The sequence below is a fragment of the Tympanuchus pallidicinctus genome, unplaced genomic scaffold (assembly GCF_026119805.1).
Source record: "Tympanuchus pallidicinctus isolate F22 unplaced genomic scaffold, pur_lepc_1.0 scaffold8, whole genome shotgun sequence".
Taxonomy (NCBI): domain Eukaryota; kingdom Metazoa; phylum Chordata; class Aves; order Galliformes; family Phasianidae; genus Tympanuchus; species Tympanuchus pallidicinctus.
Genome location: NW_026294802.1, coordinates 32,810,714 through 32,882,802, shown reverse-complemented (window position 1 = coordinate 32,882,802; position 72,089 = coordinate 32,810,714). Strand labels below are relative to the sequence as shown.

The 72,089-nt window shown below is 38.5% G+C and overlaps 1 protein-coding gene across 4 annotated transcripts; it reads right to left on the bottom strand.

The window, feature by feature from the left end:
* Positions 1-35,858: 35,858 nt before the first annotated feature.
* Positions 35,859-52,111, bottom strand: AMIGO2 (adhesion molecule with Ig like domain 2). 4 transcript variants are annotated; one of them, XM_052668683.1, is made up of 2 exons: positions 52,008-52,111; positions 35,859-44,391 (listed from the first exon to the last, which is right to left on the bottom strand). In XM_052668683.1, the coding sequence occupies exon 2, from the start codon at positions 44,330-44,332 to the stop codon at positions 42,767-42,769; it is 1,566 nt and encodes a 521-aa protein (XP_052524643.1). In that variant the 5' UTR covers positions 44,333-44,391; positions 52,008-52,111; the 3' UTR covers positions 35,859-42,766. The 4 variants fall into 4 exon arrangements, with proteins under 4 accessions (XP_052524643.1, XP_052524644.1, XP_052524642.1 ...); XM_052668684.1 differs by having other exon boundaries at positions 52,018-52,110; XM_052668682.1 differs by lacking the exon at positions 52,008-52,111 and adding an exon at positions 51,596-51,876.
* Positions 52,112-72,089: the final 19,978 nt, after the last annotated feature.

Here is a 72,089-nt window from a genome sequence, read left to right as displayed (position 1 = left end):
ACATTATTCTGTCTTAATATCTCATATTTTTAAATGTGTCTTTAGAAGCCTCCTGAGATATGAGGATGAAATATTGATTGCCCTTTTCTTTACTTTTCCCACTCCCCAAGCCCTCATTGCCACCTGCAGTATTCCTGATTTATATTTTTCTTATTATTTTGACAAATTAAAAACACTTCATGCTGGTAAATAACTAATAACAAGGGAGAATTTCCTACATGCATACGTAGGGAAAAAACAAAAAACAAAACAAAACAAAACAAAACAAAAGCATGCAGCATATACATTTCTATTACTGCTGGGTGGGCTGAATTTGGAAGTTTTGGACAATAACCTCATCTTTGAATTCATGGCCTGAATCCAGAGCACTTAGTCCTTGATCATGAAGACACATCGTGGAATGTACAATTTTAAGTTCATAAGAAGTTGTAAGGAATTATGTTCATAATTTAAGATAGATAGAAAGTTTATAGGATCTTTCACTGTTCTACTGTGAAACTCATCTAATAGCTGCTTGTTTCAGTCATTCTAATTCTTATTTTGGTGAAGCTTTTCTTTCCAGCATATTCTGAGTATTTTCTAACCTAGTCAAAATTCCGTCCAGAAATTGAGCTAGAAGTATATACTGAAATCCATGGAAGTTAATGTTTCAGGTTAAAGCTGTGAAATTTGCTAGTACATGAAGTCTAACAGATAAATGTGCAGGAGAAGGAAGATTTCCAACATCATTTAAAAAATGGGACAGGAAATTGTACCAATATGCACTGTAAGTTGTGTCTGCAAAACTGCTACTGTGTTATTATAAGTGCATGGCTCAGGAAAACTGGCACCAAATTTTGTTCTTACAAGTCACAATCCAAAATGTTGACTGAAATAGATTACTGGTACCCCAATTTAACTTCGCCTTTAACTTAATTTAACAAATCCCTGTGGAGTGTTCTCTATCGGTATCTCTCACTGTAAGGTGGTTCTGTTCCATTCCCAAAAAAGGCATATCTAATCCAAATTCTAAAGAACACGGAAAAGAATGCCAGGTCTTGTGGGGAAAAAAAAAAAAAAAAAAAAGCAAAAAAAAAAGCAAAAAAAAAAAAAAGCAAAAAAGCTGTCTAGTCAAATAACAATCATTTTGGTGTTCTATTATTTTTTTAATAAGGCAATACAACTATTTCCTTGAAAATATAATGGCTGAAGTATTTTAATAATGAATATATCCTCAAAAAGTGAAATAGAAAGTCAGTATCCAACAATATCAAACAAGAGCTGGTGCCTGTTGTTAATACCATGAAGAGTGTGAATCTATGAATACTCCACAATCTGTCTATTCTAAATTTAAAATGTATGTCCATAAAAATGATACGGACATTTTTTAATGTTCCATGTCAACAGAAAAAAAAATCCCATTTTACAATTGCATGTCACATTTGCATTGCAAATTCCACTGTGCTGAAGCAAGAAGCAAACTAGCAGGCTGGTGACCCTTAGCATTTTCATTTAGTAAGTGAAAATAAAATGTGCAGTGTACCTTACAATGTTCTTTTAAATTATATCCCACAACACAGTCATATGTATCACTGCAAAGCCACAGTAAAGGAAACCTGTAAAATTTAGTGCTAATCCTTAATATATATACTGTAAATTCAGATTCTTGTTCATATCTATCCACAACGTTTCTCAGTACAGCAGAAATAACTTCAAAAATGCATGATTTTACTAGCAATCTATATCAAACCAACCAGCAACATTAGAAAAATTGTTTATGATACAGTGGTTATAGCACAATGCTAATTCTTGGTAATTTGCCACTGGAAATTAATTAATGAATAATTGTCTTGAACACTGTTTTATCTTGCTGGGGTCAGTGAATAAAAGATTTTGCCGGTTCTTGCTAAAAGGTACTTTGGGCTTCATTACTTGAAAAAAGTCATAGTGAACCCCCTATCTCATTGCTGTCACAATTCAACCAACTGCTTGTATTGGTCCTGATTCTTACTCATAGGAGGTCAATGCCATACAAACTCTGCAACAAGTTTTTTCAACTCAATTAAACTGGAATACCAGATAATTACTGAAAATACATTTCATTTTTAAAATTGACCTGAAGTCATTACAGAAATTATATCCAGGCACATAAAGAATGTATCTCTTTTGGATATTTACCCTACTAGTGGTAGTACTGAAGAGCTTTGACATTTAGTAAAGATTTGCATATCTTTGTTTATTTGGCACTTGTTTATCCAGTGCTAAGGATAAAATGGTACTAAACTAAAATGTGAAGAATCAGCATACACATGGTCACTTTCATATTTACTGGCTAGGATTTGTAGTCACATATCACTTATGAAAATCTAAACAATTATATTCTTTTGCTAATATTTGTGTTTTTTAGTAGTTTTTTGTGTTTTTTAGGCTTATTAAGAAGTCATTTCACCTATGTCAACCAGTGAAGTTAACAATGTATTCACTCTGAGACTGAGCTGGATGGACAGTAATGAAAATCTTTTAAAAATTGAAAACATTTTAAATTCAACCATCTTGTCTTCTGGGGTTTTATTCTTGCAATTTCTCATGATTTGATACAATTTATTATGACACAAACTCCCTTGTTAGCTATAGATTTACTGCAAAAATCTCTTTCTTAGACACTTTAAGAAAGAAAGGCTAAACTCTGAGTTACATTAAGTCACTCTTAAATCAGAGAAATCAGAGAAATCAGACTGACAAGTGGCTGATATGCAATTGATAAAGGGATGCAAGTAAGGTATTGTTCCAGAAATAGTGTTCTTGGTGGTAATCAGCACTTAATAAGTAAGGCCTGTGACCTATAGGGACTCATCAATTATTGCAGTGCAGTAAATACTGATTTGTCAAGTCAGTCAATGGGACTCATCTCTTTCAATTCTAGCAATCTGAAAGCTCACCTCCAAGCAAATTCTCTGGGTTACATATGCAGTCAAAGAAGAGAGCAAGAGAACACTTATAAAAGATTTTTAAACAACGTATTTAAACATATATTTTAAAATAGAATGTATCTCCTTGGAGTGCCCAAGTCCCTCTTTTTTTCCCTAAGCCTATGGATGAGATTCACCTTATTTAACTTCTTCTATGTAAAATTATTTTTCTCTACTGACCACTGACTAGCTTTGTTTGAGATACCTGCAATGAAGGTGAGTTTAACATTGCTCTTTCCATCCTAATGCTAAAAAATTTCACAACTTTGAAGTCATCTGCTGATACTCATCCCATTATACTCAAGCAAGGATCTGCTTTACCTATAGGAACGTATGTTTTGTGATTCCACATTAGGCATGTAATAAAATAAAGGGTATCATTTGCAAAGGACCACAAAGATGATAAAGACCCTAGAGCATCTCCCTCCTAGAAACTTTGTTAAGGCCTGTAGGAAACAAAGAGGTGATTTGAGACAGCCAGCATGACTTCACCAAAGGCAGATCATGCCTGACCAATCTGCTGGCCTTCTATGATGAAGTGACAGCTTCGGTGGACAGGGGAAGGGCAACAGAAGTCATCTTCCTGGACTTCTGCAAGGCCTTTGACACGATCCCTCACCATATTGTTCTCTCTAAATTGGAGAGGTATGGATTTGAAGGATGGACTGTTTGCTGGGTAAAGAATTGGTTGGCTGGTTGCAACCAAAGGGTTGTGATCAATGGTTCTGTGTCTGGGTGGAGGCAAAAAATGGAATCATCTTCATAATGTAACTTACTTATTCATTATCTTTCTCATTTACCTCAGTTTAAAATGGCTGGAGAGCCATCAAATTGAATATGTCTATTTTGAACAGTATCTAATTTTCTGACATTCTTTCTCATTTTGCAGCACAAAAGCATGATGTTTTGGTTCTGGATATTCTTTTTGCTTTATTCAATGAGTTGACTGAATACAAGTCAAATACTTGTATTGATTAAGTTTTGACAGAAGACATCTCCTATGAACTGCTTATGTCATGACACAAAAACTCTGCAATTGTTGTATAAATATTGGCTAAATCTCAACCTCTCTTACAGAGGATGAAAAGTAAGAGGAAAAGAAAAAAAAATGCATGGACTGGTACCTCTTCAAGTTGAATGCTTTAATCTTTCAGCAAGTCAATGCCAAGCACTGTTGCTGATAGGAAAAAAAAATCACAATTGCACAGATGGCAAGAATCACCAGGCTGAAAGGATAGACAACGGAAAAATAGAGAAACTACATTAGTTTCTTTACTTGAGCGGAACCTTGGAATCTCCACTAACTTTATCGGATTTTCCCATTACGCTTCAGGAAGTTTGTAATTCTGAGATCGAGTTCCTAAGAAGACAGGTAGAAAAGCAACTTGAGATGCTTGTTCACAGTGCCTGACTGAGAACCTTTTACCCTGAGCAGGGTAGGACTCACCCAGCTTAATTGCTGGTCTTGTCTCAAAGGAGTTTTTCATTGACTCAAAAAAAAAAAAATCCATACCTTCATCCTATATAGCATTATTATTATTTTTTTGTCCCACAGAGCTCATTAGGGAGTTTGAATACTTCTGCAGTACTCTGCACTGAAAGAGAGTCTGAAATCGCAGCTGAATTAGACTGTCAGTTATTAATTAGAAGGAGGAAACTGGTGATTAAGGTGCTTGTTTTGCCAAAGCTTGAGCACCTGTGGGAAAGTAACAGAGCCATTTGTGTGGCTCAGCTGCTTTTTTTTTTTTTTTTAAATCTTTTTTTTTAAAAAATATTAATTAACATATCATCTTTAAAAACATCTGATTACTGACACAAGAAATACTACCTGCCTTTTTGTAGTTATGTTTCAATTTGGGAGTTGAACAGCTAAGTATTTCCTCAAAATATTAGTTGCAATACAGCATCATATCCATCTGTTCTGAAAAAAAGCAACATAAGTTTTAATTGTCTCCCATCTGTATGTGTATTTTAAATCATGTATTTGGGTTTGTAATCTTTCTACTCCAGTCTGGCACAAATCTCCCTGTCCCATTCCCTGCATTAAATATAAATCTTATTGTTTGTTTAAAACGTATAAATTATACTTCGTGCTTTCATGTCCCTGTATTCTGAATTATTTTCTTGCCTTGTTGAAAATTATTTAAAATTCTTCAGTAAGACACTTTCTGCTTCTCTTAAATATTCAGAAGTTTCTGTTCATAACTGTTGAGTCATACAGTTCCTAAAGAGCTGCCAGGAAAGTCCCATAAGATGGAGAAATGAAAGAAAATAAAAACCTGAGCTAAAATGCCACTGCCCAAGGTAAGCACTTTTTGAACACAGACCAAGATATCTTCTTTTCACCTTTCCATGGCTTATAAAGAAGGGTTTGGAGGGCAGGCCTAAGTATTAAAGTGATTGACAGATGACCAAAGATGAAAAAAATCCCAGGCGAGTTTCATTGTTGGGTTTTTGTGGATTTTGTCCAGAATAAAGGAATAATAACCCAAATTAGGTAACTGTACATGGTGTGAAAGGAAATAAATATTCTCAATGAGTAAAGAAAATGTAATCACAGGAGAAAAGCATCCTGTACTCCTGCTAAGTTTAGTGAAACTCTTTCTTCACTGCAAACAACTACCTTAATAAAAGACATGTGAAACGGATACTTAAACAGCTGAGATACTAGCAATATCCCAGACAATGGATGCTCCAGGATTGCTTTAAGAAAGCTGGAAGATCCTGATCCCTGAAGTCTGAATTCAAAGTATCACTGGATGTTTGATATGTGTGTGCGTGCAAAACCTTTACATTGCAAGTGGTACAGAATCATTTCACAGGAGAAGATGTATTTGAGCTTCCAAGTTCCTGGGTTTGATTGGGCTTGACAGTACAGAAAGAAATCATGGATGCCTGGACAGAGAGACGATAGAAAAGCTCACAGTCACGATAGAAAAGCTCACAGGATTGCACAGTGCATACTGGGGAGCTTAATGACGTTCAGGTTGAATGTAGCTACTGGCTCTGTCCAATGTCGTGAACCAGGAGCCTGGGCTCTGAGGACTTGGGCTTTAGGACATTCTTTCAACCTTTTGCAAAAGGTATTTTGATGGGTTTGGACAAGCCACTCAGTCTTTGTGCTTCAGTTTCCCTTCTCCTTACTTTAGAGAGTTGATGTAAAGGTCTCCTCAGAATTACGCTGCACTGGTGTGGGACTCTTTGTTTCTACGGGATTGTCATTTCCTATTAAAAGATCCCAGCACAGCCATCAGCCAGAATTCTGGCCCTGGAACCATTTCATGCCATGCACTTTGTAGGAAAGAGAACACACAGTAATTAGCAGTTACTCAAAAAACTTCCCTTTAAGGTAGCTGCTGTTTCATTTTATTAACTTAAATTTATTATTCAATTAACAGTTACTTCATGTCCTGAAATAAAATCCTTATATCTGTTTCTTAACATCATTTCACAAGTATAATGGAAAGCTCCTATTGGATAATGCCATAGTTAGCCCTTTCCGTACCCCAACCTGCTGAGGCAGCTGCAGTTCTTTGATGGAGTTCCTAGGACTAAATAATGCATAAATAAGTTAAAATACTTCTCTTTGTTTGTTACAAATTGCAGCATTTTATTGAAGTTTCCTGCATCTTTGTATTAAAAAAAGAGCAAGCAAGAAAATCCGGTTAACTTAAAGTCTGCCTCTTCCTCATTTTCAATATCTCCATTCAATTATTTATAAAGAAAGACGTCCCCTGAGGTCCTTCTCATATTTGGGTTCTCTTGTAGTTGCTCTGCGTACTTCACATATAATCAGTAAGAAATTACTGAGGTGAGGCTGACAGTTTTGCACCCAGTGTTACAGATATTCCTGTCCAGTGAGTGAACACATAGTTGCTCATGAGTGTATTTTTAGGTTATTTCATTTGATTTAACATTCCTTTAACATGCTTTTGTTTCAATTGCAACTGCATTTTGAGCTAAAGTTTCCAGCTGAATGTTGCAGACGAAACTACCAATAAGCCATGTATCTAAGAAGCAGTGTAGTGAACTCGGCAGGGTACAAATGTGTTTGCTTTTTGAAACACAGGAGTCTTTAGAAATACCAGAGCAGTGACCAGGTACTATCTCTCTGGCAATGAATATGAATACTACCAAATATTTTGGGAAAGACATTTGAAGAGGAAGAAATGCAAAAAGTTAGAAGGAGAATTTCCACTGACTTCACTGGAAGGTGAACTAGAAATTCAAGCTCACAGAATATACTTTATTCCAAAATACATCCTTCATATTAAAAAAATATGTTTACAGTCTACAGTCATTTATCTTTCTTATCAACTTTTCCCTTTCTTAGGCTTAACACTTGAATAGTTTTAGTTTAAATACCACAGTCAGCTTTGAGAAGTGCAAAATAAAGCCCCAGCATTTGCAGGTCTCCATTTAGAAATAATTACCACAACTTCTCTTTCGTTGGAAATTAGAGACTTAGAAAAAATATGAAACAATACATAATAAGATTCCATAATAAGAATAATTTTACTTGTAACATACTCCAGATGAAGTACTTGAAGCATTGTGTCAGTAACAATGCATTGCTAGACATAATGACCAAGCACATTGTGACTTAATGGGTGATTTAAAAGAAAATGTCACAGGCAGATTGAACATTTCCTAATATCCCACAGATGCATTTTTCCCCCTGTGAATATTGGAAAAATAGATATGTTGCACATTTAATCTACTCTCCAATATTTTTTCCGTTTGGATTCTTCCTAGGAAGGAAGGAAGGAAGGAAGGAAGGAAGGAAGGAAGGAAGGAAGGAAGGAAGGAAGGAAGGAAGGAAGGAAGGAAAGGAAGGAAGGAAGGAAAGGAAGGAAAGGAAGGAAGGAAGGAAGGAAGGAAGGAAGGAAGGAAGGAAGGAAGGAAGGAAGGAAGGAAGGAAGGAAGGAAGGAAGGAAGGAAGGAAGGAAGGAAGGAAGGAAGGAAGGAAAGAAGGAAGGAAGGAAGGAAGGAAGGAAGGAAGGAAGGAAGGAAGGAAGGAAGGAAGGAAGGAAGGAAGGAAGGAAGGAAGGGGCTTTTGGAAATTTCCAGAAATAGCCTTTAAAGTATTGTCTTCCAAAGTTTTGGGGTGAACAAATTCAGCTGTCCAAATTTCTTGCAAAATGACAAGGAATTTAAGAGAAAATTATGGCAATGTGGCAACACTTGTTATAGTCCTACTTCACAGAAGAAAAGTTGATTAGATGTACATAGGCTGATGTGGACTTTCAGTTCTGCTGATGTGATGGACAAACTCAGCTTTGTGTTTGGGCTCAAAAACAGTAGAAATTGTGAGCAGCTTCTTGAGAGTTTTGTAATCTCTCTTGCGATGTCCTCTCTTCCAAGCCACTAGAGGGCCCCGAAGTCCACCTTAATGTGTCAGGCTGGCGAGCGTGCGATCTTGAAAAACCACTCACAAAAGCGAACGCGTTTTCCAGAACTCTCACACATCCAGGGCTTGGTTTTTCCAACGCAGATGCTGTGTAGTTTGAATAAAATCACGAGAAAATAAGGATATGGGGAAGAGGATGACTTGAAGACAGCATTACCAAATGGCTTTCATCCACAAGGGAAGAACATGATTTTCAGGAATTTGGTGGTGGCATTTGCTTTCAGACTTTCAACCCCATCCTTTCTTAGCTTTCAGATACATTTGCAATAGACTCTCTATGCATGCACTGGAGGGCTATGATTTCATATAAATACCTGTGTAGATGTATGCCTAACACTGAGTTTGTCATTTGGCTGTGGAATTGTAATTTGGCCTTGCTATTGAGTGTGGGAAATGGACAGGATGAATATTTTAAGAAATAGAAAAAGATACGTTTGGAGCAAAAAGTCTTTCTCCTTGGTGAATAGCATGGCATGGATGGGCATGCTGATCTGCCCAATGTCTGTGGAATGAGAAAGTGGATGTGTGTAAGCACACAATTTCTCCTGTGCCTGTGGTCTTCTTACCTGATGCTCTGTCTCCTTGAAATCCAAAGAAACAGTAGGACCTTTGAACATGTCCAGAAATAAGCAAAATTTAATAGTAACTCCAGAAAATACAATTTTAAATTCCTTTTCCCAATTTATTTTCCTAATTCCTTTATTAAATTGGCCTGACATGTCACATTCCATGGTCTCAGTGTTGAGATATTTAGAGATAGAAAATCCTATTAGATTCCTGGCAGACCTTTCAGCATTGAAACTGAAAGCTGGATGATATGAAAAGAGAGCAGATCGTGCCTGAACAATCTAGTGGACTTCTACGATAGAGTGACTGCCTTGGTGGACAAAGAAAGAGCAACTAATTTTGTCCACCTGAAATTCTGCAAGGCCTTTGACAAAGTTCTGTTGATTCTATGATTCTATTATTCCATGATTCTAATTTGTCAGTTGGACGAAGCATTCATCTCAGCAATTTTCAGTCCTGAAGTGTTGGGCAGTGAAACACAAAAGTGCCACAGTGAGTTTTATGCCTTTTTCTGAAATCTGTATCAGTTGATGGATGATAATTAAAGCAGCTGACTTCGGGATCCAAAGAGGGCAAACCAGATTCCAATTATAAAATGCTAAAATATCTAGAAACCTGCTAGAATTCTTTGCCTGTGACACATAAGGAGACCCTGCAGTGCAGGGTCTACTGGTTTTTTACTGAAATTGCTTGCATGATTCCAGTGGCTCTTTTCTGGAATAACTAGTAGCTGAACAAAGTGACATCACGTATTCACTTAACATACTGTATGTACACAGCCTAGTCTTTCGGAGTGCTGTCATTGGATACAAAAGAGGCATAAGCTATGTGCTTTCCCTCGGGTTGATTTTGTCTTTTCAGAAATGAATTATATATTTGCGTTAAGAAATAGCTTTTCAAATAAATGTGTAAATGCCAGGCTAGTGACTGTGATTAGTGATAATGAATGGATGTGTGCTAAAGAATGAAAGTATCTTCCTGTTCTTTTTAAGCAAATCTTTTCCTCATTATCAGTAATATGGAAGACAGTAATGTATATGTGAGCAGACTCTGACACCACCTTGTTTATCCTGTACAAAGACTTAATAACTGTCCAGCAAGTTAGAATGGATAGGATTTATCTTGGGTCCAAATTTAGCATCTGACTTATTCACCTGAACTCCTTCTTTCTATGGTACGTACAGAAAGTAGACACTTCTGAGAAATGATTCACTTTGTAGATAGTTAAAATACATTACATATCCTATACCTTAAAAGCACATATTCCTTTCCTTTAACTACAAAGGAAGTCTAGGTAATTATGTGGGTTGTATTTTACATACATCTAGCCTTTTGTAAAGATAAATTCCACCTATGTATTCATGCAAATCACACATTTGTTTCAGTTAAATTGCCAGATACAGTCTGTGTTCTGTCTATGTGGTAGCTGCAGAATAGGGAAAGACAGACACAGGCAGCAGGCAGCTGGCAAAGCAAACAAAGGAGAAACTGCAGCTGCTAAGAATGATTGGGTAGAGCTTGGTTATTTCAAAGGAAAATCCTTTTCCAGTCTGTGACTCTTGGGAGATGCAGGAGCACTTCTACTGCCATGGGGTATTTGTAGAAACTGTGCGCAGGTGAAGTGAAGATGAGGCCTGAGGAGAACCTGTCTAGACTGGTTTGGATTGTGGGTAACACACTTCCACATCCCAGGCACCTTTATGCCTCCTGTGCATCTGTCCCATCTGCCACTAACCCTTGATAAGTGATGAGTGCCCTCTGTCCAGCTGACTGAGTGAAGACACAGGGTATGAAAGGAGGGTGATGCTGATGAGAATGGAGTGAAAGGATGGAGAGAGAAGTCTGGCGAACCATTTAAATCATACTCTTACTCTTCAATGAGTAGCTTATTCTACCATCCCTTTTCTTGGGATGGTACTGAGGATGTTTTGTATGCTTTATGGATAAATATTTTTTTTCTCAAAATTATAAAGCTTTCCTGTTAAGGAGGAGTTTGAATCAGCAGTAGCTCAGAATATATATATATTTAAGAGTGCATAAATGTAATTATAAAATGCTTTGTAATATTTTAATGACTTCTGAATTTCTTTCATAAGCATATTTTGGATCTTGAGAGGTGTTCATTCCAAATATATGGCTTAGTTCCAATTAGCTTTCTTCTTAAAACCCTTGTGTTTTGGAGTCTAGCCAGACAGGATGACAAAATATCTATTATTTTTATAGTTCAGATGTTGAGTTGGCAGCATGACAAATGTTTGATCCTCGGGAGAAAATTAAACATTCCTGTCTAATTTTAAAAAGGTATTTTCTAAAGGACTTCCTTGCTCTAAAGTCCTGTATGCTTTTGGGTTCCCTTATCTATTCTTTACAAACTATCATGTACTCTTTTGAAACCAGATTTAAACATTTGGGAATTTTACTTTGTCATTTCAGTCATAAGGGGTTTATGAATTCCTAAAAAATATCTGTGGACATCTATTGCATTAATGGGATAGAAAAGAGGTAGCTGTTCTTATTACAGTGGGATATTAAATACAATATAAAATATCCCTGGGCAGTTTAATGACTGATTGTATGGTTCATTCAATATTGAGCAAGGTGCAAAATCTCCCTTCAAGTGATGGGTGGATGTCTATTATGTTTTTCTCTCTCTCTTTTTTTTTTTTTTTTTTGCCCCTGGCAGATCTGGAAAAAGCCTAGAGAGCACATTTAATAAAACTATAATTGCATTCTCAGAAAAAAAAAAAGGATTTTCTGAAACAGAAGTGAAGTTTATCTCACTCTCCTTCAGGCTAATGAATGATAACTGGCAAAAGTTATCTTTAGAAACATGATATCATTGCTGCTAAATCTTGTTGATTGATCCTATGCAGTAAGCAGAACACTTGTGGCAGTCTCATACATATTAGTCCCTCCTTGAACTTCATAACTGTGCCACAATTCTTTTGATTATTTCTCTCATTTTCGTAGCCTCTAGATCTGCACATTTTGTTGTTATTAGGGTCTCAGTTTCCTAAGAGGTCTTTGTGTACAGTGCACTGAGACTGTAAGAAGACTACATTTGACAATGATGTGATGAACTTGGCAGGTAAAGGGAGCAAAATATGTTGTTTGTCCATACATTAGCAAAGCCTTTGAAAGTATCTCCCATAACATCATCACAGATGAGCAGATGAAGTCTGAGTTAGACAAGTGGACCTGAAAGTGGACTGAGGCCAGTCCACAGTGGTATACTTCAGAGGCCAGTAGTGTTTAACATCTCCACAACCTAGATGATGGAGAAGAGTGAATCCTCAGTGAGTTGGCAGAAAATGGAGAAACAGCCACCAGATGGCTGTGCTGCCTGCCATTCAGAGGGTCTCTGACCGGCTGCAGAAGTTGCTGAGAGATACCTCATAAAGTTCTACAAGGAGAAATGGAAAGTCCTGTACCTGGCAAGGAATAAGATTATGGGTACCAATTGGCTGCAGGGCACCTCTGGTAGAAAAGGCTTGGAGGATCCTGGTGGATAGCAAGTTGAACATGAGCCACCAGTTCACCACAGAGAAGATGAAAAGGCTCCTGGACTGCATTAAAAGTGGCTCTGACAGCAGCTGGCAAGAGATGACCCTTCCTCTTTATTCAGAACTAGTGGGATGCATGTGAAGTACTGCATCCAGTGCTGGGCTTCCCAGTGCAAGAGAGACATGGATGTCCTGAAAAGGGTCCAGCAAAGAGGTATGAATAGTCTCTTAAATCTTGAGATAAGACAGGTCCAAGGGGATCTCATCACTGTATATAAGTACCTGGTGCATGAAACTAAGGAGGAGGGAGCCAGGCTCTTTTCAATGGTGCTAAGTGCCAGGACAAAAGGAAATGGGCACAAACTGGAACACAGGAGGTTCCCTCTGACTATCAGTGAGTACTTCTGTTCTGTGCAAGTGACAGAATACTGGCATAGGCTGCCCAGAGAGGTGGTGGAATCTCTTTTGTGGAGGAGTGTTCCTCCTTGAGCAGGGGGATTACACTAGGCTGTCTCCAGCCTCAACCCTTCTGTGCTTACGCTGCTGATCACAGGATTTTAGCAGAGCCAAGATAGGCTCTGGGCAAACAAATATGGTGCTGCTCTAGTTTCTGTACAGTCATCCATTTTTGAAAGAGATTTTATGTCAAATTACAAACAGAGAAACATTTCTTCTTTCCTAATGTTAAGTAGAACCGAAGACTAGAATGGACAGAACAGACGTTCAATTTGAATCTCTTCACATTAAAAAAATATAATGCTAAGATCAAATGACTTAATAGCAGAATAAAATCTTCAGAGATTTTATTCTCTGCTTCTTTGCCCCATGGGTATTAACTATAACTGAATTGTTCCTGGCAATGTTTCCAGTGGTTAATGATCCTTACCACTGAAAAGAATTTCTTGAGTGAAATTTCAGTGACATTTGGTCCTACATAACCATTAATGGTCCTTCTCACCACAGTAGTCACTAAGAAGAGTTTATTCACTTTTACTCTCAAAGGACTTACATATTTTGCAAGACTGCTGCCATTCACCCCTCAGTATTTTCTTCTCTGTGCTGAATAAAACATCCACCTTATCATCTTCTCTAATTCCGTCACCCTTTTCTCATTAATGGCACAGAAAAATCGCTTCAGTCTTCATCAGAAGACTGAAACATCCCTATAGGCCATCTGCTTAATCTAAAGCACTACCAAAAGAACTACCTACATTTCTCAGAATGACTCTTGAAAACAACACATGATATTCTGTGTGGCAAGTACTGAAGAAAGTGAAAGCTACCAAACCCAGTAAAGGCTATTGCAAAATGATAACAAGACTACAAGCAGTGGTTAGATCAAAGCTGTATGAAGACTGGTGATGGATGTATGTACAGTGTCTGGTGTTCCTGGGCTCCCTACCTCATTAGGTGGAAGTGGGGAGCCTTCAGGCAGCAGTTCACTACAGGTTCTCAACTAGGATGCTTCAATGGTCCCTTCAGGAGATTTCCTCAATCCCTGAGTTATTCTGGAAGCATAGGGAGAACTGCCTGCTGTTTCAGGCTCACAGCTGTGTTGCCATTGATCCTTCCTAGGGGCAACACCAGGCCCTGAGACGTGGATGAATTGTGGTCACCCAGGAGTGAAATGAACTGAGGTCACAGAGCCATGGAAAGACCTGAAGTCTTCGAAGTCACAATCTCTGCTCTACTCCGTGTTAAAAATCAGCATCTGCCAAGCACTTGGAACATTTTTTTCTGCTCCTTCAGAGCACCAGAACTTTTGTCTCCAACCACGTCCAGATGCCTGAAGAAAGTAGGAGAAAGAAAATGGATGAAAGTAAGAAAAAAGAAAAAATATCAGAGTAAAAGTTAAGTCAGCAACAAGAGCCCTTCCCCATACTCTCTCTGCCCAGCCCAGTTAGGCAATAAAGACCTCAAAGGAGGAATTTTACTTCTGTATTTCCTCAAATACAAAGCTGAAGGAGTCATGGATGTACTAAATTCAACCCTAGCAATTCCATTCTCCCTGAGGGACAGTAATATTTATACATGGACAACTTGAAAAAATAAAGAGATGAGAATTATATGCCAAGTTAATGAAATCTGTAGCTTCTGTAGAGATAATAGGGTTATAAACAATAAAACAGGGAAACCTGTAAGAATGTGCAATCACAGAGTAGTTGCTGCTATGGGGTCTAACAAAGAACAAGAGTCTGCTCTTATTAAAGTCTGCATGAAGGTTTTTCTCAATCATTTCACTTTGAAAACACTTCAGAAAATAAGCTGAAGTACATTCTGACATAAAAATTCTGCAAAATCAATAGAAATCCAGAAGACTTTTCAGTGTCACCAAATCTATGCTTTTGTTGAAGTGGTCTCATTGAATGAAAGCAGACAAAAGAGGAATCAGGTCCAGAGTACTTAAGTGGATAGAATAATAAAAATGCAAAGTCCAGTCTATTAAAGTAGAGTGCACATTTAAATGTTCAGAAATGTACTGTTGCTTTCAATCTCTCTCACATATTACTGAAGTATGCAATATTGTATTCAAAATGATGTGGTCTAATTCTTTTGTTAAACTCCATTTATTTTAATAGACTATCGCTGTTGTGTGGAATTAAAAAAAAAATTCTAATACAGATGCTTACCTTTACATAACACTTTCTGATGTCCTTGATGATGCTTTGCCATGATCTCAGCAGTCACCTCAGCCTACTCTGCAGAGACTGCAGAGCTATTTCCAAGCTCCCTAGAGAATGCTGCATCTGGGGGCTTCTTGAAAGGAGCTTGTGTGGGAACCCACACGTTTTGCATTTTGCACTGGAACAGGTTGCCCAGAGAGGCTGTGGAGTCTCCTTCTATGGAGATATTCAAGATGTGTCTTAATACTTACCTGTGCGTAGGTACCTGCTTTGGGAGGGGGGTTGGACTCAGTGATCACTTAAAGTCCCTTCCAACCCCTGCATTTCTGATTCTGTGACAACACAGAGAGTATATCAGGAAAGCAAAGGGCGAATAGACTTGATAGTTCAACAAAGTGAAAATTATTCAATAAAGGGCCTGAGCTGTATTTAAAATGTATGGAGTTTAATGTTCTCTCTGGCATAAATGTCAATTTTAATACATTTATAACTTGAGAAAAAAAAACATTGTGTAATTTTTCAGTAGTTGAGCAATGAGACACTGGGAAAAAAAGTTTCTCTTAGAACAGAAAATAAATCTTCTGTCATAGACCATAGACTCCTCACGTCACAGTCACTTCGCTTGCAGAAACTGGTGGTATCAGTGCTCAAGCATGAAAACATATTTGGGACTAGCATCCACTTATTGCTTTTTTTCTCTCATTTTCTTACAAAATGCAGGGAGGTTAGAAAACAATTATAAACAGTTCTTCTGTTAAGGTCACTGAGCCCATGCTTTTCATCTGCCATCCATATGTAAGCTCTGAACAGGTTGGCAAAAATAACAATACATTAAAATGTATGAACAAGAAACATATTTACAGGACATGTTTTCAGTGAAAAATGCAGGAAAATGTCTTCGGGAGAAAAAAAAAAGAAAAGGAGATATTCCTTTCAATTAGAAAAAATTCAACTCCTTCATCATGTATCCTTTTCAGACGTTTCAGTTTTTAATCTGGCTAGAAGACACTATGCTTTGTAGCTGCTGATGAATTGAAAAAAATCTGTTGTTTTCTTAGCTGCTCTTTTTAGGTGGCAACAAATCATATTGTCATGATGAATAAAATAAGCTACACTCAAAATAATTATTAGGAAGAGGAAAAGGCACAGAAAAATTCAATATGAATCCTGATAGTAATGAAACATGTGGTAGGAAAAATAATTGCACTGATTTTAAAAATAACACAAAGGGAGAAGTAGGAGTAATACATTGATTCAGAAATAACATAGAGAGTCCTGTTTTCTTTGAGACAAGAAACAAAAAAGATAAATTTCTACCACTGATTTCTGACTTTCCCTAGCAGAATCGCTATGAATTTTATTCTCAAGCTTAGGCTTAATCCAATACACTTTTGCTTAGGATCAGTAAAAAAATAAAATAAAATAAAATAAATTCCTCGAGACAAGGAAAGCATTACTGGAACAGGAAGGACGGAGTCAGTGGTCACCTCTCCTTAGGCACTTCCTTTCCTTAGGGAAGAAAACTTTGATTTGGTCTTCAAAACAGGATGCTCAGCATGCTCTCTCTTCAGCTATTTCACATTTACTACCTGAGGCCATTTTCTGCATCCTTTGAAGGATTTCTGTAGCACTGGGAGGAAAAAAAAATGTGAAAAACTAAAAATAATGAAAACTCTTTCTGAAAGATACAGAACAAGAGGCAGTGGGCAATAACTTAAACATAGGAGGTTCCTTCTGGCCATCAGGAAGCACTGATTTACTTGTGTGGTGACAGAGCACTGGCACAGGCTGCCCAGTGAAATTACGGAGTCTCCTCCTTGGAGATCTCCAAAAGCTGCCTGGATGTAGTCCTGGGCACTCTGCTATGGCAGGGGATGGAGCAGATAGATCCAGAGGTCTGCTGCCTTCTGTGATTCTGTGGTGTCTCGTCAATAAATTCTTGTTTATTCCTATACTTTTATGTGGTCGGAAGTGGCCTAAAGCTGGAAGTGAGTGGTGACTTTCCCTGCCACAAAAAAGCACTGAAAGGGCCCCACAGAGTGCCACCTCTATAGACTGCCCTGCACAGGCATCAGACAGCAGAGGTACAGGAAGAGTCCCTCAGTGTCTTCTTCTGAAGTACTAAATGTTCCATGTCTGCCTAAGCAGCCTTTGTTATTGTTGGGCTTTCCTGTTTTCCACTTCCATCTGCAGCACAAAGGCATATTGATTTGTATACTGACTGGGTATATGCAATCTGTACCTGAGGGAAATCAGGAAATTAATGTAGCTAGGGCTTTTATGAAACCAGGACTGAGGTTTTCTGTTTGTTTTCATGTGTGTGTGTGCTTTACAAAGTAACACTAGACAACATTATCGTCAGGAAAGAGAAAAATTCTCTCCTGGAGTCATTGTATTTCTCTCATAAAAATATAAGAGAGTGGAGGACTTAGGGCATTTTGGTGGTATTTTCCTCACACAGTGCTGGGCAGGTTGACAGAAAGGGAGATGAAGAAGCAATATTCCAAATCTCCTCCTTTTCCTCAGTGTTGGAAATCAGAGCTATAGGAAGGAAAGCCTCTCTAAGAAATCTTTCATCGATACCTAGAAATTTGTTTGGCAAGCGATTAAAGCTGAAAATGCAAGCAGTAGATTCTGAAAAGGATAGGATCAATTCAGTATAAAGAAGAGATTTGAAAATATTACATAATACAAAGTGCAAGAATAGCACTTCTATTCGACTGTAGTAGAAGAAAAAGGCAACTCACTGTGAAATTGGAAAAAAAAGTCACTTTAAGCTCACTGAAGAAAATATATTACACAGCCCACTCTTGAAATCCTGGTACACACATTTTGGCTGGGCTAACCATGACTTGCTGGAATATTGAGTTAACTGATTGTAAAAAGCTGAAATAAAATCAGCCCTTAAATGTGCACAGACACTAGTGAACATTAAATCAAACATTCCTGTCTTTTACGATCTCCTTATTAGCAAAGGTAAATAGGTTTTGCTTTCTATGAAATATAAAATAAATCAATGAAAGATGCTGCCCTTCAATGGAGCTTGATCCTTGTGTGAAAGTCTTGCAAAAATAATTATTTTTCCATTCTGCTCTAATTTCCGGCCTCTTGCTTAGGATACATTTCTAAACAATTGGGCAAGATGACTCAAAAGCACATCCCCAGAGTTCTAGATGACAATAACACACTCTTGCAATAGACATTTTTCTTTTATTTTCTTTGTCATGAAGGAGGCATATTATGTTACTCTTCTGTTTCACATTTGTAGCCTTTCATATTCTTCTCTTCTTTATTTTTTTTTAATCTTCTATGTAAAGATTATTATATGCAATTAAACTGTTCTTTTACAGTGGAGAAAGCAGAAAGTGATTAATCTCCAACTACCTTGGCTTTTCCATGGTTAAAGGAGTCTGTCAGAGAGAGACAAAACCACAACATTGTTCATTTCCACCAATTTTTGTTTTACACTTGTGTTTCACAGCAATTTCCTATGTTTATCTGAAGTGTCTGAAAAAGACACATTGGAGACCATCTGCCATTGATTTTTTCTCACTGCACTTCACTAATAGCAAAGTTGTTTATCTTTGAGGGCCTTATTCAATAAAAAAAAAAAAATTGTCTGGCTGTGATTTGTCTGGCATGTGATTTGTCTTTCATCTGCTGCTGAAAACAACTCATGGAAATAGCTTGCATTTCCATCCAGAGTACTTAATTTAAAATCTATCTAAAGCTGACTTGTGAGCGAGGTGTGGTAGCTGCACGTTTGTTGATGGAATGTGGAATATTCCATCTGGTAGCCAATGGGATGAAGATGAGCCCCAGAGTCATAGCTGGTCTCCACACCTAACACACTCCACCACTTGTGTGAGGGTTGCTGGGTGTTTAGGAAAGAGCAGAGGGTCACCTCCAGTTCAGCTGCCTTCTGCCCAAAAATCCTTTCCTTCTCTTCTCTCAAGTTCACTGCCTTGGGGAATAGATCAGCAGCTAGTTTGGAAATTATTCTTTGGAAATAGACATATTTTTCTGTTTTACTTTGTTGCTTGTAAACACTTAAACAGAGCTTATACAAATGTGGTTGATAGGGTTTTTTTGCTATCTTTTTGGTGGCATTCTTTGATTAACAGAGTGGTGTTGATTTTTTGTCTATTTCCTTAGTTTCTTGTGATTCAGTGTAATCATTTTACAATTTCTTCCATAAAAACTGTAATATACATTATGTAATATATGCCTACATATTGTGTTTAATTCTATCTACCCTAAGAAGGAAGTCAGTTCACTTAGAGCTTAATCTTCAAAAGGATGCACAATTATCTCAATAGAATCGCACACACAATCGCAGAAGGGGTTAGAATAGACCTCTGGGGATCATCCAGTTCAACTCCATCCAAGGTTCCCTGCTGTAGGTTGCCCAGGAAAGTGTCTTGGCAGATTCAAAGTATGTTCAGAGAGGAAGACTCCACCATCTCTGTACGCATTCTGTTCCAGTGCTCTGTCACCCCCGAAGTGAAGTTTTATCTCATGCTTGTACAGAACTTCCTTCGTTCCAGTTTGTGCCCATTGCGCCTTTGTTCTGTCACTGGGCACTGTGGAAAATAGCCTGGCCCCATCCACTTGACTCCAAACCTGTAGCTATTTGTAAGCATTGATGAGATTCCCCCTCAGTCTTCTTTTCTCCAGGCTGAACAGTCCCAGGTCTCTTATCCTTTTCTCATAAGGGAGAAGCATCAGGCCCCTCTATACACATATTTAGTGTATATGCATGTGTGTGTATATATATATATATATGTGTGTGTGTGTGTAAGTTGCTCTAAAAATAATGCCTTGTATTTATTTCTGTGCTAACTGCAATGGAGCACTGAGAAGAATTTAACAGGTCAGAAAATAGCAGCTGCTTCCAAAGACATTTTCTCTCACCTTGCATTTCCATTGAACTAGACATTAAACATCCTTTGCAAAGAGCTCTCTCTGTAACAGAAGACAATCATATTCTCACTTGCTCTGGTCTCTTGGTAGACCTTTTCATCTGTGTGATCACCAGGCAACAGCAATTTGGTGGTATTTTCATGAGGCAGAACAGGATGCAGAAGATGATGGTTGTAGGGTTAATGTGGCTTTGGTAGCTGGGAGAATGTTCTTGCAATGGACAGCCCCAAGTTATGGCCACTCTGGGACGATGCCCAGGGACCAGATGGGACTACAGCACATGATGCGCTGGAACATTTGGCCACAGAGAGGGCTAGACTCAGCACTGGCTCAGAGGACACTACAACCTTTCTGCCTTCACTTTTCCCAAATAAAGCATCAATTAATTCCAGCTACTTTTGCTTAATAGAGCATCTGACCTCAGTAGCCTCCTAACTTGAAACACTGTTATTAAAATAACAAGCAGATTTAAATGATATGGGACTGAACTCTATCAGGAAAGTTAGATTTCCTGGAATTCACAGATATGAATATTATTTGGAAAGAAACTTAATTACCTATTTTGATTTTAACATTTCATTATTTATACACTGATGTGCTGATGTGAATCACTATTAGTGGCACTCTTGCATGGTTGAAAATTGTGGTCGCAGAATCACAGAATTGTAGGGGTTGGAAGGGACCTCCAGAGATCATCGAGTCCAACTCCCCTGCCAAAGCAGGTTCCCTACACCAGGTTGCACAGGTTGATCTAGTCACCTCCCTTCAATATGTTAGATTTTAGAGCTTCTAATCTGAAGCACGATTAACTGCAGAGAATGAGGTAAAGCATGGCAAAGGTAACAAAGCTGTCTTTTCATATTAATGTGTAATCTGTATAATGCATTTGTCTTTCAGATCCTCAGTGAACATAGGTTGCATGCACTTTTGAGAAAAAAAAAAGTACACAAAATAAATTTGTTAAAAATGTAAAAAAAAAAAAAAAAAAAAAAAAAGAATACATGAAGAAAAACAGGAAGGGAATAAGTAAGATACACTAGCTAATCTTGTAATGTATTTGTGGGCAGTGTGATATGTTTTTACTATACCACACTCCAAACACATCTCGGAGCAGTGAACTCTAGGGTAAACCACTGATAACTGCACATATGTTTATCTTGCTCTCCTTCCACATGGGGAGTGTTGGAAGAGGTTTGGCCAGAAGGACGTTTTCCAAAGGAAGAAATGGTGTGGACCATAGTAAAGATGATTTATATTTGCATTTCTTGTGACCTTTCAGTAAGACCCACAGCACACCAGTTTGACCTTTCTGTGGTCCAGCTGCTGTAGTTTGAAAAGAACATGTTTACCTTTGCTATTTACAACAGAGCTGTGTATTTTTAATGCAGGGTACGGTCTTGCACAAAAATCAGAGTGCTAGTTGCCTTGTGTTCTAGACCAGACTTGCCTTGATTTAGCTTTCTGGTGTTCCTTAAAGTAATACAATGATTTTTTAAAAATATTATTGCATTAGTACTCAATTTGAGCCAATAGATAAAGATATCCTGGGTGGAACTGTCCAAACAAGCAAGTAGACCTCAGCTGATATGTAATGTTTACTGTACTATTTGCACTAAATAGCAGTCCAGTGAAGTTTAATGAAGTTTAATTAGTAATATAGTCTATTACTGTAACAGAAATACGTTTCAGAATCATAGAATCATTAAGGTTGGAAAACATCACTAAGATGATCTAGCCCAACTAGTTGACCAATCACCACCATTGTTTTTGTTATTTTTTTTTGTTGTTCTTGATTTTTTGTTTTTGTTTTTGTTTTGTTTTTGTTTTGTTTTGTTTTGTTTTCATTTGAGAGTTAGCAACAGAATTAAGAAACCAGAGGTATCCCTTGCCTTTGTAGCTAGACTAATGTGAGATGCTGAGACCATGAGAAAGGTGATATTTTAACAACTTCAGTTTGTGATATGAGAAAGTTGAAAATCTTTGCTTTGAGAGTGGGAAAGCTATTTAAAAGCTATTTAAAGGCATGGTCCCCAGTGTAGTCAGAGTGCTAAGCACAGATCTTGGAGACTAGAGAAGGGAAAAGAAACAATAGGAAATTTTTGCAACGTTACTCTACTTTGCTTATGGGTAACAGATTTCATTGAATTATTTGTGAATCATAGGAACTCAGCACTGCATTTCACCATGACTTTTGGCCTCTATCAAACTGCAGAGCATGTCTGTGCATTTGGTAGCTATATTTTATACTCCCTCTAATCACTTCTTGTATGTCAGTCATTTTGTTATTCTATTAGTCTAAGCTTTGAAAGCAAGCTGTATGCAAATCTTGTGATACTACTGACTTTCCATCTGTGCTAGAATTAACCATTAAATCAACTATAGTTTGTGGGGTAGTTGGTCATTGGTGCTGCATAGCTAGAATACATTTCTGTTGAGGCCATCAGAAGTGTGAGATACAGAAATTACCAGAAGAAAAAGAACTAGTCATATCCTCAGATAAGCACAGTTTATGTCAGTGTTTTCTCCCAAGTGTTACCCTGTAGACATTTTTAAATCCAGACTTGTGGAACATCTAGATGACAATTCCAGCCATTGTTGAAGAGGGTCCTGTGGAGCATGTGAGGTGCAGCTACTGTGCAGATCAGCACACCAAGGGCTGTGCTTTTTTGTTTATCTCCCAGTCTCCAAATGTGCTGGAGACACAACTACTGTTTCCTCCAGAACAGAGTATAAGAAAAGAGGGGCTGACTTATTCCCTCCAGAAATTAGGAGGGTTTCCCTTGAAATAAGAGGGTACTGTGCAGTCTCAGAAAGGAAGACACACTTATTTTCTTTGGTTGACACCCTCCATACTCCTCCACTGTGATCCCCTGAGCAGGATTGTCCTGCAGCTAATGAAGATAACTCTTATGTTTCCCACCTTTCCAGTGCTGTTTCTGGCAACAGAAATTCCTTGTCAACTAACCTTTATGTTTTTAAGGATTTTTTTTTAATTAATGGAAATAAAAATATGGTTATGGATGATTTACAAGGAAGCTAAGTCCTAAGTGCTTCTAGAAACAGATTGCAGCCCAAGAGGATCACCTATGCAAGTGGATGGAACATGGGAATATTGACAATGCAATACATTTCCAGTATGCAACCATTTAATCCTTTGCCTATTCTGCTACTTTGTCAAAACCTATGCTGGCAAGGAATAGGTGTATGAAATTTTACACAAAGTCTATCTAGAGCTATAATATGTGTTGTGCTAGTATAACCAATATCCATAGTTTGCAGTGGAAAATTGAGGAGACTTTTATTAATGTAAGCCAGGATAAAGAGCAAAAATAAAATTAAAATCAAGACTGTCATTCCACTAAGCTGAAAAGAATTGCCTGATAAACGAGTTTCACTTAGAGGCATGTAACAATTTTCTAGCTGTCAGCTTCTTTGAATGAGAGACACTACAAATTTTACAGTGTTTGTATAAGAATAATTTATATATTACTTATGGAAGTAGCTTCTCTAGGCAATAAACCTTCATTCCTCTTGGTTTGATTCTATTCTGGAGGATTGTTTCACATGTGTTCGGAATTTCTTGTTCCTAGGAAGTTAAATTGCTTCAGGTTTCACTCTTGATGGATTTGGAATAAACATAGTATTTTCTTCCTAAGAATTTTTCCCCCACAAATAATAATAATAAAAAGATCTGATAACTGTTACTGTTATAATTTAGAGAACATTAAATCATTTTCACATAGCATGTATTTCCCCAAAGTCTGGCAGCAAGTTAAAAGAACTGACGTTCTTGTCAGCTGCCTGCTTTAAGTAAAAAGAATGAGAAGTAGAAGAAATGCCAAGTTTAGGCAACAGCTGAGGCTTCCTGGGCTATGGAGGTTGAAAAATTATCCACTGTGAGAACTGCCCTTCAACAGCTCCGAGAAGCTGAAGTTTCTCTGCAATATAATGACTGTGTTTATCTGTAATGTTTTGTGATTGGTGAAGCAGTTTTTTGTGATGAACATCAGGGATTTTTGGTGTGAATTCTTCCCTCTGTTTCTTCTGCAATTATCTGTCAGTGTACTCCATAAAAATTCAGTGCCAAGGCCTGATCCTGTGGAAGAGCCTTACATCCAGGAGATATGTCTATCACAGTAGGACTAAACCTTGTCCCCTGTGTCTTCGTATTCCTGTGCACAGAACAGTAGAGGTAGTTAACGCTTCTCCCACAGTTAGTTTTTGTGCCCTTGTTCTTTGTTAATTTTTTTTTCCCTGGCATATGTTTCAATAAAGTTTAGATTTCTGCGGAGCAGATGTCTACAACTGAGCTTGTCAAGGGATGCACTTTGCAGTCAGCAAAGTATGACATGTTAAGATATCACCTGCATGAGACAAGTGACATGAATTCTCTTCACTAGCAATCAAGGAAATCCAAGTACTAATTCAGGTGTAGACTTTCCATGGCTTCTGTTTTCAGTTGTCCTGAAGAGCACAAGACCCAAAGCCCTGGAAACATGATGCCCTCAGCCCTTGCACTGGTCTGTCCACAGACCGAATTCTCTAATTATTTGCTCGGAGGTACATTTGAATTTGTGCTTATAGTGAAAGTTTCTCCGTAAAGAGTAATGTATGTCAGTAGCTTATAACAAAATGTTTCTTAAATACATATTTAAGGTTTCTAGGTGGACATGTTATAAATTGTCATAGAAGTTTGGAGAATAAATATTTTTAAGATTTATGTCCATGTTCTGTACTGATGGAAGTGTATCTGATCTTGCCTGGCTAATCTGCTGAAATATCTTCTAGTACTAATCTGGAAAGTAGAGGTTTTTCTGTTGAAAAATTGGCATGCAAAGGCAAGTCTGGACTCAGCACTGCATACGCATTAAGCACTTTGACAGAGGGATAAATGTGGTTCTGAAAACCAAGCCCATCTCTCTAGGGATCTCTGTAGGAAAGGAAGAGCAGTGCTGATTATGGGGCTAAATTTTCAGCTTTTCATATTCATCTCTAGGACTGATTCCTTGCATTTGTTCAAAGCCTACAAAAGGGAGACCTCTCAAACTAGTTTTGCATTTAATGAAGATGAAAAGCTATTTGGAGACTTCAGAAGTCATATTGTTATTAGTTGGTAGAACTGACTGCCTTATTATTTTTTACATAAGACAACATTTTAGGTTTGTTTATACTCTACAAACATGTCTGTGAAGTACATTTTTAAAAGAAGAGAGACTGGAAGGGGAAATTTTGTCTTAATGCATTAACACAAGATGTGTCTGAGCGGTAGCATCTCAGATTTCCTCAGAACAGTGGAAGACCAAGCTTAGGACTGGGACAACACTGTTTTTAAGTGGCTTGCTTATCAAATTATTCTGAGCTGCAGTGGAAAAAATGCTTTTCTAATGGTGGGTTGGGAATACAGAACCATTATTTTGTCCTCATGTTTTTGTGACCAAGGCTTAATGATTCTTCAGATGAGGTCCCTCAGCTGAGAATACATTAATATAAATATTGTTTTATCCTGCTTTGTTGGAATTTCTGAAGTAGAAATTGGGAATAGCTTAGGTTTATCTATTTCCCATGAAAAAAGCAGAAATAAGTTAATGTTTCTCACAGTGGGCACTGGAATCAAATCAAATAATCAAATTGAATAAAACATCACTGTTCCTACACAGTCTTGTAATGAACAGAATTGTATTTTAATAGTATATAAAGGCACTGTGAGATAACTGAACTCTATGGGAAAATGGAATTTGACGTTTTTCTGAAGATCTGCATTAGTGATAAGAAATATGTACAAACTTTGACCAGATCATCAATGTGTTTAGAGCATTAGAGCATCACAACTTGTCAGGCAGGAAGAAACCATCTGGAGTGACAATCGTTTCACTCAGATAGGATGACAAGAAGTTAAATGACTGCACAGTATGGATTTCCCAGTTGTCCCTTCAGAAACAATGGGAAGAAACAATAGGGAGATACCTAGATTTCGTAGGGAACTTTTTCTTCACTAAGTTAGACAGACAAAGCTGTTGCAAGCAGCTTGTAAATAATATTCCCCCTCCCCTCCTCTTCCCTGATTTGCTATGTTATTCTTTGAACTCCCTGAAGTTTCTTAGCACTCCTCTTGAAGAGCATACACCAGACCTGGACCTGTTTCCACAAAGTAACATATTCTCCTACTCTTATTTGGGATTTCCATTTGATGTTGTAAGGATTACATTAGGGTATTGTTTTGGGACCTCAAAATGAGTAATTGCTTCTCATGACCCTCAAATCCTTTCTGAATAACTACATCTTGAAGTGTGGTTGTCCATCCTGTGCACATGGCTTACATTTTTTGAAAAGATAAATCTTTTGTGGGACTAAGCTAAGCCGATTTCTTTCAAAATTTCAGTTCTCAAGACGAGTAAGGCAGCTGTTTTTCAGAAGGGTAATACTTCATCTGTGAAATTTGACCTTAGCTGAATTCACAGGGAAGTGGCTCAGATAAGAGGCAGTGTTTCATAAACCACATAATCTCATCTCTCACATATTATTTCTTCTGGATTTTCAAAGAAAATGATTGATTTTTGCCTCAGAAGTGCAGCCATAGAAAATAGCCATAAATTAACTGTTTGAATGCCTGACAACCTTTGTCACAGAGGAATCCACACAGTCACTCATACCTCATTTTTGCAATGGCAACTCTGTAGAAAGAGGCATACATTTTCTGTGCACTTAAGAGAGAGATTTGGCAGGAATCTCAGCTGAAGTAGCCTGAATGCAGAGTAACATCACTAACTAACTGTGCAGCTGTTATTCTAGGTTTGTACACTTGTAACTCATCTTGCCCTGAAATCTCAGTGTTGGCATCTCCACAAACAGAGTGTGTTGCTTACTGGGTGTTTGTTTGCAGAGAGAGAAGATAATAGAAAAGGAGCACTGAAAAGTTTCTCCACTTCAGGGATGCCCTGAGAATTTTTAGAAAATGTGAAAGAGTGTTTAATGAAGGGTACAGAGATAAATCAGGCCTGCTTTGTTCCAGACTGTCTTACCAAATGCGTGAGTATATTGCTGTGTAATGCCTACATATCCAGGGGCTGACAGATGCAAACCTGATGTCCTTCAGCATCACTCAGAAGCCAATTGTCCTTTGCTGTTGCTTGTGCTTGAAGTAGAAGATACTGACAAGTGGTTTTTTTTGTTACTTGGCGTTGGGTGTAAGAATAAGCAGCTTATAGGGAGAGGAAAACATTTCAATGTTTTAAATTCCTATTTTTCAAAAAAGACCTCAGATACTCTGTCACAGAAACAAATGTTCATATGAAAACAAATGAACATTAGCCCTTGAAATTGTTGTTACACACAAAGTTACATACATATATTTGTGAAGTACATATATATAAAGTCTGTTCTCCTCCCCATTGCTGTTCTGTGCTGGAGGTCCCAAAGAGCATTTCATAACACTTCTGTTAGATTCACTAAAACCTTCTAACTACAAACAACAGAAATGTTGGTGTCATTCCATACACTATTTTAAATATCTGTTTTATGCAAAATATTTGTCTGAGAATGTTTCTTTTGGTTTATTTACTGGTCTTCCCAGCTCTTCTTTCCATAAAGTCTTTACAGCTTTTCCTTCTGTGGTGAAAACAGACCAGTTTGAGATGAAGTCATTATTAAGCATTTCATTTGTAATACAAATTTTTCTCAGCTTTAGACCCTCCTTTGAAAATTGATTTTATTTTTGCAAGTTAAATTTTGAGTTTACAGGAGGTTAGAATCACATCACATCATAGAATCATAGAATGGCCTGGGTTGAAAAGGACCACAGTGATCATCCAGTTTCAACCCCCCTGCTATGTGCAGGTTGCCAACCACCAGACCAGCCTGGCCTTGAATGCCTCCAGGAATGGGGCATCCAGAACCTCCTTGGGAAAATTAGCTTTAATAAAAGCAGATGAAGAATTTTCTAGTGAATAATTTTTTTTTTGGAGATGGCTTTTAAGTACAAATCATTTTCCAGAATGCCTCAAAAGTGTATGAACTGTAACAGGAAAAAAAAAATTAAACTGTCATGATAGTAACAAAATGTTTCCTACTGGTTATACAGAAATATCAATTTTTTGGCTTGATTATTTTTGTTTCAAATTTGTTGCACGTTTGAAGTTTATGTATACCAATGTACCATGAAATCTGTGTTTCCTACAAGTAGTGTTGTATTTTCAATACTTCATTTATTATATTACATATATTATAAATACATTATAGAATGATCTTAAATCAAAATAAATAATAATTACCGAAATGCATGCAGAGGGCAGCCAGACAACATAAGAAAATCTCCTTTTGTACAATAGCATAATGAGTGAATCAGTGCATAAAACCAAAACCTGAGCCCCAGCAAAGGTTCGATCATCTGGAACAGACATTTTGCAGATCAGACCTGAGCAATGCCTTCTCTGAGCACCTTTTTTGACCTCACAGACTTTTGTTTACATGTCTCCTCCCCTTTTAGCACTGTACCTTTACTCTTCATTTCTTTGTTTCTCCTCCCATTTATTTCTCCCAAGTTGTGTCTCCGCCTCTTCTGGTGCCTGCTCCCATGGCTTTTGGAAGAGTGAAGTCTGTGGTCTTAGGCTGCCCTTTTGCTCATGAAGGAAGCCAAGAATGCCATCATTTAGCTCACAAAAGCTCTGACGATTGTCAGAGAATTGGAACGCTTTCTATAAGGATTTGGGCTTGAGGAAGTACAATGAGAGAAAGTGGCCTTAGTGAAAATTGTTTTGACATGGTATGGCTCAAACACTTTAGCTCTAGTCACTATTCTCCCTTGGTTATTTATATGCTAGTATCTAAAACAGGCAGATTTGAGCCAATTAGCAAGCTTAAGTCACAACTGTCTTGGGAAGGAGTAGCTTATCCACTTGAGAACCTTCAGATATGTAACTAATAAGAAGTTGTCAACTTACATTAATTTTTACACATTCTGGCTATATCAGAGATTCAAAGGTAAAGTCTAGTATTCAGAAAGTTGACATAGAGCTAAGGACTCTACAGGAAATCAATTCACACACAACACTGATCACAAACATTTTTTCACCATGGCAAGCTGTTGATGAGGCTTTCCCCCTTTGTAATTCCTTCAGAAAAATATGTAGGAGAAAAGATATTAGAATGGAATTTGTACCTGCAAAACACAAGAGGCAGTTGTAATATTTTGTAAAATGCTGCTCGGTGAACTGAAACATCTCTCACAAGATGAATTCCCTGTCTGCATGATGCATTTAATGTGTGCAGAAGTAGGCTTTTTCAACCACAGGAGCATGTATTACTTACAAAAGACAGGAATATGATCTCAGCTGTACCTGCATGCATCGAGATAAACTATTTGACTGTACTGATGTAAACGGTATCTGAGAATGGCACAATATTTAACCTGGGGGTAGTGTTGCCCTTTTCTGTGAAAGTGTCATATTTTCAACAGAAGTTGGTAAACATGAGTATTTTATGTATTTACAAAGTGAACAAAAAAATTGAAAACATTGTCAAAACAAAAACTTCCTGTTACTTACCCTACACTGCAAAGCAGTTCTTCTGGATATTGGGTTTTTCATCTGGATTAGGGAGACACATAGCATGGGGTACACATTCCAGGCAGAAAATGCTGAGTGTAGGTCCCATGCTGGCTTTGGATGAGTGATGCATTTTGCTGAGGGCACCTGAAAAATCATGTCACTTAAAAAGATATTGGTCAGCTGAATGCTGATAGCTTTGAGTCTTGTTTTATCCCATCAAGATAAAATTATTAAGGAGTCCAGTGTCATGCTTCTGATTACTGAATGTGTCCTGAATACTTCAGTATACTAGAATGTAAATAATGAGTGAAAACCAAAATCTCTCAGAGTTCATACCTGGGGTAAAATTGAGAATATTCCAATTTTTTTAAAGATCTGCCTTATTATTTCTTTGCTATTGGGATCTCAGAAGATTATTGACTTCACTGTGGATCCTAATTCTGCTTTCAGTCTTATTTATTGTCATTCTATTATGCCTGATAGTTTCTTCTGATGCAACTATGTGAAAGAGAATAATCAAGACCTAAATTTAATGTATATCTCGATTGCCTTAAGAATTTCCACTTTAAAATGAAATGTGACAATTAGCATTTAATAAGCTCTCTTTATTTAAATGAAAAAAACACAAACAACAACCAAACAGCTACAAGCACTGAATTTTAAAATATGTTTAACATCACAAGCTTGTTCAGACTCTTACTTTATTATTAGCTGATAACAAGTGGGACTTTCAGATAGGTCTTCCCTATCTGCCCTATCTGCTTACATATGCCAGTTGTTAAGGACATCTTAAGGTCTTCCACTGATATGTGATGAGAGGTCTCTGCATCTGCTGTGATTCTTTCTTACTCCACAATGTAAACAGAATTGTAGATCTGTATTAATATATTATATGGCTATAAGGTTGGTTTTCCTACAGAGGCTGGACTCCAAAACAGCCAGGCAGAAAGTGTGGTAAGGAGACAGCTGTAGTGACGTGCTCTGCCTTGCTCAATCAGCAGAAATGCCTCATTTCAGTCAAAGTGCTATTGGAAATTCAAAAGGATTTAAGAATTAAGTATTTTAAAACCTGAAAAAGCACCTACTGAGAAGCAGTCAATAGTCAAATGAGGTGTACTGTGCACAGTAAAGGCAACTTTGCATTCAGATTGTCTTTGAAAATTTGTTACAATCACATAAATTTAGTATCAAGGAGAAGGAACACATCCATTACATTTATGGTGAGTGATGGGTCAATCTTCTAACAGGAATTGAACCTTTTTCATTTTCAGAAGTCTAGCCCAAACTGTACATTTTCTAGCTGCTGAGAAGCTCTCAACCACACCAACAGTCACACTTTTTTGTGCTAAGTGTGTTTCACTGCAAAGCAGACTTCAAACTTAGAAAAGAACCAAAAGTTTTTGTGACATTTTCCCATCTCTGTACCCAAGGCCACATTAAACCTGCCTGTTCTCGCAGAGGCTATGGAGCAGAGTAAAGTTTATCTAAAAAGATAAGCATCCGTGGCTATAGCAATATCTTGGTTCACTGACTTGGAAATATTTGAAATGTAAACCCAAATGACATTTCCTCATTTGTGGAACTGCCTCACAAGTGACAGCATGGCCTGTGATTCCCCAAATCAGTTCACTGTGAGGTGGTTTCAGGTCCATCAGGAATTCAGGAACTGCATTCACTCCTGCAATGGAGTGACCACAGTTTGTTCCCCAACTAATTTATTTGTCATTCTCTGTCATACTACTTCAAATGTACTGTTGGGACAGCAGATATTTCTGAATTACCATTTGTATGACCCTAAAGAGCAAAACTAAAACAAACTTCTGTGTGAAAAGATGCATCCTTTAGTTTGAGGAAGAAGCAGTACACATGAACCATTTCAATTTTAAGTCACTTTTATTCAAAATAGCACATATATAATCCTAATGGTCTTCAGAAATCTGGATCCAGGATGAGACACAGTCGTGATACAAAGCTAGGGGGATTAAAACAAACAACTCCTACATAATCCATAAGGCTGGAAAGGATCATACAGCTTCTCTTGTCCAGCACTCTACAGTGAAGAAAGATCAAAAAGACCTACATAATTCCCAGCTGTACCAACTTTTGTACCAACTTGTTTTAAAAAATCCTCTAGTTGGAAAACAGATGTAAGAGCCTCAGGCAGTATTCTGTTCCATTGTTTTACTGTCCAGGTGGCCAGAAAGCTGTTCCTATTATCCAGCCAAGGCCAGTCAACTTGTAAGAAGGAAATCAGGTCAATACAATTTGTTCCTGTCAAATCTGTCAGCTTTTTTTATCATCTTAGTATGCTCCAGGCACTTATAACTTGGTTATCTAACAACTTGTTTTAGAATCATTCCAGGAATTGGTTTTACACTGAATGATCTATAATTCCCAGGCTGTTTTTTAAAAGATGGGGACTGTATTTGCTTTTCTTGCATTTTCTGGGACCTGTCCATGTTCTATGAACTTTAAAAGATAATAGTGAGTACTTTAGGCAATTCTTCCTATTCTTTTAAGAGAGCAAAGGTGAATGTCATCGGGCACTGGTGGCTTCAATTATAATTATCTTACTTAGACATTTTTAACCTGAATTCCTCCCTATCTGGCTATGTTCCTATTCTCACACTTAATTTAATGTGGTTAAGTACAGATCAGAAATTATTCACTGAAGACAGTGAACACTTCAGCATCTGTACAGTGCCTGTTAAGGCATAATTTATCTAATTATATTCCTTATTTCTACTTTTTGTAAGACTCGTTTTGATTCTAGAGTCTTAGCAAGGACTTTGTGTGGTGTGATGTACTTCATTCCCCACTCTTTAACTTCTGGCTGCTAAATTTATCACTGTGCATCTGATGTAGCTCCTATCAGCAATTCTTGCTTTTCCTGATGTCCGCAGTCCACAGATTACCCACTTCTGAGACTCAGTTCACACCTAATTTTAGATAGGCTTCTCTCACTGTATTTTCTTCTAAAAGGTCGTTCAAATCTCTTCTAGTTTTAACAGTCTCATTGATGTTGTGATTGCTGGCTAGTGGGTGACTAAATTGGAGGATTCTGTTACTTCTTTTCTTAAATTGGAAACAATGATAGAAAAATACAGTGGTTTTGTGCTTCAGCTGCCAAAATTAAAATTGCTCACAGACACAGTGTGTTTATATAAAATGTTCATGTCAAGATTACTGACAATCTGGAAGCATTTTTGAAACATTCAAAGAACACTCTTTTGAATATTAAAGTACAAGTTTAGGCTTTGGTCTCAATCCAGATTGACATGTTCTATGTTACCAGAGCTTACCTGGATAATTCCAAATTATTCTTTTCAGGGACTTTTAAGGGGTAAGAAGGTATCTTTAAATCTCCTAGGTCCTCACCGGTTCTCTTGCTGGGTGCACATCTCAACCTCAGTCTAGCTATGAGCAATGTTCATGACATACAGAGGAGATAAAGGAAAAAGGAACAGTGCAGTTAAGTCTGGGTTATATTTCTGAATTAAAGCAGAAATCAAGATTTAAAATAACACTTCCAGATTCTGCTGTTGTTACAGAAGTAAGTAGAGCTGGCAAAAAGCAAAGCTGGGAATGAAGGCTGGGTCAGCAGGTTTGTGTCAGCAATATACCATTGCTACTCAATGGAGCAGTGAGAGGTGACCACTCCTCAGCAACAAGGCTTCAAATCTTTGTAGCTAAAATCAGCATTTCTGGCAGCCAAGAAAAGTCACCTGGCAAATCCTCACTGATCAGCAGGATTCATTTCTGGCTATTACAGCACAGAGTCAAATTTCGTGCTCTGGGTTCATATGTCAGGTTTTGGAGAGTCTTTCAGTATAGATGTTAGAGTTACATTAGTTTCCCTAGTTTGCCTGTCCTGAGGAAAACATTTATACTCTTTAACTCTAGATGAAACCTAAGCAGATGGTAGTGGGCTAAGAGCTGGGGAGTACTTCTGTGAAAATGTTACGGTTATAGTAAGTAACATCATATATTTGAAAATACAGTCATTGTATATTGGCAACAATGCCAACTACCTGTGAAACTGGGAACTACTTGTGAAAGTGTCTTCTTAAAGTAAGAAGAGCACTTATACTGCCGCCAGGCGATATTCAAGAAACATCCACAGTGTGGATGCAATATGGATATAATATGGACTGTAATGCTTTCTGGCTCAAGAAACCAATATATTTTGCAGTTGTTCATGAATCAAGCTCCACAGAAATGCTCTGTGTCATAAAGCAGATGTTACTAAAATACCATTACATGGTATTTTTGGTTTCTATAAGAGGATCAATAAGAGGTGGTTTCTATAAGAGGATCAATAAACGATGATTTTCAGTTTCCTATATTTGCATGAAGCTTCTTTTTAAAATCTTATGTGTCTAATCAAACTCCTCTCACAAGCTTTGGGAAAGAACAGTATTCCTTATCAGAAAGATAAGGCTTGTTCTACTTTGCACGTTGGAACAACTGACCTTTGTGGCATCTATAAGTTCTGGTGACAACTGCAGTTGGTCTGTCTGAGCACAGCCAGCAGTCAGAAGAGCTGTGTTTCTTCTGGCTTCCATGAGGACGTGTGTTCTCACACTGGCTGTTTGAGAAACCTTGGAGATCTATTTTCAATCTTTTTTATATCTCAGTTGTCACCATACAAGTGCATGCATTTCCTTGTTACTGTGTCAGCTCTTCTCCCACCACATGGGTGCAATACTACTTGGCAAAGCCAATAGCTGCACACATACCCTGTTATAATGTCACACTCTTTAGTGAATACATCTTTAAATATTGTTAATGTTAATTATAAAAATTATATAAATAATGTAGAATAATGTTAGATTACGTCTTTAGGGCACAATTAATCTAGTTACTTGAGCTTCCACAGGAGGAAATAAAATTCTAAACACTCCTACCTTAATGACAACAATTAAACCTCTCTCCTGAAAGTTATTTATTTTTCAAGCAAGGAGATAATCAGAAGTTTACTCAGCAAGACAGAAACTTAAGGAAGTACCTGAGTCACTAGTCCTGTGCCATTCCTCACAAATCACTCAAGTTATCCACCACCTCTTAAGGAGATCATGGATTCATTCACAGTCATTTTCCCACTGTGAGAAAAGTCGCCTGCAACCATGAGATGATTCACTATTAAGGATAAAACCCAGCAAGTATTTCCTTTCTAGAATGCCTTCTCATTTGCAGGATTAAATGATCTGCACCTGCATTGTTGAGACAAATAGTCTTCATTTGGTATCCAGGAGAAATTCATTAAGGCAGTATTAAGATATTTTCAAAAGCCTGCATCCCTTGTGAGGTTTAGGTACTGCTTTTACTTTCCAGTTTTCATATCTGATTCCTGCATGTTATTTTCACACCTTTAATTCAAAGGGCAGCATTTTCTCTGGCAAAAAGGTCTCTCCATGATATTTCTATTTTCAAAGACTGGAATGATCAACATGAGGAATTGGAGGAGCTGACTGCTTCTGGGCCATAAGGGAACAGGGCTGCCTTTGAGCACTAGACTTCACTCTGCCTTTTAAACACCATTTTACTAAAAAAGAGGGCTCACACACATCACCCTGATGAATAGCATCCTTAAAAGTGCAGCAGGGGATATATTCGCACTGATAATGGCAAATAATGTAATTTGGGATTCTTTGTAATATCTGAACATACACTTTGGAATGCTTACGTCTTACTGTGCCAGGCCTGTAGAAGAGTTATGGGAAATATATTATTCCTAGAGAATACAGTATTTTTGCATAGGACTAACCTGATGTTATAGAATACACTGAGTTGGAAGGGACCCATATGAATCATCATGTTCAGCTCCTGGCTCCACACAGGATGACCCCAAATTCCAACCCTTTGCTTTGAGACCGTTGTCCAGATAGTCCTTGAACTCTGGCAGTTTGGGGCCATGACCACTGCTGTCCTGGGAAGCCTGTTCCAAGGCCTAACCACTCAATTGTGGATAAACTTTTTGTAAACCCACCCTGCCCATCCCCTGGTGCAGCTCCACACAGTTCCCTCGGTCCCTGTGGCTGTCACACAGAGCAGAGCTCAGCGCTGCCCCTCCGCTCCCTGTGAGGAGCTGCAGCTGCCACGACGCCTCCCCTCTGCTTCTTTTGCTCTGGGCTGAGCAAAAGGGACGAGGGACCAGGGACCTCAGCTCTGCACCTCGTACGTCCTGCCCTCTAGACTGCCCTCTAGACTGTCGTATACACAAGACTGTCGTATACACAAGAGAGAGATCTACTCAAAGTTTTGAAGAATATGAAAATTGCATGGTAATGATGGGGTTCTTTTATAACCACGTATTATGACGATTATGAGAATTTAAAAGCTTCTTTCTGTTACATTTCTTTATTAGGAAACAATTATAAATCAACATGAGCACTCCAAGTAAACAGTATATTGCTCCTTCTGGCTTGCTTTCCAACAATTTCTCCCCACATGGAAAGAATGAGGTCTGGCCACATGCACTCTTTTCATCCCCAGGCACTTACATGCAGTGACAAGCATGATTGAATTAGGAATTTATCAAAGGAGTCTACATACAGAAAACAACACTTCAATGGCAATTTTACAGATGGAGAACCAATGAATACATTTTCTCTAGTACAAAATGGTAATCTCAACATGCTAACTATAAAAAAATTCTCAGAGAATAAATGATGACAAGTACATTCTACATACCTGCAACATTTCTTATATCAGAAATTTACTTCATCCAGGACAAAATTTTCTGACAGACCTTCTATACATGGGCTAAAGTACTGTTATTCAGAAAAAAAAATGTGTTTGCCTATCTAGGTTAAGGGAAGAAGTCTGTTTTCACAACTGATAGGAAGTAGGTGTTGATGAAAACCAGGCTGAGTCTGCACTAGGTGTAAATTAATAGCTGAGACTGCTAAAAGACAAAAACATTAGAGCATTAAATGACAAAAATGACTGTTTTTATTAGATGCAATGATTTCTGATATTTTTCTGTTTTTTCTTTTTCTGTAGTGGGCTAGAAACCTTAAGAAAGTTATACACCACAAATGTAGAAACAGTAATAGCAGCATATCTAAATATATTTTTAAAATGTGAAATGATATACAGGACAGCATACTCAACAAATCAGCTTATCTCTACAGTACATATGGATCATGGATACCATTCACTGCAACATGATCATTTTGCTCAAATTGTATGCAGTGATTATCTGTGCTTGAAAATAAACAGGGGAGAGGGGAAGCAGATGCTTGGAAAAATAGATCAGCCATCTCTTCAGCATATGGACAAAAAAGAAAGGAGATGAAATCAACGGCAAGTTCTCGCATTCGAAAATTACAAATCTATATAAATATGTAGGACTTCAACAACTAATGTCATTCACTTGATCTCATAAATATTTATTTAAAAATTGTTTGAAAGGATTTCAGGCAGTAGCTCAAATATTTTAATTTCTGCTTTAACAAACAACATCAGTGAAGCAAGTATACCCTCTGCTCTTTTGATAAACACCATCAACAGGAGTCAGCCCTAACTGACAAGACTGAGCTAGCAGCAGTAGTAACGCCAGACCAACACTGCTCTCTACATGGCTTCAGCCAGAGAGAACCTCTGTTCTGGCACTAAAACCAAGGAGAAAGACAGCTTTGTTTCCTTCCCACCGAGGGTTAGGCAACCACTGACTGCCTATTTGTTTTAAATACTCAGTTTTTTAAAAATACAACAAAAACAGCAGTTACTACTTATTCTAGCACCAGTTAAAAAGAGCAAAGAGGACAAAAGTCAGTCCCGTCTGAGCTCTACCTAGTGCTGTAAAACCCTTTGCTCCAAGTGCAAAAGGCTAATTGAGCTGCTCCAGGCAACAGTGGTGCTTATCTCAGTTAATTTATTTTGTGGCACATTATTGCCAGCAGCACCTCCGCTACCAGGGAAAGTGATAGAAATCCTTTTGTTGCTGTGGAAGAACATTGTGACTTATGCATAGGGCAGTGTTTACACTCACGGAGGCTCTGTGCTGTGCAGGAGCACACATCAGAGCCTCAACCCCCTTCTGGAACAGCTGTCTAAGGTTTCTTTTGTTCGGGTAAGCATTTCGGTTTTAGACTCCACTGGCTATTAACCTTTGAGGAAATAAGCTGGTAGCTCTTGAACACGCACATTCATTCTTTTCTCACTGCTCTTCCCCTCTCCTAAGCTCTCCAATAGGGATGGACACAGCAGCAGCTGTAGTGCTCCAAGCATAGCTCCAAAGTGCGGATAAAGGCACCAAACTGGGAAGGCAATCTGTGGTAGAGCTAAATGAGGATTTCAATTGAGTTTGTTGATTGAGCTAATCTGATTAAAGAAAGCTTGTCTAGGAAATCTTCCTGCTTGTCTAGGAAAGGTCTGCATGATGCAATTTGGCTCTAGCTTGCCAAAGAGCTACTTTGAGATGATTTTGAGCTGTCCTCAGAAATGTTCATGCTGGCTGGACAGCTTCTCTGTATACCAGATTTGCTTTATGCTAACAGAGTTCTCTCACATTATTGTCTGTTTTAAAATCAGTTTAATTTGATGCAAAAAAAAGTTGTGTGAATAACGTTACTTCTTTAAAAAATAGAAATTAAAAAATAAAGAGCTGTATGTGCTCATCATATTAAATCAGTCAAATGTGACAGAAAATTTCAGTTAAATTAACAAAAGCATGTCTAGTCCTGGTTAATTTCATGCTTGATCAAAGGAAATGATCAACAAATGACTTTTCCTGATATCTGTGTGTCATCAAACTGACTCTACCGTTCTTGACCACCTTCTCCTCCCCTACCAAATGTAGTTTACTTCATCAGGAGAAGTAAAAGAGAAAATATTTACTCCAGTTGATTATGTTATTTTGCAAAAGGATGGAAGACATATTTGTGAGGGAAAAAGATCTACCTAAGAAAATGAGAGCATAAAACAGTAATTCAAAAGGAAATAAGATTTTCTCCATTGCATCTGTTTAATATTAAAATTAGAGATTTATACCAAGGAAGTCAGAAAGGCACAGTCCTCTATCTATGACATGATCTCTTCAGCAAGGCTGGGGTATCTTTTCTTCAGAAACAAACACCGATACTCTTGCACTTTAATTTTGTATAGATCACTTTCAGACCAAGACTCTCCAAAATACTAAAAAAAAAAACAAACCCCAAAACTGTATTTAGGCAAACTTATAAAGCACTTAATTTTATGATTTCTGTCATGCACCTACTGAAGATAAGAACTCAGATATTAGCCCTAATAAAAATATGAATTGAACTTTGAACAAAATGATTTCTTGATCTCATCACCTAATTCTCACATTTCCATTTTTATCCATATCTGAGCCCCACCGGACTAATGACAAAATATAAAAATAGTGGAAACATACAAAAATGATTTCAATATACACTGCTGTGGGGTATCTGCCTTAGCAAGGGCATTGCACTCAATAATCTCTTGAGGTCCTTTCCAACTCCCTTACATGATTCTGTAATTCTGATGCACTCTTTTCTTTCACTCCATATATAATAATTCAAGCATTATTAAAAAAAAAAAAAAAAAAAAAAAAAAAAATATCTTAATTGCTGAATATATATATATATTTTCATAAATGAAAAGCATATTCTGTCTTCTTAAAAGCTACTATGGCCAATTCTTATAATTTAGAAGCCATTTGGAAACAGCTGTTTGGATATATCAATTAAATTGATCCAGCAACTTTGTGGCAGGTCCAGAAGCTATCTTCAGCAAGACAATCTTAACAGAGAAAACAATTAAGGACCAGGTTGGAAATGGTTCCTGCATATGCCATAGCCAAATGGTGAAAGATCAGCCTTTAATACCCCCAGTCTCACTAAAAAGAGAAGTGTGCTGGCAGGGATGGTTTGTGGTTATCCAAAGATAATAGTCACTTCTGAATTACTTTAGAGAAGGCCATAATGGCACACTTCGGCTCTGCTTCCTTCAAGATCAAGTTTATTTCCCATCAATTCAAGGACAGCAGAGGTTATTAGGAATACACATGCTACAGTCGAGATAAAAAAGCACCTTGTAGGAGTTTGATTTACTATAATATGAATAAACTTGTGCTATCCTTAATGAAAATTTATGCTTTAATTACAGTGGCCTAAGATTTTGCTTGTTCAGAAAAATGAGCTGTAAGTTAGTTTTTTGACACCATCATTAGCAATCCTTAGAAATCTATTTTTTTAAAAAAAGCATTAACGAGATGATAGACAGCACAGAGCACTGTTTACCCAATAAGCTAGTGATGAACATCTGGCTGCAAGGACATGGCACTGGCTGTCATAACCAACAATAGATAAAGGGCTGGTGTCAGGAAAGCACTCCGGGACTCCCTGAACTTCCAGCTCCATTGGTAACTGTTACATACAGTTGAGGGGCAGACATTCATTACATTTTGTGAGGTGGTCACCATCAGATACTTAGCCTTACTGAGGTCAGGAGGAGCACTCAACACCTTGCAGAAGTGATCTCACCCTGCATTAAAAATGTCCTTCAGCTCTTTGGTGTTTGCTGGAAGCTGTGACATGAAAACCAAGACAAGGACTAATGGGGAAGGCAAGGTGGTAGGACAGCTTCTCCAAAGGCTTCAGTTTTACCACCTTGCTCATATTCACAATTGCAACTCGGAGCACTGTGAAGCAGTCAGAGAAATACAGCCAATTAATGAGAGCAAATACCCAGTGCCCAGATCAACACTCAGCTGCTCCAGTCATCTGGCAGCATTGCTCTGATCCCACAAAACCTGATACTCTTGGGATCTCTCCTTTTTTTTTTTTTTTTTTTTTTTTTAAATTTTATTTTATTTTTAAGATTATCTGGAGTTTCTAAAAGCTGCGTTAGTTCAAGGCAGTGTCACTGTCACATGAGTGGGGGAGGGGTCATATGCCCAGCCCAGCTGCAGAGGAGAGAAGCAGAGCTGGCAGGCAGCCACACAGGCACCAGGCTGCTTGCTTTTCCAGGCCAACTTGGAATTGACCATCAGAGCTCTTGTAAACACAGAAATCCAGGTCAATTAATGTTATGTATGACAACAGATCATAACATCTGCCCAGAGCTGTAACTGATATGCTCAGCTTTCCCTAGGAATATTTGCCTCAGTTTCCTGCTCTGTCTCTTCATAGTTTCAGCCCTGTCCCGTGGTCCCCTCTTTGCACGAATTGGAGAGCACAGCAGCAGATCATGCAGCTTATTTAAAGTCTTCACAATAATCTCGAGAAGGAGACAGGGTCTTAAAAGTCAGGACTTTCCCTCATCAACAGATGGCCAAACTATATCTCTGATTTCAGTGAAGATAATCAATGTTTTTTTACATCAGACCTTACATGTAAACTTTCTGATTTTGTGTTAATGCCCATAAGCAGATAAAAAACACTACTCAATAGCAGAAGCTGTTTTAAATTTACGTAGATAAATGCATAAGTAAAAGACCCAAACCATGATGATCTTTCTCTTCTAAATACACATTATTCTGCTCCTGGAAAAAGAATTTCCATCTTACATTTCCCTGAATAGCTGAATCAAAATCTCTTGCAGTTCTTTACTTCCACGTACATTGTGCACATCACAGCAATAACATTTCCTGATCTAAACTGTTTTCCAGCCTGCTTGCTTTCAGACAATTAGCTACACAGGACTTCTCCATAACAAATCAATTGTTAATAGCTTTGGCTCAGATGAATGTAAGCTTGAGCATGATGACACGCCTCTCAAAAGAAATCTCAAAAAATGCAAGTGAATATTACGGTGTCAGAAGAATAAATTACAGTTGCCATGTCATATGGTCCTTTGACTGATTTTGTTCATCCTTTTCCACTTCAGTACATTCCCCAAAGTCATAATCAGTCAGATACAATTCAATTCTCTTTAGCAAGCTGTAATTCTTTGTAAAACTCCTTTGAAGTAGGCAGCATTCAATGCGAGAAAAACAGGCAAAGTCCTGCCCAGTCCAAAGGTAAGCAAACTTTAAATAAAAAATGGAAATTGCAATGATAACAGTATATTCTTTACAATAACATAACACTTCACATAACCAATGCTGCATGATCAACCTGGGATAATTTTACTGGGTTCATAAACTTTGGCAGTGATGCATCTGGGCAAGGAGAGAAGCAGTACATATAAGACAGGGCCAAGTCTAGAGAAAAACCACACTTTCTGAATTCACTGTGAGAAAATTATTCTGTAATATAAAGCAATGTATCAAAAGCGTGCATTTCCTCCTTCAGAAAAATAGATAAATAATCAGGGAAGCAAATTTTGTGAAATTGATGGAAAGCTGCACAATGAAGAAATAAAATGAGATTCTACCCTCACATTGCGAAATTATCTCTAAGCAGTAGTGACCCACCCCTAAGATGAAGCAGGAGCCCTGGGGACGGTGGCAAGCTTGTTCACCGTATGTGACACCATGCATACTGTGAGCAGTGCGGGATAGGACAACTGATAACAAGCAATCAGGTTATCACAGCTTAATGAGTTCCTGATGATTAGCTTGAGTTCTAATAACTGACATCTTTTATTCCTCTACTAATACAACTAAAATATAGCAAGTTAACTTTCACCAGTTTTTTCATGCATATATTTAAAAACCAATATAAGCAGTTTTCATGAGTAATTCCTTGATTAAGTTGTAAGTAAAATGAATACAACATCCCCTCCCCTTCAGGGCTTCAAACAGTTATTGGCAAATATGGTGTCGGCCATAAATATTTATCCTGTACTGCTAGGCATCCTGAGAGCAAGTCTAATCTTTTTGTTCAGATCAGTCTTGGAAAACACATTTCCTCAATGATTTTAAAGTGGGTCTGTAAGAGGAACTTGAGGAAAACTACACACTTTCCTCCATAGCCACCTAAGTTTGCTCATGTGGTCCCTGTAGATGAGCAGGATGCTCAGAACAACTGTGAGCCTTGTGTGGGGTCAGCCTCTGCTCTGAGGCTGTATGCACTGGAAGCAGCACTAACTGTGGATGAGAGATGGCTGCGTGTGTCCCAGAGATTAATAGGCAAGCCTAGGATTGCACTGAAAATACTCATGTCAATGCCATCCTGTTGGCTTTTCTCAAGCAAGGTATCACTTGTACTCACAAAAAGAGGAGTCGAAGCTCAAGAACAGACAATAGATGCTTTTTTTAAAACATTTTCTCTCTTTATTTCTGTTTCCTGATAGTTGCTACAAGCAAAGGAGGTATTCAGAAATGTAACGGCACAATACAAATACAGGCAGCAAACTAAGTTGATGGCATGAAAGGTGTACCTGAGAACACAGAGTTGACAGAATCAGAGTCGGATTTTGTTCGAGTAGTTTTTAAGATACTCTCAGCAGTGACATTGTCATTAGGAAACAGTTTTACTTTCCCGTTCTGACTGTGTTTTGGTTCATGTACGGGTTCCAGAAAAACCACTCGTTTGCCAGTGCTGGCCTTCTTCTCATCAGTCGGCAGCTCTTGGGGCGGTGTGGAGTTCAGTATGGATGTGTGGGCACTGCTTTGGTTCAGCTTCCTCTTCCTCCTCTTTGTCTTACATTGACACGGACAGGGGGTCAGGTAGAGATAAAGCAGTACTAAAACAATACTGGCTACGCAGGCAGCAAGGGTGGTAAAAGCTGTATTAAATGCTTCATGAGCATGAGGCCTGTTAACTGTGAAATTGCTGACATTTATTCTAACCTCTATGGTTTCATTTAATAGTCTTTTCTTATTTATTGCAGTGCAGGAGTACAGCCCAGAGTCCTCTAGCTGGGCATCAATTATCTCCAGGCTCCCATTATGAAACACCCTAAATTTGTTGGTCTCCATGTCTGGCTCCAGCAATTTATTCTCTGGACTAACCCAAACGAAGTGTGTGCCTGCATCGCTGATTCTGCTGTCACAGTGAACGATCAGTCTGTCACCCACCTGGGCATCATGAATAAATCCAAAGGCTTGAAAAGAGCTGTTGATGGTGCTTTCAGAGCAGTTGAGAAAGTTGTCATGCAGTAAAGGCTGTTTGTTGTAACCTCTTGGATCGGATCGCAATAAACAAGTGTACTCACTTTTAAAGTCCACCACAGAGCTGAAGTGCCTTTGATACCAGAAGATGAGCATAGAGTGCAGTGTGCAGTCACAATGAAATGGGTTGCCGTGAAGATAAACTCCGCTAAGATGTTTGGCTGGCACTGAACTCAGGCGCTGAATAGGTATAGACTGGATGTGATTAAAGGAAATGTCCAGCAATAGGAGTTCTGTCAGCTTGTGCTTTCCAACAAACAGGTCCAATGGGAAATGCAAGAGCAAGTTATGGCTTAAATACAGTTTCTGTAATTTGTACAGTCCTCCAAAGGCTGAAGACTCTATATGCGTTATCTGATTGTTGTAAAGCAGAAGAACTTCCAGGGCCCCCAGCTCCTGAAATACAGGGCTGCCCAGTGTCTTCAGGCTGTTGGACGACAAGTCTAGGTACTTCAGATTTGGGGTTGTGGAAAAGCTTCCAGTGATAATGCTGCTAATGCTGTTATGATTGATTATTAAAGTGTTCAGCTTCTCAAACAGCACTGGGACCCATTCAGGCTCTAAGAATCCAATTCTGTTATAACTCAGATCCAGCCTTTTCATACTTCTATAGAGATTTCCTGGCACCCGAGAGAGGTTCTTATTGGTGCAGCTTACAATATCGCTGGCACAGATGCAGGCTGTTGGACACATCCCTGGGGCACTGCCACTGACACTCACTGCAAAGACCAAGAGGCATGCCAGTGCTCTGCAGTTCACCTTACAGGCTCCAAGTCGAGTATGAAGTGCCCAGCAGTTTAAAGACATTGTCGCTGGCTCTTAGCTGGTTCCCAGTACTCCTTGCCACAGATTGTACGTGCTGTTAGCTGTGCACAAAGGAAGAATACAGAGGTACAGCATGTTAACTTTTAATATTCATACCCTGCCTAATTTCTTGTCCATATCTTCTCAGTAAATTCTTAATTCTTAATTAATTATTAGAGTTTCATATGCTTAGTTACAAAATCTAGCTGTTGTAATCTTAGTGTTGTTTTCTTGTAAATATGAAATTCAGCACTTGTAATTTGTATTACAGGGTTTTTTTGTTTGTTTGTTTTGTTTTGTTTTGTTTTTTTCATAAAATGCAACCAGTCTTCAGTCTTGAACCAAGGAATGCAACTTCTGACAATTTAAAATCAGGAACGCTTATCTGTGGAACATGACTGGGCAATGGTATCCCCCAGGTATTTCCAAATCAACCCAGACAGAAAACAATGGATGCAGAATAAAAACCAACCAACCAACCAACCAACCAACCAACCAACCACAACAACAACAAAACCCTTTATAAAAAATTATTTTCTTGCCTAGCAAAGTGTAGTTGCAACATGTTATTCCCAATCAGAGAATGAAATTTTGAATACTCAGCATTAAGTGTCTTTAAAGAACCCAAATTCCTAGTTCAGTAATGCATTGTACAGGTAGCATCAGCTTGTTTTTAAAGACATTTAGGATGACTGAATTGGGTTTATGTGGCAAGGTTTTGGTAGAACTGGGCTTCAGTGATGGCCTCTGTGAGCAGAGCTGGGAGAGCTGCAGTCCATGGGAAACCCGCATGGGATCAGTTTGGGCAGGATGGCATCTGTGGGAGGACACATGTGGAGCAGAGGAGAGGCAGAGATGAAGCATCATGGGCTGACAGCAGCCCCCATTCCCTGTTCCCCTGTACTGGGAGAGGAAGTAGAAAAGGATAGATGGGGATTGAAGATATTTTCAGGTGGTTTTTAGTACTCACTGCTCTAGTCTGTCAGCAACAGACAATGAATTATATTGTCTCCCTACACTGAGTCTGCTGTATCCGTGTTGGTAAATGGGGACTGATCTCCCTTATCTAAACACTTGAGCTTTTTCCATTGAATGTTGTCCTCATCTTCCTTTTGAGGAGGAAAGAACAGTGTGGTGGAAATTAGTTGCCACCAAGGTGAAACCACCACCACATCCAACAGGAATGTTTCACATTCTATTGCTTTTACATTAGCCAAAATAATTGTAGAGGAGAAAAATTTTCCAAGCTGGTGCCCACCTCAAGCAGAAGTCTGGGGAACTTTCAGTTAGGATGACTCAACTGTTTCACTGAAGTCATTAAAGGGAAAAATATTTTGCTCATATTTAAGTATTAAGAACAAAATCTACCATACTCTTTTTTGAGAATATTTTAGTGTCACTACAACTTGAAGCAGGGACTCAAAATTTGACAGGGTAGTGGTTCTGTGCCAAGGTATATGGTTTTTGATTTTTTTTTTTGCCATCTCCTAGGAAAATCTACACGTAATTAGCAGTGTAATTAACATTTCTGTTCACTCTTGCTCTCCCTGGATACCTGTTCAGAGTTTGCCACTAAATTCCCAGGTGAATCAATATGCATTGATTATCCCCACCCTTTCATAGATCAAATGTGGTATTCAACTCCCACATACCAAACTTGTTCTCATTTCTCTGATCTCACCCACCCGTTGGTACAGTATGAGGAGGACAACCCCACCAACATCTGCTCTGTGCTGCTGATTGTGGCTGTGTCCCAGAGCTGGGAGATGGGAGGCTGCCTGTAGGCAGCAGGGAGAAACAAATGGAAATCAAGTGGAGAGGAGCAGAATAAAAGGAGAAGTTGTACTCTATTGACAAGGGGAGGTGGGTGAAGAAAGGATGGAAGTGTTAAAATCAAGATCTAAAGTGTGGAGGACTAATGTAGAGAGGCAGCCAAAGAAGGAGTTAAGGGGAAAAGGAAGGTAAAAAATGCACAGGGAAGGAAGGGTAAAATCAGGAAAGAAGGATTCTGCCAGTGGAGCATCATTATTGTAACTAATGAAGCAACTAGGATTCAGTAGTTAAGAAGCCATGAGCACGCAGAAGTCCTGTAAAGCAGATAAGACAAGAATAGATAGGAAAGGGATAAGGGACATGAGGAGGATTGAGAATAAGAGAGGCAAATGTTTCAAGAGGCAAATCTTGGAACACACTTCTCCAGAGAATTTGCATTTGCTACTTGTGAACCTAAGATTGTCTATGCAGTCAATTTATGTGAAATGCACTAATTTCTACTCACCTCTCAGTTCCTTATTCCCCTCCTCTCTAACCCTCTGCCAAGCTGGCAGGTGCTGTCTTCTGCCAACAAGACATCTACTCATAAGCTAAATTGTAGAAGATGTGCTATGAATCCAGAGAGTTGAACCTTCTAATGACTCATTAAAAGAAGAAATATGAAGGCAGCAGAAGGGGAGAATTCGCCCTTCATGAAAATTTATATATACAATGTGTTTAAATGCTCGCATTCCCAAAAACTATATTAAGAGAATAACAGGACTTCCAAGACAAGTATTTAAAAATTGAAGTGTCACAATTAAGGTTTTCTGTGCCAATTTAGATTCTTATTACAGTTCTTAGTTAATGATCACTCATATTTATTTCCCCCCTAAAAACTTTTCTCACATTGTGCATAGGATTTGAGGAACATTGAAAAGGGCTAAGTAAATGCCTGTACATGAGAACTGGAACATATCCAAGTCTCTGCCACAGAATTCCTGTGATGTCAGCATATTATGTGAAGTGGTGACTGTTAGAAAATCATGAATACATTATTGTCACCATCTTGAGACTGAAAAAATAATGAACTTCTATATATTAAACTTAGGAAAGACTGGTCTGAAGAAGTGTTGAGATGAGATTCAAAGTTTTATAATTCTACCTAGCACTTTTGATTATAAGGTCCTCTCCCTGCTTCACTGTGTATAAAATGGAGGTAGAAACATGATCTTAATTACAGCACATTAGTGCTGTACCACAGGTACACTACGAAAATAAATCAACTGATTAGACTTCTACTGAGACACTGGAACAGTTTGCCCAGTGAGATTGTGGATTCCCCCTTTCTAGAAGCATTCAAGGCCAGGCTGGATGGGGCTTTGAGCAACCTGGTCTAGAAGAAGGTGTCCTTGCCTGTAGCAGGGGGGTTGGAACAAGGTGATCTTAAAGGTCCTTTCCAATCCAAACCATTCTATGATTTTATGAATAAAAGCTTACTATCAAGATTTATAAAGTCTTCTACAATTTTAGATCCTACTGGAGTATCTAACTAGTTGTCAGTGAAAAGTTAGGAACCATGAGGAACTATTTTTTAATGAGCCCTAAGCACGTAACATAAAAGTTTTTGCTAGTTAGCCTGTCTTTTATGGAAAAGAAAAACTAATAGATATATATAAGCTCTTCTAGAGGCAGTGATCTATGAAATCATTAGAGAAATGACTATCAGGAACTATATCTGTACTCCTGTGTGCATGTTTATTGGATGTAGTACATGAGGCACAATGGAAACACTGAAAAAAGATTTTAATAACTGCTCATTCAGTTAGTACATTGCTTGAAACAAGATATCTGAAAATTATATATCATAAAACTAGATGAATAAAGACTAAATTATAATGGATTCATAAAATGGAAGACTGTTGTTGCATAGGTTGGCTTTCCTGCTAATATTTGAATACCAGATTTTGCAGCAACTGCAGTCTAGTTCTGCATGGAACTGTGCTTGCAAAATGATGAATGGCACTTTCAAAATCAGCTCGTATGTTGAATGCAACTGGAATCCTGGAGATACTCCAAATGGAGCATACAGGTCAATGCTCATTTTGGGAAGGCTTACCATGCTTAATACACCAAATAGCCTTGCTTATATTTTTCTGTCCATACTTACAACTCACTCAGCAGAAACTCTGAGCTAGTTCACAACCATAGCCCAAAGGCAATTTTGGGGCTGGTGTAAATCAGCATTGAACCTTTGAGTTCTAAGGAATAGAACCAGTCTGCAATGGCTGAAAATTTGTTTGCCCATTTCCAAAGCTCAATAAAGTTGCCAAATGAGAACTGTTTTGGATGACAGCTTGCTTGGCAAGGCAAAACCAAATTACGAGCACCATACTCATACTGACATACTAGAGGCCAAACCAGGTTATTTTGAGTACACTGCCAAGCCCAATTCACAGTGCAGTGACTTCATCCTCAGTAGGGTCTTTGATCTTCGGGAGAGCAAGACTACTGAGGTGTAATTACTCCATCCTTGTGTTCTCCACAACTTCAGTGCAAATCGCACAGGCTGGTGGAAAGCTAAGAATGCTAAACATAAATATTCATAATCTACATTACAATTTGAATCCATTTAAAGTGGTTGCATGAACAATGTAAAGATTGGTAACACACAGCTTTTAATTGGCAAGGAAGAATAAGGCCTACAGTCAGCCTTATGTTAAGATTTACATTTTATTTCATCCCAGTAACATTAATTCAGGTCTTATAAAAGTACTACTTCACAAATTTCAATATTACATATATTCTCAGTTTTCATATTTGCTATTAAATTCTAGAAGCTAACATGTGCCAGCAGGCTCCAGCTAAATACTTCATCCTTATTTCTGAATGAAATGGGTAACTTTTTTTTGAGTGAAGGGCATGGCTGAGGGGTTTTGTACTTGAATTCTTTTCAAAGAAATAATTTCTTTGCGATGTTTAAGTGTGATATTTTAAGTTCACTGCCAAAAAACCACAGTATTTCCTGAGATGAATCATCTATGCAGCAATGGTGCATGGTTCTTAACTGTTTGAGAAAAAATGCAAGACATTCTCATTTCATAGGGAATATCCTCTACTGCCAGTAACAGCTCAATTTACTGCAACAAATCAGCTCCTAGAGGATTTGGCTCTTGGTTTTGATGTTTTTTAAGGTTTTTAGAAGTAATAAGCAACTAGATCTACTTATGGAAAAAGAAAATGCTGAGCACTGTGCGTTTCCTCACTATCAGTTATCTTTGCAAAATCAACTAATGCTCTAAAGAGTAATTTCCGCTTTCTCTAGGTTATCTCTGCATCAACATTCTCTTTTCCTATAATTATCTCCAGACTTACTGCTTTTTCTTCCAAATAAACTTATATACCCAGGTACCTCTCTCAGTTCAAGACTCTGCTAAAACAAATAATAATAAAAAAAAAAATTCACAAAAAACCCCCCTCAAACAAGTCTCTTAATTTAAGTAGAGAAAGGGACTGAAGATCACAAGCCAATTGAATGCTTTTGTAAACACTACCACCAGTCTTTTCAATGTTAAAATGGATTGATCTGTGCTCTACAGTGGGCTCACACATTCTGCTCTGTGAAAATGCAAATAAACAGCCTGCCAATACCACACAAGTACTGTTGAGTTATAGATTTGAGAATTCAAACCCTAGGACAATACCGAAGACTTCAGTCTACCCTCCAAAAAGTCCACACTATTTCCACATCTCCTAGATGTTCTCCTTGTGTCACATTCAGTTCCCAGTCCTATCTCCTCTCTATCTGCCTACCTTGTCAGCCCACAAGCCACTCGCCCAACTCTGCACTTCCCACTCACTTGAAGGTCCACACAGCTGCTCTCCCCCTTTCCCCTCTCTAGGTATCAGATGGATAAAAGCTGCATTAATTAAATACAATAACAGAGGAAATGAAGCAGAGATGGCTCAGGTGCTAGAAGTGTTTCTTCACAATCTATTTTTTTCCCCTATGGCATTTAAAAAAACTTTTATCACAAATATGGAAAAAAAACCAAACCAAAACAAAACCAACAGACTGTCAAAATGAGATTTTATTAATTAACAGTAACAATATTATACGAGTACAATTATTGATACTTTTAATTCTAACTTTACAAATCCTGCTTCAGTACATGATAGAAATATTAATAATTGCAAACAGACTAATGGCGTCATACATAATTAACCTTTTAAAATGTTACACTTACAAGAAAGGTCTGCACAAACTTCCTCTCCTAGTGTGTGCCCGTGGTGGGGAAGCTGTCACCTCTCTCAGCATCCAGGATGAATTCTGCTTTAAACGCTCCAGGGTGGGAAGGCACTCCCTGCATCAAAGCTGCCTCTGCAGCTGTGTTCAGCATTTCTGACTGGGCAGAGCAGGATTACCCAGCCATCATAATCCGTGAGGTTTAGTGACATGATGGATCTGAGAGCAGAGGCTGCTGGTGAACTACATCTGGGAGATGTATTGATATTCTGGACTAAATCCCAGAACTGGCTTAAATTGTGCTTGGTGCAAGACCCAACCGTGATGAAAAATGGCCTTGCATCACCTTTGCTGCAAGCTGACCCCGAGGTCAGTCTGGCAAATTGAGTGTTCTCTGTAGCCAGCACCTGGCCAGAACTCAGCAGTGTTGGAGAGATGGATTTGTCCTACTAACTTCACCTACTTAAACTATTTCTCCCACTCATCTTTCACTGAAGACTGAATTTCTCTGAAGGCAGATTAATTTTTTTTTTTTTTTTGCACCCATGAAAATGCAGTTGGCTTAAAGAAAGCTAAGATGCAGATGAACAACTGGGTGATGTACCACTGAAGCTGAGCTGGGCTTATCAGCAGCAATCCATCTATGGCACTGGTGCCTGCATGAAGGAATCACTCTGCAGCTTTTATTCCTCTTAAAAGAGCACGAGAGAAATTCTCTCAGCAAAACAACAATGCCTCCTTTTTGACATTCTACTTCTTAAACTAAGATACATCCTAGCTCCAACCTTGCAAATGACTTCAGTTGCTAAGGAGATAATCAAATAATTAGGAAAAAGGCAGTGACAAACATTGGTGCCTCCAATACACCAGCAGCAACCAGCCTCTAAGCAATGCCAGATCTTATGAAAGTTTAGTTGCCCAGCGTAGGATCCTCACCGCCTCCAACAGCTTCTCTGGCAGGCTACGCTCCCGAGAAGCCTCTCTCCGCGCTGTGGGGGCTCCCAACAGTGCCCCGAAGGCAGTGCCGGCCGCAGCCATCAGCCGGGGGGCAAAGTTTCGGCGGACCCGGGACCACGCCGCCTTCCAGCACCGCACCGCCACTCTCCTCCCTTCTCCCCGGGCACTCAACACCGCTCCCCGGCGGAGCCGCTGGACGAGCGGGGAGAGGCCGCGTTTCGACCGCCGCTGCCCACGGAGCGCCCAAGCGCAGACCGCTCTCCATCCCCGCAGCTCCTCGCCCGCCCTCTGCCAAGCTGGGGCCGATTTACCTGGAGCGCCCGGCGGTCGCCTCATAGCCGAGGAGAGCGGGGCCGGCCCTGCCGCTTCCAGCCCCGCATGCTCCGCTCCGCTCCTCTCGCACTCCGCCGCCGTGCCGGCTGGGGGAAGTTCGGAGCCGCCGAGCGCGCCAGCGGCACCGCTGCGCTGCGCTCCGCTTCCCCAGGCAGAACTGGCCGCCGCCCGGGGCTGGCACACAGCCCGACGAAGGACGAGAAGAGAAAGCAACAGACTATCAGCCACGGCACAGAGCTGTTGCCGGGGCTTTTATCCCCTCTCGGCCCCGCCGCATCCTCGCCGCGCCACTTCCGCGGCAGCGGGACGGAGCCCTCGGTGTCCCGGGGAGGGGCGCGCCACCGCCCCGCTCCGCCTCCCGCCCCCTGCGCGGCCGCGCCCGCTCCTCACCGCTCCTCACCGCGGCTGCCCGGGCGGCGGTCTCCGACAACTTTCCGCCGAGCGCGGGCAGAGCTCCCACGGCCACATCTGGATTCGCTCCGCCGCCGCCGCCGCCGCCGCGCAGGGTTCGTGGGAGGGCGCAGCGGCGGACGCCCCGTCCCCGATTAATGCGTGGCAGCTCCCTTTGCGCTGAGGGAGGCGGAACCGCAGGGCAGAGAAATTCAAAAGGCATTGTTCTGGAAAAAAATTTCTCCAGTTAATTAAATGATCGGAAACGAGCTCCGCAGTGAAACGAGCTTTTATGAGAATAAACGAGTCTACCAAATGATACAAGGAGATATCTAAAATTAATTGTCGCGGCTGTGGCTTGTCTGGGGCAGGGGATCTGAGGGAGAGCTGCTTCGAGTGGGGAAGTGTGACCGGGTCAGAAGGAGGCAAAGCTGCAGCCGAAAGCCTCAGAAAACCCTTCCTTTCATCCAGGGCGATCTTTAACCTTCTCCAGTGAAGTTTTACACTAATTTCCCTCATCATTTAGAGTACCCTGTGTTTAGAGACTGAAGCTGAGCAGAGACTACTTCAGTAAATAACAAAGACTGTAGATTTGTTGTCATTAAGGAATACAGTTTATAGAATAAGTCTCAATAAATAGGCTTGTGTATAAAAGCTTTTGTTAATTGCAACTTTTCTTCCAAGGGCATATAACAAACTGTTTTTTGATAAGTGTTTATGGCTGCATATAATATCCAAAGAATCCTTCTTGCCATAAAATTAACGCTACAAGCAAACTGGAATTCTTCAGTATAGTAAAAGGAATCTGTTAAAAATGTGATTTAATATAGGTTAACATCTGATAAAACTGTATACTATTGATTTCAAAGACTTCTAGATCACCATCTTCTCAACTTTTTTATTAATCATTCATATTCTGTATTTAATTCCTGCATTTCTCTTTTGGGATGATGGATCAGAAAAACTGTTAACCTTCAGGTTACTGATCTGACACTGTTCAGTTTCAGACACTCCAGCAGAATATTCATCTGTTTAAAGTATCTACTTTTTTTCATTTAGAAGAAACCATTAAACCATTGTTGTCTCAGTATATCAAAACAGTAGGTGGCATTAAGTTGAATAAACGAGTCTACCAAATGATACAGACTGCTAGTACACTCTGAAGAAGAAAACATTAAAGTTTTATTTTCTTCCCCTCCTATAAAAGCTGAAAATACTGAGCCTGAATTCTTAGAGTTCTGCTTGTGGAATGGAGATGTGAAAGCTCATGGAGCAGCCATCCATTTATATTTACACAGCATCACCAAACCATAGATCATGCTGAGTTGGAAGGTACGACAAAGATCTTTAAGTCTAACTCCTGGCTCAACACAGGACCACTCAAAACTCAAACCCTGTGTCTGAGAGCTTTGTTCAAACACTTCTTGAACTCTGACATCTTGGGGTTGTGATTTTGCAATCTTTTTAAAATAATCTGGTTTTAAAATACTAACAATTTGAACTACAGTTTGTTCAGACCTTGGTAGGTGCAAAGCACTGATAGGTGCAGTGGTGGCACTGATTGCAGACAAGTTATTTAGATTCCAACCATGAAGTCTTGATATAGTTATAATCGCTTTGGATCTCAGTCAGAGTGAAGTGTCTAATACTTAAGGCAATAAGAACTATTATTTCCAATTTCACTTTTTCATCTTAATCTGCCTGGGATTTTCTTTTGTCTAGAAGTCAGTGCTCAGATGCTCAAGAAATCAGCAGGAGTGGTGATGATCCCTACGTGATCTGCTCAGCTTCTGGACAGAGGCCATCTGCCAATAAGCAGATTTTGCACAGAAATCATGCTCTTGGGATGTATCAAACAGTCTGAAAGGAGTTCAAAACTACAGGGTTCAGTAAATACAGCTGCTTGTGAGCCCAGCAACTCTTTGTTGAGGCTGAATGTTGACAAGTTTGCTCTTGGCATGATGTAGTCAGATACATTGTGCAACTTCTCAGCCTAAAGGTGCTTTTGACACTTGTTACATACTAAATTGCAAGGAAGACTGTTTTCCAGTATTGGACTTGTACGAGAACAATTGGTAATTAGCTTTCTTCCACCAAATGGCACTGGTGAAAAAACAGCCCCTATTGAAAATCTTTGTTGATCTTGTGTGGACACAAACTGTGTGATGCTGGCAGTCCATTAATTAGGACATAAAACCTTTCTCATGACAATCTGTACAAATGTAAGGTTTCTGGCATCACCGGTAGAGATTTCTGTTGCAGAGAATTGCTGATTGCTGTCTCTTTCTTCCAAAAGCATCAGGATCCTGTCTGTTTTCCTGCCCCTGTACAAAACTATCTATTAGAGTGAAAGCTTTTCTGTGATGGAACTGTTCTTGTTTTCATGTCCTGTGCAATGCCAGGAGACTGATGGGCTACAGAAGGGCTTTTAATAACGATATTCCTCTCATGCTCTTGAAAGCCCCCACAAATACAGAAATGTCTGTAGTATCTTTGAAAAAGCTCCTTTCAGTAAAACAGCAACTTTATTACAGCTGCATCATTAAACTAATCATTAAAGGATTCTCTCTCTTTTTTTTTTTCTTTCTTTTCTTCCACTCCGCTCCCTCTCCCCCCACCCACCCCCTTCCCAAAATCAAGATCCTGATTCAACATGGCTTCAGGGAATTTACAGTCCCTTCATGAGCAAGTGACAAAAATGTTGTGCTAGGGACTAATTAGGAGCAGTCAGTGGGCTGCTGAAAGAAGGGAAAACCCTCCACATCTCCTGTAACACGCTGCTTTTGTCGGAAGCATCATTATTACCATAGTACTCACACTGGAAGAAGGAGGCCCAGGCTTCAGTTTAAGGTCTGCTTATATAAATTATAGCCATTAGTCCGTGTGCAATAAAATGAGCTAGACAGAAGTTTTCCTTTCTGTGATTCCTGTCTCAATCCTCACTTAATGATGTTACAATGTAATCCAGCCTGATGGCCAGGAGACTTCTCTGAGCTGTGCAGCTCTGGGCTGCAATCCCATGTGCACAAGCTCTGAAGTACTGCCGGCAGGCAGGGAAGCAAACTGCAGGAGGATTTACCACCCATTTGTGTATACCTAGGTGAAACAGTATCTCCTTTTAATCCAGCCATGATTCAGAATAGAATGATAGCTAACGCCGTATTTAGAATAAAGTCTATATCATACATCTTTGACAACATTTAGTGGGTCAAGTCCCTTAAGCGAGAGTGCTGGGTCTGAGGATCCTGTATGGGCTTCAGTGTGAGCTATGCAAAACAGACACCAGTCCAGTCAGTGCTGTAATGCTTTCAGCCTGCCCTGAAGCAGAACACAACTGCTGTCATGTCTGGGTCAAACACTGCTGTGCTTCAGGTGTTGACAAGAGCAAAAGTCAGGGCTGGTAGAGAAAACAGAAGCAGGATTTGATGCTGTCAGTGTGTAGCAGATGCTGAGAGGACTGTCACCTGAGAGTTGTAGTTGCTCTTGCCAGTTTTATTTTCTGACCAGTCTGACGCTGTGCCCAGTGCACATCTCTTCCACTCCATCAGGGCCTGCTCACCAGCCTCAGTCTCCAGGAGGGTTGGCCTCTTTCCGTCTTTCTGATGAAAAACTCCTTTTTACTCCCACATGTGAATGAGTGCTAGTCATTAGACTGAGGAGAAAGAAAAGAAATGAGTGATTCTTTACCCAGCAACTGAAACTCTTACTTTGAAGGACCGTGCTCTCTTTCTACCCTGGCAAACAGCTCCTTGCTCCCTATTCTTAGGTCTTCAGAATTGCCTTTTTTTACACTCTGTCATTCAAACCTGCTCTCTCCCTCTTTATTTTCAGATTTATAGATCTGACTGGAATGTTCAAAGAGCTAAGGAGTATCATCAGTATGAAGCTTCTTTCTGAAGTATCATGTTTGCCAAATTGCCACCCACTAGTAAGTATTGTTGAGCAGGGAGACAGAGTGGCTAGCATTCTACTGAAGTTCTCATTAGAGGGGAGTATACTTCAGGATAAAAGCTTTTCAGTATTTCTGTTTATTGATTTGACCCTGAGTTCTCATCCTTTCTCATTTGAATGCTTCTTTAGAACCCAAAACATCAGTTCATCTCTTTGGCAGACTCTGCTTATCACATGAACTTCTAGGATGTCTTTGCTATCTCCATCAGATAAAACTTAGATGTCTTGATCTGAGAACTAAATTGATTTATTTTTCTTTAAGGGTTGTCTTGGGCATCTCTGCCATCAGTTTTGAGTATAACTCAGAGAACATGCAGTTTGCATCCTGGTTTCTAAAACTGTGACAGAACTTGAATCTAGGTACTCACAATACAAAAAACTCCTTTACAATTGTTATGAAAAATAAATCAGCATTCCAAAATATATGTTTATTTTGGATGATATTGACCACTGAATCCTGAAAATTTGAAGATAAGACAAATGAGTGAGAACCAATGGCTGGTGTGTCCTCATGGATTGTTTGGCTCCTTAAGTTTTCAGATCTCAGATACACAGAGACCTTGTTAAGTAGTCTTCCAAATACTGCATCACATTTACATGCAAGGAAGACATTGTTAAGCACAGGAAGATAATGTATTTTCATTTTCCATTCCAAAGGCAGCACTTGAGAAAATGTTACAAATTAACAGAAAGTTATTGGTTCACTCAATTTAGCCTTCAATAGTAAGAACATTTGGGAAAGTAATTTTTCATGGCCTTGAGCACTCTCTTTTAAAGCAGTAGGATGGATTTTCTGTAATAATATGTAGGTAACCTATCCATTACAATGCAGTTGTTCACACAAATGATGGACTCTTAAGGGTGGTTTTGAATGCAGCTAGGCATTACATATTTCTTGAAATACCATATGTCTCTCTCATATCCAAAATAAAGAAGAACAGTTTTCGAGAGCACCACAGAATCATGGAATCATAGGATTGCTCAGATTCGAAAAGATCTTAAAGATCATCAAGTTTGACTGCAACCTAACTAAATTCATTTTGCTGTATAATGGGTTGTAGTGAATTACTGGAATAACAGTAACTCTATAACAACATCTAGAGAGAAAATATGCAAGTAGATCTTTTATTAAAACATGAATACTACCCCATAGCAATTTATGAAGTATCTGTGAATAATCTCAAGATTTGCAATATGAGATAAAGGGAAAAGAAAGATGGGAAATCTCACCCTCTTGACTTTAATTGCTCCCAAATGTAGCAATGGCCATCTTTGTGGCCAAGTGGCTGTAATTCTCAAGAGGCACAATGAAAACCCATCTTGTGGATATGTGGCGTTGGTGGGAAACTTGAGGAGGTTCTGTGAAGTGTCTCATATTGAGTGTGTGACTCATTTAATTAGTTCCTGCTCCCCCTCACACTTTTCATGGAATTTCTGCACATTTTCTCTCCCACACTAAGACCCCACATGCTAGATATGGTCAGTTTTATATATGATCTGTCATGTGGCTCAGCCTGATGCCTGAACTCATAGCCTGGAAGAGAGCACAGGAGGTGGTGCACTGCAGGGTCCCATAAAAAAAATACATGAAAGAATTTAAACAGCCTGTCTAGGAGATCAGTCCTCACTTGCAGCCTTCCTCTGCATCTCCTTCTCATCGTATGATTCAAGACATTAGATATGGTCCACTATTCTGTGACCATGTTATCTGAGAGCATGGTGCTGAGGGGTGCATGGAGACTGATGTGAAGACTTGTTCTGGTGCATCAGAGCCGTGAATTAGTTCTAGGAGATGTAGTTATAGAGCTACAAAGGACAGACAATCTTCTGCCCACAGCTGCCTGTAAAAGGCATTTATAGATCTACAGTTCCACTTGATCATGCACTATGGCTTCAACAGAGACCGGAAGTACTCTTCATGAGTGTTGAATGAATATCATATTTATACCTTTTTTAAAATGACAAACTGAAGCTCCTAGTAATTACTGTGACAACTTTCCTTCTCAGCTACTCTTCTTCTTCTTCTTCTTCTTTTTTTTTTTTTTTTTTTTTTAAGCAGATATTTTGCTACTAGCACTTAGCAAGTAGCTGCCAAGTAACATGGGATAACTATTCAGAAAAGGAAGAAAATTGTATATTTTTTGGTGAAGAATGCTTACTTTGCTAAAGCTTTTATAATATGCTCTAACCCAGTCTGATACTAATTTAACTTCACTTGAACTAATAACAAGGATGAGAGCAACCAACCATTATCATTATCATTACTTAAAAAAAAATTAAAAAATAGATATGTGAAAAAATAATTGTCAGGAACTGATACTGTGATCCTGGAGTGAGTGCTTGTTCTGGTAATATGTGAACTGGAAAACAAAATGACATGTTGACCCATTATCAGCATTATCAGCTTGCAATCAGCAAGGATTACCATGAAGGCAGGATTTTATTTTGAGGATTCTGCTTGCTCTCTCTGTTACAGTCATAAAACAAAATGGTTCAATGCAGCAACGTGTCTCCACAATGATTGTGTATTACCTTCTTATTTTGATGCCCATGAGACTGTCCACATGTTCCATCACTCTAATCATGTCTTCAAATCATTTCAGATTTTGCAAAGGATCATTCTTGTCTGCTGTGTGTTTCGCAATGAAGTAAAAATTAGTGTCAGCATCTAACATAGGCACAGTGTCATAATGAGGATTGGATTTAAGTTCCCTCTAAATTTTATACTAATTCAAAGGGCAAGACATACTGAAACAACTGCTTTTTACTTTTATTTGACTGTGTTTTGAGACATACGATCTAGCAAAAGTCACAAGCCCAATAATGGTATATCCTTTAGTATCTAGACAGCTGTTGACATCTGAATGCTTTAGATGTAAGAAACTGAGAATTGAGGAAAAAAATAGTGTATTCAGAATAATTTCAAAATATTTAGAAACAGCTTGTCTTTTCAACTTCAAATATAGCTTAAAGAAAACTTGACAAGTTTTGGATTAAGGACAAAATTTAAAATGAGGGATTTATTTTATTTTTTTTTAATTTTTAATAATGATTACCTGGCAAATAAAGCAAAGAAGAGTCGTCTGATCTTATGCAGAAAAGATTGCTGCAATTCAAAGCTCCCGGAAACCACTGCTGTAGCCACCACCTGTGGTAATGTTAAGTAAAGCAGAAATGTTTGGGAGCGTGGAAGAGCATATGGTAGAGAATAACTTTCTCTTCCTCGCAGTTCATTCTTTTTTCTCATTTTAGTGCCTTGAAATAGCAATTAGTTCTTTCAACACCTGAAGCAAGAAAACCTATTTCCTCTTCAGTCTTTGTGTCTTGCACTTGATTGCAAGATCCAATTGAAGATTTTCGTATGATCTCATGCCTACCATGTGTCCTGCACATATGGAATTGTTAGTAAAGCCACAAAGCTCTCATTGACTTATTCATTACTTTTTTTTTTTTTTTCTACAGTTGGAGAAGTTGCTTGTTACCTTTTCTTTATTTGAGTGATTGTTTTTCACAGGGTTTGTAGGTCTATCATTATGAATGAGAACTCCTCTCCTTTGCAAGTTAGGTTGAAACCTGAGGTCCCTGGGGAGACTGGCAGACAAACATTCTGCCTTCATATGCCGAATTTACTTGCTGCACCATTTTAGAACAGCTGAGAATAAGGCTACAGTGCCCAAAGACCGAAGAAGGGAAGCAAAAGGAAGTGTGTATCATCTCTGCATTTGTGCCTTTAAGAATAATCAGCTGTGTTCATGGTTGTGTACCTACAGCATAACTAATTTCAGTGATACTTTCACTTAGGGGCCAGTATAGCCTCATTTCTTGCTGATCTAACTGATGAGGCAAAACAGTTACACTGGTAGATGCTATTAAATTTACAAAAGCATCGGATAATTCTGGTAAATGACTCTTTAGGGTCTTCTAACCTGCTCAATTCAATTTTAAAAGCATAGGGCAGAGTAGACATCTCTCCATCCATTATTCATTTAGGTAAACTTGTCCCATTATTATTGCCATCCCCCGAACTCATTTTTCTTTTATTGGGCTATATTTTTTGTTGTAATGCTTTTGAGATCTACCACAAATTTATAATACAAAATTTGAGATTGTCTAAGATCATGGTGGTATCTATACTGCCATTTTTTGCCCAAGTCACAGACATTCTCTGTCATTTATGTCAGTAAGTAACCAGAGGAAAGAGACTTATAAAACAGCAGATCTTGAGTTTGGAAGAATGTCAGGTCTACCTTCAGCAGATTTTTCTAAGTTTATTCTTATATGTACTACTATGTTCAAAGGAATGAGAAAAAAAAATCAGTGTGATGTTTTATTCATATTATTAAATAAAACACATTGAACAGGACTTCTACATTCCAAGCAGTGGAAATAAAATTCCACCATGACCTATAGAAGGAGTATTCCTCTTTTGCCCCTAGAACTAGATCAGCTTTTATCAGTCAAAGCTTTTATTACTTTATCAACTCCCTGTGCCCTCGTGGATGACTGTGTTTTTCCTGCAGACATCTAACTGCTGGAAGCTTGAAAAACAACACATGGTGAAGTAATGTAACTGCTGTGCTTTAACCAGCCAAGTCTGCATTTCTCTTGCTGCAAACTCCTGTTCTTTTGGCTGCAGCGAGCATTTGCTTTGAAAGAACACAAATAAGCCAGTAAAATACATATGTATTTTATTACAAGCTTTCCTTCCCTTTCTATGCAAATATGATTAGAAGTTTGATCTCCAAATCATTTCTCTGGAGTTTAAAAATAACTCCTGCTTTTGCTGGTGTAGCTACAATAATTATGATCATATGCAATGGGAGAAGCTGCAAGGAGATGACAATCTGGGAATCCTTTCTTGTTATTCTTGGCCTTATATGAATCCATTAATAACTTGCTCTTTGGATTTGCTGGTGCTGATTTCTGTACTTGTGTTTATATTCCGCAGGATGTCATGAAGGCCAGATTGAGTGAAGATATTGTAAGAATTCAAGTCTATTTTTACCAGTAATTTTTTTTTTTTTTTTTTTTTTTTTTCTTAAGAGGAATTTTCCTAATTCAGCCACCTCATGAGAATCAGATTAATTTTCATGTTGGAGCAACTTTGTGTGCTTTTTATCTTTGGCTATTACTAATTTTCTTTTCCCAGGCCATCATCATTAGCAAGTTTTCTTTTGTCTTTTTGTAACTTATGAGTTTCATGATGTGACCCACATCTTGGACTCAGCTGAACATCAATAAGTGTTCTCAGCAAGTATATATGAATTTCTTTACTGGTCCTCTCAGGTTGTCTATGCTGTTTACTCCATAGTTTGGGTAGTGCCATTATCAGTTACAGGATTATTTCATCTCTGCATTTCTTTAAATCTTTTGGCTGGGAAACTGGGAGGATACAGTCAAAACTCCCTCTATTTTTCAAATCTGGTCTATTCACACCTGGTATTGAGATTCCAGTGGTTGTTTACTTCTTTCAGACTATTTTGGACCCTGTCACAATGTTGGAATAATAATTTGGTTGATTTTGCGGGGAATATAATTTGGTATGTTAGGAAAAAAACTGCACCTGAAAACCCTGTATATAACAAGGCTCCTGCAACAAGCCAACATTACCTGAGTCAAGCCAGCACTTGAGAGATGCAAGCACTTCTGTTTCATCTCATTTAATAAAGGCATATGAAAGTTTTATTTTAGCAAGATTTGGCTTTCAGTATGATTTGGATTGACAGTATATTGCTGGTGGGTAACAGAAGTTATAGAGGAAGTATATTCTCATGTAAACTTATGGTCTAGTTTATTAGTTCTTAAGTAGAGCCCAAGGGTTTAATTTTGGAAGAACTGGTAATATCACTCTTTGTTATGGTCACTGAACACTTCCCATTGTTAGTCTCTGTTTTCTGTTCTTTATAAACTGGTGAAAATCTCACAGTTGCAGCCAAAATATTCCACTGGCAAAAGTCCTCAGCTGATGTTTGCTTAGGAAGTGTCAGACATTTCTGAAACATTTTGAAATATGTCTAGAAAAAAGAGGAAACCAGTATCGCCTCTGTTGTCATTTCTGGTGCGTTTTTTTTTCCAGAAATGATACTGCCTTGTTTTGCAAGAACTCACGAGGAAGTACTGAATTTATAAAACTTCAATTACATTAAAGGTGCTAAGTACATCACTCAGTTTTTATCAGCCAAATACCCTAAGGGTTCTGTCTGTACAGACTCAATCTACAAGATGAAAAGAACTGATGGTTATGCTGGTCCTTTATCCTAAAATCTGAACTGGGAGACCACCTAGTCTGTGTTCAGAGGGATGACTCCTTGGGCCCAACATCTAGGAGAAGGCAGATCCTTCTGTGAGTTAGAAAAGAGTATTTACAGGTGGATATCAGAGGAAAATGATGAAGAGAAAGTGGTAGGCCATACTGTAATTTATGGCAGTCATAAACATTCACAGAGAAAGGGGAAGTACTAAAGTAATCATAGGTAAGTTTAATTATGCTCTTTCTTGATTTGGGTCTTGCTCTTATTAAGATACATTACTGAGAGGCTTTTTAGGGAAGATACTCATTTTAATTTTTTGCTATAAATACCACAGTCACCATATCTCACAAAGAGTCAATAAGAAACCCTCTGAAGATATGCATGAGCTAATAAAATATTATTATTGTTAATAATAATGTAATCATTTAATAATTTTGATATGAAGAAACCGCTGGAGGTCTTCTGGCTCCAACTTTCCTACTCAAAGCAGGGCTAGCTTTGAAGACTAGCTATGTTTCTCAGGCCTAGTTCTGACAACTGGTTCCTGTGTCCTACTTCATCTTGTCGAAGAGATCCTTGATCCCCATTCCTCAGTATGGACAGATTTTCCTCAGATGGACAGATTTTCTTCTGAATCACTCAGTGCTGCATTGGTTAAAATTGTTAATAGATATTGGCAGAGGGTAGCAGCTTTCTGCGAGCTTTCTCACAATGGCTTTTCTGAGACATCCACTTATAAACAGTAAAGTGTATAGGTAGCCTACAGCAGATGCCTGGTGTTACAGAGATATTTTCTGCATTCCCTTCATTTGTTTGCTAAAGAATGGAGTGTAATTTTTTCTCTGCCTTCTCTCCCTTTCTCTGTATTGTATGCTTCTAGTCTAATGGGGAGGAGATGTTGCTGGAAGATAAACTACTCTTAGAAATACCTGCCTCTGCATGTTGCCACCAGGTAAGAGAACCTCCTCCTGCCCCTAGTATCTGCTCCTGTCATTCTCAAGATTTGATTTGGTAGAACTCAGGTTTCTCAGGGAAATTAGCTTTACATTTTATCTTTACATCCGCCAAACCTATTGCAAAACGTGGCCAGGTATTGAAGTTTTTCCTTAAAAGTAAAGTCACTCCATGCTACAAGATAAATAAAAAAGAAAAATGAAAAGCCATTTTTGTCTTTCTCATACACATAAAAAAGACTAAGAATGTTTGAAAACATACAGCAATATTTAGATTAGCAGTATTTGCTATTTCAGTGTTGTATGAAAAAGCCTCTTACATAAAAGAGAATGCTTATATTTCTAGCATCCAAACATGATGGAAATTTGCAAGCATGGACAATATTTATGTCAGCACAGGTTTGGCTATGGCAGTATACCATCTGCAATGGAGGATCTGCATCACAAGTCATTTGTCAAAAACTGTAGATAATGGTTGCCTTTTTTGTATTTGTAATTTTTGCCTATTTGCACGTACATTCATAGAGGAAGGTCTAAATGAACAAAAACAAACTGGGGGAAAACCTTGCTAAGCTTTCTTTCGAAGCGTAAGGTGGTGCATACAGAAGTTCTATGCGGGTTTCATGAGCACAGAATAATCATTAAGCAGGTTTCCTAAGGCAATGAATGTCCTGCAGTGCCTTCATCCCTGTGTCTGTGTATCTCTACTCCATGGTAACAAAGTTTTATTATACTGTCCAACATTAATCACATTTATCAGATGAACAGATGCTCTGTTATTAAGTCATAAATTTAGTGCATATCAAGCCAAGTAAAAGGACTTGCAGGTTGCTTGCTCTGTCTACCGGTCACCAGGTGAATGCTGATTAGCAATTTGGCACAGCACCCTCAGCAAGTTAGCAGCTAACATTAAGCTGAGTGGTGCTGAACAGCTTAACAGATGTTAAGTGATGCTTAACAGCTTTTCTTTTTTTGCCACAGTCTTCACTGGCAACTGCTCTGAGTAGATTGGTTAGAGAGTGGAGTCTGGGGGAGTAATGTCCCTCCTGCTGCATGCAAACATCAGGTTTGTGATCAGCTGAGGAACCTGAACATCTCTAAGTATGTGGATCCCAATGAGGTCCATCCCAGGTAGTCCTGAGGGAATTGGCTGGTGTAGTCAACAAGGCACTCTCAATGATATTTAAAAAGTCATGGCAGGCAGGTAGAGTCTGAAGAAGAAGCAGGTCCAGAGGAAGCCATTAAGATCAGAGGGGTGGAGCACTTCACCTATAAAGACTGAAGACTAAAGACTGATCTTGTTCAGCCTGGAGAAGACTTCAGGGAGATATTATTGCACTCTTCCAGTAACTAAAGAGGACTTATAAACAAGATGGAAGCCAATTTGTACGTGGTTGGGTAGTGATAGGATGAGGGGTGAATGGTTTTAAACTGACAGAGGGGAGATTTTGGTTAGATGTTAAGAGAAAATTTTTTACTCAGAGGATGCTGAGGTGCTAGAACAGATTGTCCAGAGAAGGTAGTCCTTTCCAATCCAAGATGCTCTCTGATTCTGTGAAGCAGCCCCAGCACCAGTTTTGGAAGACACTAGTAATAAGGTGATGTGGGGGAAGATGGGTGATACCACAGAAAGGGGATGGAAACTCATCTCAAGGTAAGAAGCTGGAATTACTATGAAAGGAGGAAATTCAGGGCTGCAAGAAACAAAACATCATGCATGCAGCTGTTGATAGAAGAACTCAATACTTTGTGATCTAAAAGCAAAATATCAAGTTAAAGCTATGGTGTTGATTTATAGTAAGATATCCACTACAGTGAAATGCAATTCTTCCAGCTTTCTTGCAGTTATCAACTCCGAAATCTGATCTGAGGTTCTGCTGGATTTTGTAAAAGCACAGTTCTGTGTTTCAGGAGCCTGTGTTGGCCTGGGATCAGTGCACGCATTCCAAGACAGTTAGTACATTATGTGCTAAGTTGTTGCTCCAAAATTCATTATTTGCAATGATATTTATATGCACTTATATCCTTAAATAGCCTCCTCCTCATCTGTCACAAAAAGATTGCAGGTATGACTGCTGCGTCATTTCTGGTAGTGTTATGGCATTAGATTGTTTTTTTTCTCCTTTTGAAGGTTTGAAGACCTTCCCTGCTAGCTTTGAGAACTCCACAAAGCCTTTGGAAGATCTGTGAGAAGGTAGGAGAGTCCCATTGGAGCCATGTAATACTCCCGGAGGATCTGCCTTCCACTCAGCTCAAAGTCACAAGCTCAGATAATGGCACATTCCAGGCTAATTGCTTCAGAGAAAGGAAAACAGCAAAGAAAAAGCTGAAGTGAAAAACCTTTAAAAACCCTCAACTTTTCACAGTTGGGTCAGAAAGAAAGTGCTGTAAAGGAATTACTGTCTTGACAATGCTAGATTACTTTCTCACTAGCAGACGACAGAATGATTTGAAAGTACTGTATTGTGTACCATACAGAATAATTCTGGAACTGTTCCATGTATTGGTGTGAATGAACAAGAAAATAATCAATCACTTCATTTTTATGAATGCTACTTATTTTGCATACGTCTGTGGTTGTTTATTTTTGAAAGTTAGGTGTGTAATGGTGGCTTTGACTAACTCATATATCAATATCTAAGTATGGTTTTGCAAGAGCTTTAAGAAGATGGATCTTAGGATTGTTATTATTTCATGCATAAAAAGTATGAGGAACAGAGATAATTAATGACACACCTTCTAAATGACATCTGGTAAATGAAGGAACTGGAACTACACATACTTATTGTCTTTTTCCTCACTAGTTTTTCTCCAGATTTTCAGTTGTTTCGATTTTGAAAAATGTAAATTCTAAAAGATTTTTTGAACCATGTATGCTATTTTACAATGCTATTTCTTTCTTTGCAGTTTAATAAAGTGATTTAACTTGTTTCACACATATTTAGAGGTAAAGATTCCAGCAAGTGGAGCCTGAACATAGCACAAAAACTACTAGCATCTCTTTCTGAAGTAGGTTGCTTAGGTGTTTTTGTTTTAGAGTGAAATGAGTATTTAACTAAATATCTTTAATGAGCTTTGCACAGAAACGAAAACAGTAGGCCTCCTCTTTAATGCTAGGTAAAAGCATATTCTTTTAGAGAAGCTTGATTTCTTTTCAAATATCTCCTAATCAAAAGTTAATTTCCAGAATTTATTGCTGATGTTTACCACTATCAAAATTATCAGTGAGCATAAATTTCCAAGAATACAGGCATGCACATAACACCTGATCATATAGTGAGGTAGTAAGAATCATTGGACTTGAAAGAAGCAAAACCAGAGGAAGGATCGTTTTTCAGACACTCCTCACTAAGCCACTTCTTCATGGCCTACTCTTCAGGGAAAGGAGCTGAGATACCTTCTTGTGTTGTCTATGCAGATACACCAAGATTCATAGCAGTCCCCTTATAATTACAACAATTACACTTACATAAAGTGTTTTTCAGAAATTGTACTTCAGCACAATTTATGAACATTAAAAAAATGGAGCATCCACCATTTTCCATGACTGTTTTAGTAGTCACCCGTAGCTACTCTTGTTTTCATTTTTAACTTTGAATTGGTATGTTGTGTATTTTTTTAAGTCATTGGCTCTGGTTGTGTCTTTGACATATGCATTTCACTGATAGGAATGAAGATGAAGGCCTTGCAGGATAGCAAGAATTCAGCGTGACCCTGACAAAAATCCATGCCCAAATCCATTATCAGGCCTTTCTGCTATGTCATGCCAACACTTGACTCAGTAAGCCATCTCTGGATGAGAATTTAGCTTCAAGGTTGTGTATGTTTGAGTAAGAAAAATATGCATTTCAACATGTAATAAGAAAGTTATTTCTGTTTTATGATTCATTAAAAGACGACTTAGCTTTGCTTAGGAGTGAAAAAAGCATTATTGAGAGAGACTCTGAAAAATACTGAAACATGCAATTGCAAGAAATCCCTTTGATTATGAAATCGTGTTTATCCTGGATATGTCTAACATGCATATAATTTGATTCAAGCTTATCGCAAGCCAGAATTAGAACAGCAGATTGCTTACTTTTAGGAAGAAGTGTAATCCAGGGCTTTACTGCTTACATGATTTGTGTAATTAGAAAAGGGCCATGGTTGATGTCACTGGATTAATCTCTAACAAACTGGTAGGTTTGATAACCTGCTACCATTGAAGTTCAAAAGATTCTATGGCACATTTTAACTAATCCATGGCTAAAAGAAAAATTAATTTGTCTTCTACACTGTCATCATGACATTGCAAGTGGAAATGAACACACTGTTTTTGAATTATTTAATCTATTCGATTACTTGTTTGAGAAGTCAAAATTTTTATTCAAAGGTATAGTGAAGATCACATCTAATATTTACACAACAGTGTTTGAATTATCAAAAAAGTCTGTTTCATTTTTTGATTTTGTCTAGCGATAAATTCTCAGTTATTATTATGCACACTTCAACCTTTGCTTTATGCCCATTAATAAAAATGAATCTAAACATTTTAATTCACTGACTTTTAATAATAATTTCAAGCAGTGATCAGAAAAGCTTAAGTGTTTGTTTTTCACCTTTTCCATATATTTACATTGTAATTAAAATTCTACATAGTAGAATTACAAATGTAACTTCTTTGAATCTTGACTTTAAATTAAATCTAACATTTATTGTTCAGAATTCATCTTTATGATCAAAAGACAAAATATTAAGCTGAACAACTTGTACTATACTACATGTATTCATAAATGTTTTTAAAGAGTTTTCAACATAGAAAACATCAAGCAATACATTTCTTCTTTACTAAGTATTGTGTAATTTGGAAGCTGTGGCAAGTTGTATTTGATTGGAAATTAGGATCCACTTACAAGTAAACCAGAGTTCCTTTCAATTACATTAGAAAATCTTTTTCACTTCTTTAATAAAAGCAGTAAAAAAACCAAGTACTTAAATTGCTCTGTCAAATAGAAGAAATACTGTCTGTACTTAATGGCTTAACTGAATCAGGAGATGACCAAGTCTTTCAAAGGTTTAGAATTAATAGATCCTCTCCATTTTGTCTTTATTTCTGAACTGGAAGAGTCATGCAATATTTACCGCTTTGTTCACTTTTGGTTTCTCAACCAAATAACCCAACTCAGGAGAAAAAGACTCTGTCTTGAAAAAATGGCAATTTTTCGATCACTTTCTGTTCTAGACAGCTAGCCAATGAAAATGATGTGCCATTATTTTCAACTTTCTTTAAAATTCCTGGAAATTTGTATTACTTCAGTGACTAGTGGTAATGGTTGGTATGACTGATGAATAATAACTAGGGGCATAACGCATCTGGAATAGAGGCAAGAGATTTTGATTTGCCTTTTTGAAAACAGTTATTTAACTTCAAATTTTGTCAGTTCCTTCTAAGCAGACTTTTTTTTTTTTTTTTTTTTTTTTTTTTTTTAGGTCTTTCCGCAGCTCGGTTGTTTTCTCAGCCATCACCTAAAGCTTGTTTTGATAACAAAATACTGGATGTAAATGTACTATTTTAGAAATCTAGAGGAGCTTTGATAGAGGACAGCTAATATCTTCCAAGTTACTCATGTATATAATGACATTTCAGGTATGCTTATTAATAACACAAAGATAGATCCAAGAAAATTACTGGGTTTTAATTAATGCTATATTTTGTGGTAGGAGCAGAGAGGAGAGCTCTGAACATGCTTCAGAAAAAGGAATAAGTAAGAAATTAATTCAGTTCATTCACATGTACCAGCACTGATTCCTAATCATTGCTTTTAAATGAATAATTCTAAGGCAACGTTATAGTTTATTTTTTGAAAATTTGCATTTGCAAATGAAATGCATACTCTTTTTTTCTTAATTAAAAAGGCTATTTACACAGGAACTTCTTAAGAATTTTCCCTACTTGATCTTCATGTACCTTAGTCTGTGCTATAAATAATGACAGAAGATTTCAGTTAAACAAAAAACAGAAATGAAGACAAATGTGTGATTTTTAAAACTTATAGATTTTGGTTGCTAAAATGAAAAATTATTAGTGTTCTGTCCATTACTGTGATTTAAGGTCTCAATCAGTTACATCACAGCTGTACCATTTTTATGAAACTGGAGTTGGCAGAAAAGATTAAAGGTATTTAGCCACTGATTCTGTACAAAGCTCAAAAAATACCCTCTATCCAGGTAATCAGGGATGGCTCTTTAATGCCATGTTCATGGATATTTACTAATTAATGAATTTATGCTTTTCTTCTATCTTAGTGAAACTTGCCATAATTTGAAATTTTAAGGATATTTATTTAATAGAGAGCATACTTATCCTAAAAATATTTAAATAAATATATCAAAATATTACAGGTTTTTTTGGTAACTCTGAGAATTTTAGTCTGTTAGGAGTCAAGAAAAATAAGGGCCCAGTGGCTTGTGCCAGGCAATATAATTTTCATTGTAAATTAATGCAAGGCTTGCATTCTGCAGTGTGCGTGGAGGCTTTTGGAAGTTCACCTCTTGTTGGTATGTGGTCAGCATGATACCATTACTAATTTCAAATATTGAAATTGAGGGTACGAATTTTGTTCTCTGGATTGAATGAAGTTCTTGTCAAATAATGTATATTCTTGACTAGGTAAGCTCATATAGAACTCTTGTATACTGAAGACATAAGCAGTTTTGTTTGTTTGTTTATTTGTTTGTTTTTATTTCCCTAAAAGCCAGCAGGTGATAACTGTATCTTAGGTATGCATGAAACACCATGATGCACTCAGATAGTAAGGTGAAGAAATTTCATCTTTGTCCCTGTGTCACTCTCTTGTGATGATAAAATATTTTTGGGAAGAAGCCCTCATTATAAGCTGTCCTTTACTTCCAAAAAGTGTTAAAGTGGCAGGAAGAGAATGAGAATCTCTTAAAGAGATGTTTTCTTGTCACCAACTTATCTGTTAGCAGCTTTTACAGGGACGATTGTGTCCCTGCCTCTTCACCTATCTGTACATTCCTGCTGCTTCCCTACAGTGTCCAGTCCCTAGAGAAACAGCTCTGTTTCCCAAACCATCAGCAAACTAACTCAGGGAACAAAAACTCTTCTGCTTCTATTGGCTGCTGTTCCAGTGAGCTGCATTGGGAAGTTGCACAAGCACTAGTGCATCTGAAAATGGGATGGAGTTCTAGTTTATACAGTCAGCAATAACGTAGAAGTAAACTAATAATAGAGTGGGCACAGTAGAACTAATAATATAGTGGGAGACAAGAACCAGTCTATAAGGTGTTGTGGCCAGCCATCCCTTTGGAAAAATAGATTTTGGGGGAGATAGATTTAGCCTTGGCTGAATGAGGGATGGCACTTGGTGGCAACCTTCACTTTGATTGAGTGCTTCATTTTGAACCAGCTGTATGAAAAAAAGACAAGGATGTAATTGTCAGAGAACTCAGAAGGAGGAGATTGCAAAAAGGAGTACTTCAAAGGCAAATCCACCTGTATAAGTACACAGCTTGACTTCTTGCCGCCTCTGCATCTGCAGCTTCTCTGCAAATAATCTCCCAAGGAGAGACCTTGGCATTCTTCTGTGTTATTTATTATTCAGTATGAAGTTCATGAGCTGCTGAGGAGAATGAGTTTATTGCTGCATCAGAGAGACTTGACTGAACACAGGGCAGGAAGTCTATTTTGTTCAGCATGTTTGTTATAGGTAAATACCAACATCAGCTTCACAATTCTACTGAACCTTTTTTTAAAGTGCTGTTCGCAACCAGGCGAAGATAGATCACATACCAAAAAAGTAACAAATTTGTGATTGGCTAAAGCTATATATTGACTGCAACACAAAACTACAATAGCTCTATATGAAAAGGATGAATATATTAAACATTTTCTGTTACCTCTTTCTGAATTTATATTTTCAAATAAAACATTTTCAAATAAAACACTCTTATAAAATGACCATTTCTCTGCTGGGAGCTGAGCTCTGTAGTACATGGAATTTTGAAATCACAGAATCACAGAATCACAGAATTGTAGGGGTTGGAAGGGACCTCCAGAGATCATTGAGTCCAACCCCCCTGCCAAAGCAGGTTCCCTACAGCAGGTCACACAGGTCGGCATCCAGGCAGGTCTTGAACATCTCCAGAGAAGGAGACTCCACCACCTCCCTGGGCAGCCTGTTCCAGTGCTCCGTCACCTCACTGTAAAGAAGTTCTTGCACACATTTGTGCGGAACTTCCTATGCTGCAGTTTCCAGCCGTTTCCCCTTGTCCTGTCTCCACTCACCACTGAAAACAGTCTGGCCTCGCCATTCTGCCCCCCACACCTTCGATATTTATAGACCTGGATCAGGTCCCCTCTCAGTCTTCTTTTCTCAAGGCTGAACAGACCCAGTTCACTCAGCCTTTCCTCATAGGAGAGATGCTCCAGGCCCTTCACCATCTTTGTGGCCCTCCGCTGGACTCTTTCCAAGAGATCCCTGTCTTTTTTGTACTGGGGAGCCCAGAACCAGTACTCCAGATGAGGCCTTACCAGGGCAGAGTAGAGGGGGAGGATCACCTCCATTGACCTGCTGGCCACACTCTTTTTAATGCACCCCAGTATGCCATTGGCCCTCTTGGCCACAAGGGCACACTGCTGGCTCATGGCCAACCTGTTGTCCACTAGGACACTCAGGTCCCTCTCCGCAGGGCTCCCCTCCAGCAGCTCATCCCCTAACCTGTACTGGTGCATGCAATTATTCCTCCCCAGATGCAAGACTCTACTCTTGCTTTTGTTAAACCTCATCCGGTTTTTTTCTGCCCAGCTCTCCAGCCTGTCCAGGTCTCGCTGAATGGCAGCACAGCCTTCAGGCGTGTCAGCCAATCCTCCCAACTTCGTATCATCAGCAAACTTGCTGAGGGTGGCCATTATCCCCTCATCAAGG

Excerpts from the sequence above, each read along its gene's own strand:
- AMIGO2 (XM_052668683.1), bottom strand. The coding sequence starts at position 44,332 with ATGTCTTTAAACTGCTGGGCACTTCATACTCGACTTGGAGCCTGTAAG.